The sequence below is a fragment of the Agelaius tricolor genome, unplaced genomic scaffold, assembly GCF_023055355.1.
Source record: "Agelaius tricolor isolate 1412-34295 unplaced genomic scaffold, bAgeTri1.0.p SCAF_16, whole genome shotgun sequence".
NCBI classification, from domain to species: domain Eukaryota; kingdom Metazoa; phylum Chordata; class Aves; order Passeriformes; family Icteridae; genus Agelaius; species Agelaius tricolor.
The window spans coordinates 10217236-10288692 of NW_027269276.1; the positions used below are offsets into that span (position 1 = coordinate 10217236).

Genomic DNA, 71457 nt, shown 5'->3' on the forward strand with positions numbered 1-71457 from the left:
TTGAAAAGAAGTACAATTATAAAATAACTAGTTTGTTAGCCTGTAGGAACAAATAATTTAAAGCTCTTTCACTAGTCTAGACAATTTGTACATTCATTTGAATGGGAGTTCACACCAAGTGCTGCAAGATAGGAATTACATTCAGAGAAATGGATATCAACCTCCATTCCAAACTTCTCATCAATAGACACTAATATAAACATCATTCTGGGCGAGGACTCTTATAAAAAAACCTCTTAGAAAGCCCTGAAGTGCAAATAATTCATTTGTTAAGGAAAAAACACTAAATGCAGTAGTTTTCCCACAAGTGGCTGAATTTCACATGAAATGGAAAAGTTTAGTTTTGGTTATGTTTTATTTTGTCACACAAGATAAAGAAATTACAACTTCTAATCCCACAAAAATATGCTTAGACCACACAAGTCTTTCTAATAAACCATTACAGAAGCAACAGTTTCCTGGTTTGACTTAAATGTTTGGAAGCACAAAATCATTAATCTTTGCATTGTGCACGCATCAATTTTGACAATCTTTAGTGTTCTGCTTCTCCCCTGCCAATCCTTTCAGCTGGGAACTTATTCAGAAGTTACTTTAAAGCTGTTCTTAAGTTACTTGATGACAAAAAAAAAAAAAAGATTGCTGCAATGAAGTGAACTTTTCAGAAAATACACTGATATTTTCTTCAGTTCTTTAGAGATGGATCAAACTAAGGCTGCACAAGAAATCAGTATTTATGATCAAAGACAGATCCCAACTGCATGAAACAAAGCAGTTTCAGTGAAAATGCAGCCACTGAAGTCTGGTGATGAGAACTGAACTTTAAGAAGTTCTTTGCATTTTGTCTGAAAAACATGTGCCAGTCATCAAATCTCTCAGAATTCTAAACACCAAAAGAAGAGAAGAAAACAAAAACAGATAGATACTTAAAACTATGATGCCAAGTTCTCCTATATACATATATATAAAAATTAACTTACATTATAATATCAAACTGCATAGCATTACAAAAGAAGGCAACTTGAATGGCTGAAATCAAAAAATGTGAATGTTACCAACTCTATTATTACCATTCTGGAATTTATAATTCCAGAGAGTAGACTGTTGCTAGCAACAGCTGTAGCCCAATTTAAGCAAAGTCTGCTTTAATTCCAGTGAATGTAGAAATCATTAATTCAGACAAGTTGTTGTATGCTCTGTTTTCAGGTCCTCTTTGCAGGTTTTGCTGTTAACTGTTTCTCTCTTTCAAGTTCCTTCTCACGTTGCTGCTCCCGTTCCAACTCTTCCTTCTGCCTCTTTTGTTGCAGCTTAAGTGCTCTTTTCTAAACAGAAAATACAAGAAAATAACTGTAAGTTTTATTTAATTTATATTTAAACCGAAGCAACAAACAAATCCCTCCCATTCTGCCTCTCTCCAACACACCCTCCTTTGAGGGTGACTCAAATGACTCATACTACATATGACTGAATGTAGCATAAACTGTTCCTTTTTGCTTCATTCCTCCCACTTTCCTAGTGTTCAGAAATGGGAAGTTTGTGACCTACACTGGGAAAACACAAACTGGAGCCCCCTTCAGTCTCACTAAAAGTCATCCTTTGGGTATACCTGATACGGTTCTTACCATGCAATTTTCTGCCTCCAAGCAAAAATTCTCTTGTTGAACACACTGACTAATCTTGCCAGAATGTAACCAGGCTGTCTATATAGCATGAAACCATTGAACTTATGCCACTGTTCATGGTACATTAAACAGAAGGAGAAATTCTTACATTGGTGACAATCTAGTTTCCATTGAAATGAAACTGAAACAACAAAGAGAACTGCTTGGAATGGAGTGGACTAAAGCAACAGAACAAGGCATGATTCATACACCACCTAAACATGAAGATTACACTGAAAGAGTAGTTCAGATGTGTAAGATGCTTGAGCACCATTAGGAGCAAGTGAAAGGATAAAAACATACATGGCTTGGAGCTACTGAAAACATCATTTTAAGATAAAATTCTATTTTAATCAGAATTTTCAGCATGCATCCAAAATAAAAGTTGGAAGTCAATAATACATAAGTAAGTATCTGTATTGGAAAGTAAAAATATTTATCCCACTTACTTTTAACTTTGATGTCTTTTCATGCAGCATCATCATTTCATTTCTAATATTCACTAACTTGGTGTGATAGTGTTTAGCTTCTGAAAACTTAAAAACCATAACTGTTAAAGCATTGACTGTCCAGTTAGAACAGTTGTTTTATAAAGCTACACAGTAAAATAGCAATCAAAAACAGTGATTACCAGAACAGTTTGATAATGGAACAAACATGTTCAAGTTTATATATAAAATTTACATATCACATATATTAATATAGAAAACTACTACATCTCAACAGTTGCACACAGTGATCTACTGAGTTAAGATTAATGAAAAAGAACAAAAATATTACAATTTTATGCACCATACAGGAATGTTTCATGCACCATTCCTGCTAGTCTGGGGAGGTGCACTCCCATGCGGGAGTCTCAATCCTACTGGAAAAATGTGCACATTTGCTTTGGCTGCTGGCTTTGAACAGCCAGTCCCACCAATGTGCCTGCCTGAGCCTGCACTCTCTTCCCACTGCCCTTCCTATTTAAGGGAAACATGCTGATTCCCACCCTCTCCAGCAGTTTGTCCCTAATATCTGAGCTGGTTTTCCTTCTGTAGGTCATTATGGAAAAGGAAAAGACACAAGCTGCTAGGAATGCTTCAGCAAGAAAATCTACGCTAATCTAGAATTTAAAAGGCATTACTGATACTTACCAAAGCATTGATATCAACAATGGAGTTACACTCTTTGAATTTTGAAATTTCTTGTTCTAATGTTTCTAGCAGTACCACTTGGTTCTGTCTAAAACAAAAAAAAGATGCATAAACCCAAAGTAAAGCCCCACATTTGCTTTTCAACTAGCCCTTTAAATAGACTTTTAATCAAAACAGTATTAATACACACTTCCCAACAGCACATGGATATCCAGGATAAATATCCCAAAAACCCTGAAGAGGCACTCTCCAGGTTGCAGTGGTTGACTGAAAAGAAGAACAATTAGCTCTTGACTTTCCACTTGGGTGCCCCTGCATCATGATGGAGGACTAAGTTATTTCTGTACAGAACTTGTGTGGATTCCTGGTGATTATTAAGGATCTCCATTCCACACAAATCAGCTCAAGTCTTTCGAGACAAAGGCTGCCCTTGGCAGGAGCATAACCACATCATGCATAGTGAAACCCAAACTAAGGTACCCTGCAAAAACTGAGATGGATCTGTGTAAAGCTCCTTCCAGTATCTCTGTATCCATGGCAGATCTGATCTGCATTTGAAATCAACCATTCTTGGTTATCAGTGAGGTATCAGTGTACAAAGAACTCTTATCTGTAAGGCGGGTCCTTACTTTTATTTTTCAAGTGTTTTGCAATATGGTTTAGAGACTGAACAATAAATATCTCACTACAAGCTGCCCTGAATACAAACTGCATGTCTCCAAGCAAAATAAATCCAGCTTTTAGCACACTTTTGCACTACAGAAGTGAATAAGCATTTAAGAAATCTAGGTCTTCTGCTCTGCCTGGCTTAGGGCATTTTACTCTTCTAGTGTTACACATTCTTCAGCCATAGTGCTCACAGGCTGCACTGCAGCTTATACACCCCCTGCTACTCCCACAGATCACTGAATTATTCAGGCTGCTCGAGTCAGGATACAGAAATGCTGATAAACTATATTCCAGTTAAAGGGAGCTGGCACATTATATTGAAAAGAGCAGCAAATCAAGTATGCACGTGTATGAAGTTGGTTCCAAAAATCTGCTTACGTAAGTTCCTGCAGTGCTGATTTTGATCGCTGAAGATCAGGCAGATAGTGGGAAATCAATCCTTCAGTCAGCTGCTCCACAGCCTTCTCATCTATTAAAGGCAGATCTTCTACAACTCCTTCATCTGGAGACGCATCACTGGGACCTACACCAAACAACAGCAAGGCTGAATGGAGTGTGACAGCTCAGCACACACTTCAAGCTTCACCTAGAGCAACCATATTTTCCTTTTCAAAAAATTAAATGCGTTAAAACACATTAAAATTCTCTGCACTTTTTCAATTAAACTGGACTTTCATCTTCCTCTTCTTCTTTATTCTTCCCTTATTCTCAGACCTGTATCACAAGCTGAGCTGATAAGCCCCTTTATGTGAACAGCAGCAGAATAGAAAGAGGGAAATATAACTGTTCCGTATATATCTTAAAAAAAAAAAAAAAAAGAGTACTCCAGTCTACTGAAGAAAACAATGGGCAACATCAGTGTTCTGACTATGTATAACGAGTACGTAAACATTAACAGCCCTCAACCTTTGCTTTCAAAGTCTGAGAACAAGCCAGGCTATGAAAGGTCTTCGCCTGTCACTCAAAACACCAAGAGTTCATGCCGAACTCCAAGAACTGAACTTCACAGCCTGGAATTCTCGTACGGGCACTCTATGATTATTTTTTGTCTGCTCGTGGAAGATAAAACCCTTTACCCTACAGGCCCCCGCACGGGAGAGAACGCTGCGGGAGGCAGCCCCTGCCCTCGGAGGGAGCCCGTCCGTAACGGAGCCTCCCGGCGGCGGCTCCAGCCTCTCCTCGGCTCTCCCTGCACCCGCGTCCCGCCTGGCCCGGGCTCCCCTCACGTACCCAGCGAGCGCCCGGGCTCACCCGTGGCCGCCGCCTCCTTCCCCTCCGGCCGCTCCGCGCCGCTCATCGCTGCCGCTCCCGGCGCCCTCCGGCAGGGCAGAGCAGAGCACGGCAGAGCAGAGCAGGGCACGGCAGGGCAGGGCCGCCCGAGCCCGCGGCAGGCGGGTCCGGCTGCCCTCACCGAGAGGGCCAGCCCGGCGCCCCCCGGCCCACGCCCCGCCGCCGCCGCACCATAGAGCCGCCGCCGCCGCCTCCTCCGCCTCCGCCGCGCTCCAGGCCTGGGCCGCGCCTGGCACGGAAGTGACGCGAGAGGGCCGCGCCGGGCAGCGGGGCCGCGCCGGGCAGCGGGGCCGCGCCGGGCAGCGGGGCCGCGCCGGGCAGCGGGGCCGCGCCGGGCAGCGGGGCCGCGCCGGGCAGCGGGGCCGCGCCGGGCAGCGGGGCCGCGCCGGGCAGCGGGGCCGCGCCGGGCAGCGGGGCCGCGCCGGGCAGCGGGGCCGCGCCGGGCAGCGGGGGGCGATAGCTCCGGCCCGGCCTGCCCGGGGACAGCGGCTGCCCGGAGGGAGCAGCACAGCGCGGCCCAGGGAGCTGCTGCCGCACAGGAAACACCTACAGGCACTGCAGGTGTCTTTTCGTAGGGACATCCTTGCTCTTGTATTTTATAGATTTGGATTCTTCAGAAACCGTGCAAACTTTACACTACTTGTAGCTGTTGTGTATGCGTCTGTCTCTCTGTCTCTGCATCTCCCCAACTGTGTGCAAGAGCAGAATCACTTCACACAGTATTTTAGAATATTCTGAGTTGGAAGCGGCCCAGAGGTATCATTAAGTCCAGCTCTTAAATGAGTGGCCGATAGGGGGATCAAACTGCCACCTTGGTGTTATCAGCATCCTGCCCTGAGCAGCTTGCAAGTATTTTCTATGGTAGGATTTAAGGTTTTTTCCTCTTTTACCTACAAAGGTCTTCTGAGGAAATGCAGGTGCAACTATAGAAAAACTAATGAAGAACCACTCAGAAAAAAAAAAAAAATAAGGCTGTATTTTAATATATACCCAAACCTTAAAGATTAAATTCAATTCAGGCAGTCCCCCTAATGCTTTTCAGAAACAGACTGAGGCAAAAAAAAAAATGGGCTTTTGAGGTGATCTGTCAACCTTAAAACTAACATTTCTAACAGAAAGATTGTTGCAAATTCATTTGCATTTTTCTTCATATGCATATTCTAATTAACTTTTGTTCACAATTATGTCACTATTCCATCATCAGATTAAAGACTTACCCATTTTCCTGCTTTTTTAAAGGAGCAACAAGAGGAAGGTGTTAATTAACTCGAACAGAGTCAAAATCTTAATCCCAACTGGTTAGCAATTTTACTTAAAAGTTGCTTTTGGTAGGGGGGAAAACCCACAACTTTTGTTGAAAGTTTCGCTGGGAAAGACTTTGCAGTTTCCAGATGGAATTTCTAGTAAGAACAAGTGAGATAATGACTCTGAAATAGTCTCACTTGAGATGTGGGAGTTTCAGATTTGTGCTCCTGCTTTGCCTGTTCCAGGCCTTCCCACGTCTTGCAGAAATAGACTAAGGATTGGAATAGAAAATCGCTATCTGGTTTTCTAGACAAATTAAAATTTAACTGTTTGTTAACCCAAATGTTCCAAAAAAGAGGATGATAGAAACCTTTTTTTGTTCCTTTTCTTCTGCAAAATGTCCTGTTTCACAGTAACTATTTCCCAAGTGCCTATGTTTGTAATACTGTTAACACCACATAATTGTGTTTCATTTTATGTTGTAGCAACTGTGTTCAGAAACCATTAATGGACACTGTCACATAGGCATTTTGGATTTTATTTGCAACTGATTTAAGCAGTTACATCTATTGTAACCATGCCCCATCCTAGAAGTGTGAGTGAAAATGGAGTTAAGTTAGCTTGAATTGTATAACAAATAGGATGTTTTAAACCATCAGCGTTGGAGGTGCCAGGTGACTTCAGGGATGACAACATGAAAAGGAAATACTTCACATTAATAGATAACCTCTCAGAGACTCTCTGTCCTCATTAAGTAAATGAGACTATAGAAAGAGTAGAGCCTTGGCTGTTACAATGAAGAAATTGAGTGTAGCTGGTACAAACAGTTCTGTTCAGAGAATGAACCATGCATGAGCTGGTTCTTGACTTGATAACACGTCTGGTTCCAATGCATGAGCTGGTTCTTGACTTGATAACACGTCTGGTCTTAGTTATTCAGTAAAAGGTGAGCTGGCAAACCTTGGTGCCCTGGTTTAGTGTGTTAGTCCCCCCAGCTAAATACCCTTCCTCAGTGCTGGAAGTTTCTGTTCCTGTAGGAGTGGCAAAGCTCCAGTGTAAAGCCCAACATTTTAAGACAGTTTTAAATGCAGTTCTTTTGGTGCCTCCTGGAGCCTGGCTGCTCATGCCTGTGTGTCCTTCCCTCACTTTGTGCTGGTACAAGTGAGCTGTGGTGAAACTCTTGAAACACAGAGTGAGTTAAATCACGCAGAGAGAACAGAAACATCCAAAATGGGTGAACTGGAACACAGCTGGGAGCACTTTCCTGGGCAGCAAGGCTGGCTTAACTGGTTTCCCATCCTTGGCTGCTCATTCTGACTCCCACACTGTTCACTGCCCCCTCGTTGTCATATGGATGTCTGTGCAAGCTGAGATCATGCAAGCAGTCTCAGTTACATATACAAATATATCCAAAACCCTCCCAATACGCATTGTTTAATTCTGACCCATTTCAGGGACTCAGTTCATTGTCTGGCCCCTGAACAATTGTGCTGGTAACAATGCTGGGGGAATCATGAGGTGGGTAAAAGGGCAGGAGATGGCACCACTTTAGCCACTTGAAGAAAAATAACCTGAGATTCACACTCAGAAAAACAGCCATGTTGTAAAGTGGCAAGGGAGCTCAGATAAAGTGTCATACTGTCTATTTTTGGACATCATTAAGAGAACAACAATAAACAACCTCCACCCAAGGGCAGTTGACCACAGAGGACTCCCCTTCCCACAGGGCCAGTTCCAAGAAGGGGCTCACTCCCTGGCCTCCAGCACTGCCCTGATGCCTACCAGAATCTGCTATCAGCCTTTGACCAGGAAAGGAGTGCCCTTCTCCAAAATCCTGCACATCTATACAGCTCTAAAGTCTTCTCTTGGTAACTTCCTTCAACCCAGTAACAAAGCAAGACATGTACTTTCTCTCTGACAGGCATGGTTTCCCAGAAATGTTTACGGCTTAGCAAACTGACTGAAGACAGTAACAGAATTTGGCCATAGGTACAAACTGATGCAGAACACGTGTAGGCTGAAATTCAGAAGAAAATTTGAAGTACTCAGACCATGAGGAGCAGGAATAACTTCTCATTAAAATTAATAAAGGCAAGAATCTAATATACTTTTGTGTTAGAACACAGCTATGAAAGGAATTATAGAACAGCAGGGTCCCTGAGGTTTGTTTCTCCTTACATCCTTTAAGGAATGTGCAGAAAGGCATCTGAAACTTCCTACAACTGTACCTTAACAGAGTTACTGAAACAATGTAAAGAACTGTGCCGTGACAGAAGAGAAAGACAAAAGCAATACAATGCAAACTTCTGCCGTTCAAAATCTGTAGCCAGAGCACCGAACTATGCAGTTCAGGCTTCCAGCGTACTGAACACAGCTTCCTGCCTATCAGGGACCACCATACCTGCATTGTATGGCTTTGGCAGTTCTTAGCCTCTACCTCGCACGGCATTTACCCGCTGAACACAAAGGCACGGAGGGACGGGAACAGCCCCTCAGGCCACCCCAAGGGACGCGGGCCGCACCGGGCGGATCCCTGCGCCCCCCGAGCCCCGCAGCGCGGTCCCCCCGCTCCGCGGGCAGCGCGGGCGCGGCGGGGCGGCGGCGGCGGGACTCGAACCCGCGGCCAAACCGCGCGGGAGGCGCAGGCGCGGTGCCGGCGGGGTCCGCGGGAGCGCAGGGGACGCGACTCCCGCCAACTGCGGCCGCCGCCGCACGCGGGGCGGCCCCGGGAGCGCGTAAGGATTGCGAGGGCGGCGCGCTGCCCGCCCGCGGCGGAGCGCGGAGCGGAGGGATGTGACGCGCATGGCGGCGGCGGCGCTCCCCCTGCGCCGGCAGGGAGGCGGCCCCGCGCCGGGCGCCGCCTGCCCGGCCGCGGCGTGACCGGGGCCGCGCCGGCTGAGCGCTGCGCGGGGTGACCGGGGCTCGGGCGGTGACAGCGCCTCGCGGCGCGGTGCCCGGCGCGGAGGCGGCGCTGCGGGCCGGCGGTGCCGGGGCGCTCCGCGGCGGAGCCCTGCGCCCCTTTTCGTCCGACCTGCGCGGGGCCCGGCGGGGCGATGTAGGGGACATGCCCTGACGGGACGACGAGCGGTCGGGGCGCCGCTTGCGAGGGCACAGCTGCGCCAGCGGAGCCGCCCGCGGCGGGTCGGCCGCGCCCGGCGAGGCCCCCGAGCGCCGCCGCTATGGCTGGGGCCGGGCTCTGGGCGAGCATCAAGTCCCTGCTAGGGAAGAGCGAGGACCCTCTGTTCCTGAACGACTCCAGTGCCTTTGACTTCTCGGACGAGGTGGGGGATGAGGACTTCCCCAGGTTTAACAAGCTGCGCGTGGTGGTGGCGGACGACGGCTCGGAGGCGGCTCCGGAGACGCCGGTGAACGGGGCGTCCCCGGGGCTCCCGTCCGACGACGAGTCCCTGCTGGAGCGGGACATCGCCCTGCGCAGCGCCCGGGCCGGCCGGCCGGACCCCTGCAGCGGCTGCAGCAGCCGGCGGGAGCGCTCCAAGCAGAGGAAGGTGAAGAAGCGGCTGACGCTCGCTGCCCTCCTCTACCTCCTCTTCATGACGGGGGAGCTCATAGGTGAGTCGGGGGCCTGCTGTGCCGTCCCTCCGGCGCGGTGCCTCCCAGCTTGGTCTTGGCTTTGGCCTTGGCTTTGAACCATCAGTCCTTTAGAGAGACCAGAGAGATGAGCTGCACGTGCAGAGAGTGAGAGGGAATAAAATTCGCCTGTGTTTTCCTTGAAAGAATTTGCTACTTTCCTTACCTGAATTTTTCATCAATTCCTCGAAATGGCATAAAATATACAAATTTTTCTTTGTCTAATGGATTTTATTTCTTCTTGTAAGTTTTTAAGTAACAAAGGAGAAGTGTCATGGACAATTTCAGTCGCAGTATTTTTTAATCAACGGCCATAAAATCTTGCTGTGCTTGCAGCAAGAGAAGAAGAGGAAAATACAGTTTTAAATGTGACATTTACCATAATAATGAAAGTAATACTCGGGGTTATTTGTCTTTATCCAGATACAGTAATATACACTATTACTTAGATCTAAAAAGACAAGTCCTGAGCTATCAACAGCAATCCAATGGAGACATCACTCCCTTGAGAACTTCTTGATGTCCTGTTGTGCTCTGGACTAGCATGTGCTCCATCCAGACATAAATCATATGAGCACAGTCATTTAAAGTGACTGTTACTTTAACGCTTCCTGCTACAACATATAAGAGTACCAAGTAGTTGCATTAAATTATTTGTGGTTTTTGTTAGTACTTGCAGAAGTAGTGGGGTTTTACCTGAAAATTAGTTCCCAATATAAGCACCTGATTGTTGGTCAGAAGAATGAACCTATTGCTCAAGTTCAGCTTTTATTGCTCCCTCCCAATGGCTATGCTGTGCAGGATGAGGAGAACCTGTGCTTATACACCAACATTATACAACTGTGCTTTATCAAATAGGCTATAGCAGCATAGACTTGAAATAAAATACGAGTGTCCTTGAGATGCATAGATTAGCTGTTAAATGTTATGCCTTTGGCACTGTCTAATCAGTTTTACAAAGTTCAGTGTTTATCTGTTAATCTCTGTTCACTTACTGTGTCCTGTTGCTATCTGTATTTTGGATACAGCCATGCAGTGCAAGTGTCTGTTGGGTGTGACTCAGCCTCCTGAAAATGCTTTCATGTTCTTACCCACTGTCCCCTGATTTGGAGTTGTGGGGAGCACTGCTAGTGCCAGTACCTTCATATGTACGTTGAGCCAGGTCTCTCCATAGCAATTAAATGCTTTTAAATTTCTTAAATTTCAACATTCAAGTCTGAATCAGAGCAAATCAGATTAATTGCTCGCCATAATTCAAACACACACAAAAAATCAAATTATAAAAACTTTCTGGAAGTGAAGAACAGCAGCATGGGATCTACATCCTCCTCCTGACTTCTGCAAATTGAGTCAATTGAGTACTTGTGTGAAGTGAGCTCATGCTCTTAGATGCTTTTGCTAGGACAACTGTGAATCGTGTTCTTAAGACAAACTTGTGTAAGATGGATAGGGAACAAAATAGTTGCTAGAGGATAACTATTGCAGTTTGTCCCACAGATGTAGGGAGGGAAAAAACCCCTACAAGAAATGTTCAATTTTTCAGAGAGACACCAGAGTATTGACTGTGTCTGCACCAGTTTTATTTGGGGCCTTATTTCAGGAATGTGGGTTAATGGAAAAAAGTGGCTTTGCCTTTCAGCATGTCTCAGTGTGTGGCTGGTCATTAATAACAGGCCACAATACATCAGCTTATTATGGCTAAGGCACTGTGTGTCAAACCTTTGGGGATTTGGCTGAATGCCTCCATTTGCCCCCTGGCTCCATGTTTTTTCTGTGGCTGAGATTTTGGTTCAGCATGAACTCAGGTAAATTTGATAAGCAATAGTGTTGTATTTTAGGCTTAGACATCCTTTAACAGGAGAGTGATGTTAGTTGATTGTATCAGAGTTCTGATGTACACTGAATTTAGTTCATCTGAAGGGCCTCTTACTGAATGATGTCCGAGCTGTTGGCAGGTTGATGCTCAGGTCACTGGGAGTGTTTCTGTTTGGGGCTTTGGATCCAATTCAAGCTGCTGGAGACCTCTCCATAGCAGGGAGAGCTCTAGAAATAATAGATGCTGAGAGTAAAAATACTCTGATCACTGTCACATCATCTTTGTTCTTCCTGCACGGTCAGGGCTTGATCAGGCTGGATTTGTCTGTACAGAGTATTGGTGCTGTACTGTGGACTCGTCCTCCTCAGCTCTGGGTGTGCTGTTCCCAGCCATATTTCATTCTTTGGACACAGAATCAGAGCAGTGAGGGTCAGACCCATCAAATATTCAGGCATCCATCTTCCACAGAGAATAAATAATGGGTTTGGATAGCTCTGTAATTCTGTGGATCTGGATCTGAATGACTTGTCACAGGGCAAATAATAATTAGCAGAAGAGTAATTAGAGATACAGCCCCCAAGTCCTGGGTCAGTGTCCCACCTGTTTCATTTATTTCACTCCAGCCCTGTACTGTGTTGTCTTTGGTTGGTTTGAAATTTCCAAACTTTATGAATTGATCTTAAGCTCAGGTATTTGGGAAACTCTGATCGTGTAGGGTACTTTACCTGGCTTCCTTCTATGATCTTTGACAGATTTGAGTTTCTAAAAGAAAGGCAGAAGATTCTATCAGACCATTAATTTTTTCAGTAAAAATCTTTCTGGTGTCTGTTACCAATGTCAAGATGAAGGAAATCTTGTTTCAGCAGCTTTTTTTGTGAGATCTTGATTGGCATACTTTTTCCAAACTCATTACTTCAGCCTATCTCAGTGTTTGTTGGTTCATTTGATGACCAGTTAGATAACAATTTACACTTTGGGGAAACCATTGTGCATCAAGAAATGAAAAACATACTGCAAGTCCTAATTAGCTTTCCTCACAGGGTTTAGATGTTTTCAGCTATGTTTGGAGATTTCTAATTGATCATCCATGAGGAGAACTGCTGTCCTTCATGGGTCACTGAAAACAGTGGTGAGCCATCAAGCTATTTGTAAAGGTTACAGATGTCTTTTTTTCCAAGTTGCCAATTGTATCTAAACAGCCCCTAGGCAGTACCTTTAACCACGTGATGAACCAATACCTTTAGAAACAGAGAACCTTTGATTTCAGGATTTCCTAAATGGCAATTATGTTTTCTTAATCCACATGCTGCATTATGTTTAGCTTCAGTATCTGAATTCCTTCCTTATACTTTTATTTTGAAAATCTTTAGAAGTCAGAGGCTAGCTGAAGTGGAATTGACTCTTCTTGGATGAAGTAATTCTCAAAATAATACATATGAATCAACATACATACTGTAAATAATGATATATGTAAAGTGCTGAACTAAATGTCCTCACATATAAATGATTGTTTCTTCTCTGTTGACTATAAAAGAGGTTGAGTTGCACTTTCTAAATATTTTTTTAAATTATGGGAGAACACAAATTAATTCAGAAAGGAAAGGCATAACTCATTTTATTCAAAAAGTCGCTGAATTGCTAAATCTTAAAAAGTCATTGTTTTTGAGCTGTGATGGCCTTTTGGAGAAGGCTCAGAAGAATTTGACATAGAAAGTCCTGAACAATTGAAGAAAGGGGCTGGAGGAAAGGAGCTGTTTGAAATGTAGTGCAGTTGGTAGGTGGCCACAGCACAGGAGTACTGCAGGACAGCTGTGCTCTGCGTTTGGCTGGGCAGGAGAGAGTACCTCTCTCTGCAGGTGTGTACATAAGAACACCCTCAGCCACACACATACAAAGGATTTATGACCAGTCTTAAAAACTGTCAGCCAGTTGTGAATTCCCCTTTGCTATTTCCTCTGGTCAGCCTCTTCACTAAGACAATTTTAATTGTATATGAAGATTTCTTTATTTGAAATGTTAGTTGGAGCCTGAAGCCTGCCAAATGGCACACCAGCTGCACACTTTGCTCAGTACAATTTACAGGCTGCATGACAATCTCAAGGTAAAAAGAGAAACCAAATATTAGCTGAGCTGACACTGAAGATTTGATCTTTTCTGAGATAATGGGCTTACCTTCAAGCATATGGGAGACAACACAGCCTGTCCTTGATTCCCCTCTGTATAAGGGATACTTAGGTGAGAGGTGCATTGTTTAAATCTCTCACTCATCCAGTAGCAGCTCTAGCAAGTGAATTGGAACAAAGATATTAACCTTTGATCTCAGGTTATTTGTCTCAATGCAACTCATTATTACAAGAAAAAATTATGGTAATCAATAACAAAGAAAAATGCTGTACAAGTGAAAGTCATTGTCTGTAATAGATATTGCAAGAACTTACACACTTCTGCCAGGATAGGGAATAATTAACGTTAAATGATAAAGTAATGAAAATAAAAAGGTGACAGGGTAACTTTCATGGTCATTGAATCTATGGAGTTCTGTTCCTGTTCTGTTATGTCAGAGTGTTTAACAGACGTAGTTTAACAAAAGAATCAGTTGATTAAACACATGTGCACTAATATGTAGAGAAAAGATACAAAACTGTTTTGGACCTGATCTTGCAAACATTATGATGCAAGTAGTCTCTGTTAGAATAATAGGAGTGAATCCTTTTTATGTTACTCTTAATAGAAAGCACACTTGACTGCACTTTTAACTATGGTAGCTTGAAATTACAGCATGGCATTTTGCTTGTAATGGCAAACACCCCTCCATGTTTAGTGGGTATAAGAAGGGCTCTTATATACTATTCTGAAAATAAATAACTACAAGCTGTGCAAGAGGATATTATGTAAAATAATTAAAAATGTCATATGTCCTGACTTTTCCTATTATGTTTTCAGGTGGCTATGTTGCTAACAGCCTAGCAATTATGACAGATGCACTTCACATGCTCACTGACCTTAGTGGTATTATTTTGACCCTCCTCGCTCTCTGGCTGTCTGCAAAATCTCCAACAAAGAGGTTCACTTTTGGATTTCATCGCTTAGGTATGTAGCTATCAGATTCTGCTGGTACAGAGTATTTTAAGCAAAACTGTAAAAACCACCTAATTCTAGAAGAACAGGCAGCTAGAAAGAAAGTGGCAACAAACCTAAGAGATGCTTTAACTAATTCTCAATGTCCTGTCACTGGCCATTTGGGATACACTGCTTAGGTTGTATTGCTACAAGTGAATAGATTAAAAAAAACAAAAAACTAAACTTGGCCAAAAGTTTGATGGCAGAATTTCATTCAGTGGGAGCAGGGCAACTCCCTCCACTTCTGTGGAACTGGCACTTAGCAGATTGAGTTAAATTCTGAATGCTTGATTCATCTTCCTTCTTGAAGAGGAAGGCTGGGGAATTGAATTCACGGTGACATTGTTGGTGCAGGAGCTGTGCATGTCAGCCCGTGGTTGTTCACAACAGATTATTCACAGTGCCCAGGAGTTAAAAAATCTTGTTGACTTCAGCAGAATTGTGATACTGGAAAAAGGTCCTATTCAATGTGAAAAATTACATTTTAATCCACAACTAAGAAGTTATGTAGAACATATTATTAGAGAGCTCTGCCCTGCCAAAGCTCATACAAATCAGTATTCTTCTTGCATTCCCCAAACCACAGAAAGCTGAGGTCAAAATGCCCCATGGTTTGCAAAATACAGCAAGTTACTTAACCTCTGTCCAGTTTAGGTGTCTCTAAAAAGAAGTATAAACAGAATTATGGACTAACCCTTGGAAGAATATTTTCAGGGTTTATTACTTCACGTTTGGAAATGTAATGATGATAAAGGGTGTTTTCATGTGGCTACTAACCGGATATAATATACAGCTGCAGGTCTGTAGACATTTTAGCAAAAACTTCAAAGTATCTTTTTCATGAAATAGATAATTTCTAGTGTCCCAGTTTTCTACCTGTTTTCTATAACACTCTATAGCATACATTTTTCAAGGAATTTCATTCTTGTGTAGTCACTATTTGCAATTCTTATTTTGGCTGCTAGAACAGCAGTAGAATTCAACAACTCCATCACTCCTTGTCATTTGTCATCAGTTAGTCACTAGTGCATGAATGCATAACTCTGTACACTAGCTAAGCTCTTTGGGGCTCTAGCAAGAGAGCATTAGCAATGCCAGCATTTCCCATTACAAACTTTTCTTTCATGAAGTTTTAATTTTGTGATAGGAGCTCCTCTGATGCTGAAACCTGACCTTGCAGGTATGCCCCTGGCATTTGCTCATACTCTCCAGAAGGATGTTAGCATTTATACATACTTTAACCCTATTTCAAAATAATTTGGGTAGTTACATGTCTTTGCAACTTTTCTAAAATCAAATAGCACAAACCTTGAACACACCTAGCTTAAAATAGGGGTTTATCTTAAAAAAAATAAAAGGACCTTACTTAACCATTAAAATATTACTGAGTTCTGTAAATTTTCGCTGACTTTTCAATCAGTGTGAAAGAAGAAATCCCTGAGGATTCCTGCCATCTAATTTTCTGTATATTTTTTCTTTCCAGTTTACTCCCAGGATATATACTAGTCAAATACTAGCCTGACTGATCCAGTGGTGGTCCATGGGGCAGATGTGGCCCATAAAATTAATCTGTACTGCCCTTCTCTCTAGGAGCAGCTACAGGGAGCAGCCTCCCAGTTCTGCAACAATTGCTCCTCCTTTTCTGCTCACAGTGCCAGCAGGTGGTCAAGGACTAGAACAGGTTGTGGAGTGGAAATACATGAAACCCACCTGGAAGCAGCCCTGAGCAAGCCACTGTGGCTGACCCTCCTTTGAGCAGGACTGCACAGGTTCCAGGGGTTCCTTTTTACTTCAGCCATCCTGGATGAGCAGCAGGAGAGCCCGGGGCTGGGGAGAAGTTTCTGTGCTGCAGGAAGGAAGAGGAAGTGAGTCAAGGCTTTGCCAGGGACCCCCAAAGTACAGAAGATGGGATGGTTCAAAATTACTATATATACTATAGTCTTTTTAAAAATCACATTTGTGAAATTTATTTGCCTGATTTTAGGCACCCAGTCTGAATGCTGTGGCCTGAGGGCCCAGTTTCACACATCAGTGAGTGCTGGCAATGGAACAAAGCAGTTTCTAGGGTATATCCTTGTTGTAACACATTTTTTCAAGTAACCTATATGTAAGAAGCTTGTCAGCAAATAATATCAGTTCAACAATAGTTTAAACTTCACAAGAGAAATGTTAAAATATGTCAGGATGTTAAAAGTAGGGTACAGATTGGGTATCTGTCACAGAAGAATATGTGGATTATTTGTTTAAAGCTGGGAATATGTGCAAGAACTGTGTCATCACTGACCTGCTCTGCATTAAGTTTTAAGATAATCCATACATTCAGTAGGCATGAAAATGTTCTAATGAACAATCTTTCTGGTACTTGTTATCATTTTTGTTTGCAGAATGATGAATTTTCAGTTATTCCCATAACTATCACTTTGTAAAAGCAACAGACCTGTTAGTTGTCTAGTCAAATTCCAGAAGGAAGTTAGCACTAATTTTCATTTATTTGAATTCTCTTTGAGTACATAATATATAAGTTCCATCTTCAGTTTTATTCCCTTTTCAGTTATGAAAAGGAAGCTGACAGATTCAGGAATAGGTTAGAAAAGTGAAGACAAAATAATGGAAACTGCAGTCATGTTAAAGAAGAATTAAATTCTTGAAGCCAAAAATAGTTCAGTTTCCCCATACCTCCTTTTCAGCAAGACACTGAGCAGATTTAAGCACAGATATGGAACCTGGCACTCGTCCATTGCTGCAGAGACAATGTTAGTAATGACAGAATCAGCCCGTCCACTGAGACTGTGCACAGTTCATTTCACAAGAAGGGAAAGATCTCAGCACAAATATACAATGCTGACATGACAGTGACTCTGGAAGAAACTGCAAGGAAAACACTGGTTTCCATTGCAGAAAATATGGGTTTAGATTGTAAAAGCACACTATATTATTTCTCTGGTAAATGCTAATGTGCTATGGCTTCACAAGTTTTTCAAAAAGCATTCTGGAAAACCTTCTAAGCAATGTATTGTGTATTTTTAGGACTGTTGCCCTGAATAATCTGCCAGCTTCGTAAAGATAATTTCCATTTCTGTGGATATTTCCAGGATTTTCAAGTTGCTCTGAAATCATCTCAGATTATGACAGTTGACTTTCAGAGCCTTGTTACTGCCTGGTAATGCTGTTCCTCATCCAGGCATTGACACACTACCCAGCAGCTGAATGTGTTGGTGTGAGTTTCTTCTCCCATAATGATATTAATAATTCAGTGCACAGATCAACTGATTTTGGTGACATTAAAATGCTGATATAGCTGTAATACTCAATAAATAAAATTAAAACACTTCTGTGTTAGAGAAGACATCTGCAGTAACCCAAGTTGTACTTCAGGCTGACAGATTGAAAGCAGAGGAAGAAGAGAGGCAATTCTCAGATGAGTATTCTTAGAACTATGGTACAGCCAAGGGCAGAATTTTGCCCTAACTGGAGAATAAATCAGGGCAACATGTGTGGAACTAGGGGGAAGAACAACCATTACAATTCCAAGTAAATTAATTCCACCTCTGATCTTTGAGTTCACAGAGGAAGGCTGAGATCCCAGTGATCCATCTGGCAAGTGACAGTAATGAGCATTATGCATAATGATTACAGATTACTCAGGCATGGCTGCAGATTTATATGCAATACAATGGAGCAAGCATTAAGGTTTTCCCAGGGCTTTTTGTAATACCCTGTATTAACTTGATTATAACTGAGACAGTCTTTAACTGGGCTAATGTTTTCTCTGCCAGCTGTGTTGCCTTTTTTTTTAAGTTTCAGCTGCTGCAGGCGATAGTTTTCAGAGTATGAAGCTAGAGGGTAAAAGTACATTTATGATAAAAGCAATCTCTAGTGGCCCATTTGGAAATACCTATTTTCTTTATAGTAGGACCTTAAAACTGTAGTGTGGACTCATCCTTCTCAGGTTTGTGTGCTATCACCAGCACAATTTCATGACTTGGGTACTGAGGCAGCACAAAAGTCCCAACCTATAAAATATTTAGCCCTGTTTACTCCCATCTGAACAGCAGGAACCTCGTAGAGAACTGTAACCACTCTCCACAGATATAAATGGCAGCAGAAAGCATAGGACAATGAAATACTAATTTTTACTAGTTTTCTAATTTTTATCTTTATTTAGATATATGTTTCCTTTTGAAAGTCCCTGCTGATCAGATAAAATTCCTATGCCAAAATAATGGTCATAATGCTTTTGCTTTTGGTGAAATAATAATATTTGGTAAATATTAGATAATATTAGAACAGCATATCACAGCAATACAGAAACTTACATTAAGCAAGCCTTTGTAGTTGAAATCTGCCTCAGGTAACATTTATGAACACATATGTCAAGGAGCTTAAGAGTATAATGTGTGACAAGTTTGTACTGTTTGATCTCTTTAACATTTTGTAATTTCTTCTCCATCCTAAATAAAAAAGAATATATAAAAATAATAAATAAACCCAGTTAAATACTCTGGACACTTAAAATCAAGGTTTCCCTTATTTGTGGGTAGGCTGGTAATGTTTGAGATCACCTCTCCTCCTCATCCCTGGACAAGGCCTTGGCCTGTGAATTCTCAGGCAAATGTTCTGGCTATCTGAAGAAGTCAGGATCATCACCTGTGCAGAAGTTTTCAGAGCAAACATAATTTGAGGTATATACTAATGACAGGGACATGTGAAGGAATTTATTAGAACAAACTCAGTTGGTTAATCCTATTTTACAGGTTTTATTTATCACACAACTTGTTTGTTTATATTGGTATGATATGGATAAAATAGTTAAAACGAGGCCCTGTCCACATTCTAATTTGGAAATAGAAGCGGATCTGAGACACATTTTTATAATGTTATTTCCTTTTTGTTTGCAGAAGTACTGTCAGCCATCATTAGTGTACTGCTGGTCTATATCCTTATGGCATTCCTGTTGTATGAGGCTGTTCAGAGAACTATCCATATGGACTATGAAATAAATGGTGATATCATGCTCATCACAGCAGCCGTCGGTGTTGCAGTTAACTTAATGTAAGATCTCTCTCTCCATTAACCCTCATAAATGTATTTCTCAATAAGCTGCTAATTCATTCAAGGTCTGTAACTTTGTCATGGGATGTAGTTTTGCTGGACATCTTAATTTTCCCAAATAAGACAAGAAATTACACCGAGTATTATTTTTCAATTATTTGGTTTAAAATGAAAAAAACCCTAACAAATCCTCCCCACCCAACAAACCCTAAAGCCTGTTCCTTGAAGCATTTCTCTTCTTTCACTTTCAGAATGGGGTTTTTGCTGAATCAGTCTGGCCACCTTCACTCCCACTCCCATTCCCACGCTCACTCTCACGTACCTCAGCCGAGCTCTCCGAGCGCAGCCCAGGGCAGCAGCCACGGGCACAGCAGCCACGGGCACAGCAGCCACGGGCACAGCAGCCTGGCAGTGAGAGCAGCGTTTGTGCACGCCCTGGGGGACCTGGTACAGAGCATTGGGGTGCTCGTAGCTGCCTACATCATCCGCTTTAAGGTAAGGAAAGGCCTCTCCTGGAGGCACGGGGAATCTTGGCAGTTCAGCTCTGGTGATTAAAGTCAAAAGGGGCCTGTTTTTATTAGTTATTAAATATAGCTTTTTAATGATATCTTAGGATAAGCTTCTTACATCATGCAAAATCAGCAAAACTCTCTCTACTATATATATTGACTTGGAACTAGAAGTAACTGTGTCTTCTGAGTCACATTTTTGTAAGTGATCATGTTTTCATACATCCTTTGACATTGTGAAATTTCCCTTTTGCAGCCAGAATACAAGATTGCTGATCCTATATGTACATATGTATTTTCCATACTGGTGGTTTTTACAACAGTTCGAATTCTGTGTGACACGGGAGTTATTATTCTGGAAGGTAAGATCTCTGCCTGTTCTGCAGTACTTTACATGGAAAATACCAGTTTTTTTGACATCATGATCCCCATCTCTGTGTGGATTGTATCTGGAGACCTGCCTGTCTTGGTGCTGCTTTAGTCTGGTGGTTCTTTATGGCTCCTCTAAATTGTAGCAATTCTTAGGTGTATTTGACTGTGACCAGAACAACACAAGTCCTGTATCTGCACACTCTTTACCATCAGGAGATGCAGATGTGAAATGTACAGAACTTTCTTGTGTGTCTGCAGTGACTCTCAGCTGAATCAAGTGAACATTTGCCCAGACTCAGTTCTACACTCTCACTTTTATCACTTGTACAGTCAAAGTGAATGTGAATACAGGTAAAAGGAGGCACCAAGCACAGGCAAATGGCTGGACACATGGTTCATGCCAGTCCTGTCTTCCCTTTTCCCACAAGTGCCTTTGTATTACTTGTGTGTATCTGCTGTTCCCATAGGGGAAGCTGCAAGTTAAGAGTGATGTAAAATGCAGAAAAAAAAAGAGACGAAAAAGCTGAACATGGGCTGAAGGATCTTATCTTGTGTGACATAGAGGGAAACATGTCAGCAACATCCTTTGCTTTATCACAGCTTACATGGCAACTATTACTGCTTGATTTAGTACTATTACTTTATAAAATGAAGATGTTAGGGCTGGGAGAAAAATCCTAGGTTTTAACTGCACATTCCTCACTGTCTCATGTGAATTACCATCGACTTTACTTTTATTATGTAACAAGTTTAAATCAGAAACCTCAGAATCTTCAGTTAAGTGCTTTTGCTGTCACATAAGATTAAAAAAAAATCTAACAAAGTAGAAGTTCACTGAGAAGGCAAAAATGATGAAATTTGCAAAATCCTCAATTAGCTCCAAGGCAACAGATTTAGCTGAAGAAAACTGATAAGACAAATTAATGAAGTATCAGATTCCAGATATTTTGTGTTGTAGCTGTTTGCATAGGCATCCCAGTTGTCATAAAAATCTCCATATTAATTAAGTCATTGCAAGTGATGGTATGTGGGCTTTATACATGCTAGGAAACTTTTCCAACTCAAATTCAGAATCACCAGAGAACGGACTTGCATTTATACTGGAAACTGCTGCTGCAACATCAAGGCCCTTGAAGTTGTAGCAACTTTTGGTATTAACTTCCGTTCCTCATTATACTAAGAATGCTAAATTAAAAAATTAAATAGCTGTCCAACACAAGCAATGAGATTCTAGCTTTTAATATAGATTTATAAGGCAGAATGGAAGCCCATCCCAAGTATGATGTAGATACGAGAATTTAAGTCCATTTTTCCTGGGAAAAAGAAGGCTGTACTAATACCAGACAGTTAGCTAGTTATTTAACAGCTAAATCATTTTTGATTGTCTCCACTAGAAGGAAAATTTTGTTTCATGTGAGACAGTCCTAGACACTGGACTTTCAAAAGAGACAGTACTGGAAATGACGTAATTTAAGAGACAGTAAGGCATCAGGTTCAGAGAAGTCATGCAAAAAGTCTGAAGAAATCTGAGAAGCAAATTGCTGAACTCCTCATAGTATCCATAAAGAAACTCCATAAAACTAGAAGATAAGCAATAAAAGCTACTGTAGCATCAAAACTACTCAGAAAGAGTTTATTCAGTACTTGCATTAGTTTTTGACCCAAGTTGATGATCTAAAATTTTGATTTTGCCCTTTGTACAGAAAAAGGATGGTGGTGGTAAGTTAGAGATGTGCTGCTGAAAATACCAAAAGGACTTGATCTCTGATTTGCAGAGAGGACACTCTGTAAAACACAGTCCTCTGTGTTGACCACTGCACATGGACTACTGTAGCCTGTGAACATGATCTCAGGTACCTCAAAAGCAGTTTCAGGAGACAGGCCCTAGTTTGTTTGGTGTTTTTTTAACAGATTTTGACCCTAGAGTCCAGCCTAAGCAGTTACTAAGGATTAGAAGCTGCAGTGGAGTTGTCAACAAAAGTACATCATTGCAAAGGATCTAATGCTGCTGTTGCCAGAGTGTGGATTCTGGACAGGACAGATTCCACTGAGACAGCTCTGCAATTCCTGTACAACTTCTGTATCCATACCAGACTGAATTGGCCCATTTCCATATTATTTTCTGTTGATAACATAGAAGTTACTAATCACCTCCAACAGCACAAATTCTAATTCCTCTGACATTGAGATCTGTTGTGACATTTTAAAGGCTACTGAGACTCTCCAGAAGACAGAATTAATTTTATCTCGCGTTTGGTATCACAGGAGTTCCAAGGCACTTAAATGTGGATCGCATCAAGGAAGACTTGATGAAAATTGAGGATGTTTATTCTATAGAAGATTTAAATGTTTGGTCTCTCACTGCAGGAAAAACAACTGCCATAGTCCACTTGCAACTAGGTAAGCTGCTGGATAGCATAATTCTAAATTAAATCCAAGTTTAGGAAAACCCCACCACTTCCTCTTCATATTGTTATTTAAATTGAACCAAGAAATATCATTCTGGGGAAGGAAAATCTACTAACTCCGGTTTTGTACAGCAAGGAATAGAACAACTTGGCCAAGAAAGAGATGGTGTAAATGAGAACTGTGCAAATAAAATATGTTCATACTAAAATGTCCAATGAAGATTCTTTGGGTATGGAAAAAAACCAACACAAAATTTCTCCTCAGAAATTTTCTTACACGTTTAAGGAAAAAAAGGGTGCGATCTAACATATGAAACATCTAACAGTCTAACATATGAAAAATAAATGTTTTGCCAAAACATGTGCTGATTCAGACATCTAACTATTCTATGAATATCAGTTCTTAGTAGGAAAGCTCAGGTTTTTGGGGGGATAGTATCAAATACAAACCGAGTTCTATCAAGAGAGGTGTAAATTGATGAAGAGAGGGCACACAGTGACCACAAGAACAATATGAAATTAATAAAGTGTGAGCAAAAATTATTCTCATCGGTGGCACCGCGGTAAGTTTGAGAACATTTGCATTGCTCAGGTTTCTCAAGGAGTGAATTTATTAATTCTTTTCTTAATTTTGCAGTTCCTGGTAGTTCATCTAAATGGGAGGACGTTCAGTCCAAGGCCCGGCAACTGCTGCTGAACACGTTTGGAATGTACAAGTGCTCTGTCCAGCTTCAGAGCTACAAACAGGAAATGAGCAAAACCTGTGCGAATTGTCAGAGTTCCAGTGCCTAATTTCATGTTTTGGGAACTGCTGCCTTATTCTTTACCTTGTGTAGTCAAAGACTGAGAGCAATAAATGCAAAATGAAAATTATCCAATAGTAACCATTAATATGTGGATTTGTACCATGGGACATGCAGCAGGGAGAACTGGTGCTGCAAAAAGTGCAGTGGTTGCCCTACAGAACATTTATTTCACTCTCTCTGTTGTACTGGTTTATTCAATTTATTATGGTTTTGAGACAAAGCTGGTTTTGGATTATTGTTTACAAACTGGAACGTGGCTCTGCAGATACCTCACAAATTACAGTCCAATATTGCCCTTTAAACATTATGTACCACAAAGTACCTGCACTCCAAGAGGAGCATCAGGCATTCAGTATTTCAGTCAAAAGTCTCTAAAGCTGATCATACCAGGGTTGCACAATATATCATGATCCCCAAATTCATTCTTCAGTATTTTTGCAATAGTAATTTTCAGACAGTATCTCAGACTATGAACACATACATTAAGTTGAATTCTCATGGAAACTGTCTCTTTGGAGACACTGCAACATACAGAATTTACTGTACCCAGACCAGAAAGTTAGCTTTAATCTGGGCATTCAGAGATCCAGACAGGAAGATCTTTGCCCAGACTTCTGGTATTTATCTAGAGACCCAACACTGGACCCAAAGTGTTTTAAGTGATCAGTTATCTTTAATGTGTTTTAGAATAGGATTTATACATTAGAAACAGGTTATTTATTTTATAAAGTTTTGACTTGTAAGAGGAATTTATTATTAATAATCTTGAATGTCTAAACCATCATTTGATTCACATTAAAAGGCCATTAGCATGCATTCTAATTGTAATTAATAAATGTCCTGTAATTGATAATTTTTTCCATGATTGTTTTGTTTTAAAAGACAAGTCAAATGATAGAAGTGATATTTGACTTGGAAATACTCTCAAATGCAATCTACAGATATGTGCATCTAACAGGAAAGTGGGGAGCAGAAGTTTTAGACATGAACAATTCCATCCATCACAATCTCTGACCTTTCATCTTTGCTTTAAGCACAGCGTGGCAGCATCCTGACAGGAATGCCACTGTGATAGCAGTTCCCACTACTTAGCTTATGGATAAAGCAAAATCCAAGCAAGCTCTGTAACCTGAAGGTGTTGGACAACAATATCATAACAACCTACAGTGGCAGAAAGGCCCTTTTGTATTTACAGAGAGGAGGCAACCTGAAAGACTGTGTATTCATCGGGACAGCTCAGAGTCCACAAAGTGGAACTGTTTGGCCTCATTGTGGAGCCCCTGTATTGTGAATGTACCCAAGATAATAAATCTTTACACTAAGCTATCATTCACCTACAAGCCCAGATTTAACCTGCTTCTGACGTCAATGGCATTCAAGAAGCCAAGGGCAGAAAGAACACGATGTACAAAGTTCAGAAGATGGCAAGAACTTGGCTTTAATATTTTTTGTTTATTCTGTACTTTCACCTTATGCAGAACTTCCACTGACATGAAAAGTAGTTCTCTGTGTGGATCAGAAAGGAAAGCTTTTGCCCAGTTATGGTTATTGTGATATTCAGCTGTGAATACTTCAGCTATTTTCTGTTTTGAAACTCACTAAGGTTTCACATTTTCATATGGCTGATTTGGTGGTAACAATTTTGGCTTCTTTTCCTCCCTTTTTGGATCGTATCTGTTTGGGCAAGAAACAGGAACACTGGTGTACAGCATGGGAGTGTGTGCTGCTGAAAAGCAGCACTGTGCTTGGGAAGGTAATGCTGCAATACAAACACTATCATCAATTAAGCCATATCACACTTCATGAAAAATGTGCATCCCATCCTTTCAAACTTACTGGCAAAAACCACAAACAACAGGTATTTTGCACATACTAATGCTCAAATGGGTTTTAATTAAATTGGGGTTTACAGTTGATGTAATTAGATGTTGAAGTACAGTAGACATGTATTGTATTTGCAGTTTTTTAATAATTTACTATACATTTGTTTAATTGAAGAAAAAAGGTGTGTTGTTTTATTGTGGGTTTTATTAAATCGATTATTAAACTTCACATTGTCTTATAAAATATTTATTTGTGTTTCTCTCTCTCATCATCTTTGAATTCTTACAGCAATCTGATTCTTAGGGCAGCTGTATTTTTAAATGTCTGAACACTCAGCCTTAACTCAGTTTGCAGATGCTATACATAGAATTAATTAAGTCTGTCTTTAGTCAGACCAATTTAAGACTTGTGATTTCACATGCAATAATTGCACTTCAGAAAGTATAAGCTGACAAAGTATGGTGAAGTATCATCATAAAGCAACTGGCAAAACATTCCTGAAACCCTGCATTCACTCTTGAGGGGCCCTTGTTACCAAGGTCTGTAGACTGGAAGTTCAGAGAAAAGGCAACAGAAGATGGAATGAGAATAAAGAATAAAAGAATCAGTAAGTTTGTATAGCTACTCCAAGATTGTTTTCAGTATCAGCTTAGAGAAAAGGGGCATTATTATAAATAAGGTCTCATGTTTTTCCAGGCCAGATTATTTAATGTGGCTAAGATAGTTTACACACTCTTACACTATTCTTTTCCTTCTAACAAATCCTCTGCCTGAAATGAAGATGCATATACTTGACAGAAATTCTTTCTAAACAAAAAACTTCCAAGATCCAAGCAGGTTTCCACAACCAGTATCCCTGGTTTCCAGAGCTGTGCTGGAATTCTCTTGCTGACTGAACAGATGAAATCCCAAGAAAATTCTGCCACTTCTGAAAGTCCACACTGGGAGAAGGTTTTTCCTTTTTAAATTGGTGATTGTCACCCATCCTTTTCTGAAGCACAGATACAGTTTTGATGACAACCTACTCATATGAGTCAAGAAAACATTTTCATATGAGTAGACTGCAAACCCTCACATCCTACTCTTCCCTTCTGAAGTGTTCTTGTCCTAAGAAGAAAATTATCAGAAACATATTTTGTTTCTGAATGTTTTCCTTGCTTAATTATGTGGTTTGGTTTTTATTTTTAATTGTGTTGACATTTTGTCTTTTCAATACCAGCAGCATTTCTTTCTTCACCATCAGAATTACCATTTAAAATGTCATACTTGAATCTGGTCTTCAATTATCTCACTACTGTACATATCTGCTATTTCTTGCAGAATCACTCCCAAGTGGCAGAGTGACTCAGAAAAGCAGAAGGCTGGCATTTAAAAGTAATTTTCTGACATAGAAGCAAAAATCCCAGAAGACACCCATCAAGTAATGAGTGGCAAGGATTCTGTTCAGGTATTTTGGTGGGATCTCATGAGGACACTGCACTGATGCTGCACAGGCAGGGCTGTTAAAGCATTGTTTCCCTCTACAAATAACTGTAAGTGTAATGAACAAAGATGAGTAGTTGGGTAAAAGACATGGTACATTCTGCAGCAGCTTCCTAGTCTAATAACCAAATCCATTGCCAGAGAAGAAGTTCCCTGGGGATCTCAAGAGAAGGGGACAAGCCCCTGGAAGTATCCAGCTCATTTCCTTCTATCCAAAAGGGCATTGCCAAGGTCTTTTTTCTTGCTGCTTTCTCCAAACACATTCCATTTTTCCAGGAGTGAGCACATGTAGCTCAAATGTCATGTTTCACCAGCTCTTTGCATTATACCACTGCTCTCAGTTTCCCTCTCTGTTTTTTTGCCATATTTTGTCCTCTCCACAGTTTCATTATTAATGTCCAGCTTACACTCTTCCAGGGTCACCAGGAGCTTCTCTCACTGCACCAGGGGTGGAACACACCCCAAGAACTGTGCTGTTCAAATACAGGCCTGTCTTTGCCCCAAGATCATTTCCTCTTTGATCAATAAAATAAAAATAAAGCCTTCTAACCAAGTTGCTAATTCACAGGAAAGACCTAATCTGAAAGCCTCTAGATTTCCTTTCTACCATTAAAAAATATAAATGTCCTCCACATTCTCCACCCTTAATTTCCTTTCCAGTTTCACCCTCTCCTCCCCTTTATAACAACAGGGCACTAACAGTGTCTGTGCTCTGGAGCTGGAAAATCCCCTACTGGTCTACTCTTATTCCATTTTCCACAGCTGAATGCTCTAGCAAGGACCCTACATGCTCTTTCATTCTCTGAAATACCTGACACAACTTTGGAAGCTACTAGAATAAATATGGATCCTTTCCATTTTCTGTTTTGCAGCCACCACAGCAATCTGCTCTTAAAACACAAGTGTAGCTGCATTCTGTGTGTAAAGCTGTAAAATGATGATATCCTCATCATTATATTTGCTCTTTTGAGTATTTTGCTCTTTTATCTTTGTTTTCTCTTGGTATTGCACAGTTTGAAAGCAACTGTTGCTAAATATGCAGGATAAAATAACTGCTTTTATTACAGCAATGAAGCATTTACACCTTCATCATTTACACCTGGCATCAATTTATATAGGGAAAAAAAGCCATTTCATAAGCAAAAGTACAATTTTACCCTTAAGATGACTGTTTTGTAATTGCCTTATTATTATACATGGTAAAAAGATAAGTTGTTTCTCCAGGACCATTATCAGCCAGTACATGAGGGCACATAAATAAATCATCAGTGTTGTCTGTATCGAGTGTATTTTGCATTGTTTTACATAGCAAACTAAGTACTGATACACAGGGATTTTTAGTTCAGCTGATGAATAAACAAAAGGACCCAGATGGCAAGAAGACTAAAAATTTGCATTTATCCCAGGTACATTAAGAGCACCCAAGTCCCTGAAATCTTTCAATTTCTTTTCCAAAAGCACACACAAAGAAATTATTTAATAAATCCCTAAATAAACTGATGAAACATGAACTTATAAAACCAGTTACCTAAGTCTAGTATCTGGTCTTTTAATTGTAAAACAGAATTTTTGAGAAGAACACTGCAAACGAACACTTCCATAGCTAAGATGGTGCTCTATAGTTCAAAGTAGCATACAAGTATTCTGCATTTTTTTACAGGTTTCTCGTGCTCCCGTTTCCCCTGTGAGAACAAGTCGGACATACCTGTACGGACCAAGGTTCTCCTCACCGGGAGCTTCCCAGGCTTTTCCAGGCGATGGCGCAGCGCTCCCGGCGTTCACCAAGAGCTGTGTGCTGAGCAGAGCCACGGACGCTTCCCGCTGCCAAGGGAATATTTTCTATTACACGTCTTATTAGTCAGTAAAGAAACAGCAACACAACTCCAAAACACTCCCGCCCTCCCCTAAAATAAACCCCCACCAAACCCTCTTATTTTTTCCTAAAAAAACCCCACGGGGGATTTAACTTTTTAATGGATGCAATAAGGAAGAGCACAAACCTAGCACAGACTGCCTGATCAGTTATTGGGAAGGACTTCAGACACCTCTTGAAGGCATATATGGGTAAATACATGGAATGCAAGCTCCAGTGCTTTCCTCCAGGTACAAACATCTAAGGAAAAAAAATCATATGAATAGAAATTATTTGAGGCTACAGATATCTGAAATGTAATTAGATTATATTAATTAATACTAATACATAACAAGGTAAGTTATCATGCAAGCCCTTTGTTTCTATGAAAATTATTCCTTCTTTGGGGTGCTGAATTCATGTTTCCAGGACAACAGATTCTTCCATCTGAAACATTCCTGACTGTGCTTTTTTCTGAAGAATCAGAGAACACTTTCAATCAAAAACATAAACTAAGGGAAACTATTTTGTTTCAAACTAGGCAGGTACAATTATAAATAACAAATATTGTTGTGTTTACATTCTGTAATTGCTCGTACAGTGGTGGTTTTGGATTTAGTGGAACAGACTTCAGAGAGAGAAAATACAGATCAGGGAGGCTGATGAACTCAGACCACAACATACTTCCAGTAAAGTCTTCTTTCATTTCTTGAAGCTATTGAGCAATTCTGTATTTTCTAAGCTACTGCAGAAAAGACACACCTTAAACTGGAAACAGAAATTGCCCAACCAGTTACACACTGGTTTCTTTCTATTTGCTTGAAACAGAACATAGATGGAATAATTGAGGATGGTTTTCAAGCAACCTAGCTTCCTCAACTTGCCACAGAGCAAAGTTCAAGTCATATAATAGAAAAATCAAAGGACAGTAACTCTCTGCTTATCAAATGTTAAAGGTTCATGGGCAGTTAGCTGTAAATGAAGATATGTTTTAGATGTGAATAGCTATGCAGGATATCTCGTTACAATAACTCTATTAACTGTCTTTGTAAAGAAGCAATGAAAGCAGAATATTTTTCTTCCACAGACTTACTACATCTGAGATTGCTCTGAGGAGAGGATCAAGAGAAGAGCTAGTTCCTAATTTTAGCTGTCAGAGCTAGAAGGAAGCTGCTCATGGAGTTGGAGTAATAACAAAATTAAACCCTACTAATCAGCCCACCCCCTGCTATGGCTAAGTAGGGGTATTAATACTGCAGGGTTGTTTGCATGGCTTTCTAAAATTTTTCTTCTTATTTTTTAAGAGTTCATATTTTTGTTTATGATACAAGGTGTGTTTGTGTACAAAAAAAGGAAGGAGAGAAGAAAATATAAAGCCAGGTCATGTGGGTAGTGCAGATAGCAACTGGGAAACATTAGACTCCATTCCACTACCATGCAACCAAGTATGGAACATACTACTGTACCTGGAGCAAACTGTGGTGGTCAGAAATAAATCAATACCAATTTCCTTTACAGACTGCAAATTGATCTGTTGTGCAGTTCAACTAAGACATCTGATGGTTTTACAGTCACTTTTCTCCTAAACAAGGTACATTTTACCTGTCTAGCCTACACCAAAGACTTTCATTACTGTATGAAAAAAGAATATTGGAGTTTCCCCCATCTCCCTTCTTTGCTGGGTTGCCATACTCTCTTTCATCTGTTTAGTGAAGAAGAAAAAAGCCCAGTAGACAAAGAACTTCAGTTAGCTTTTGCTTTTTGTAACTGATTACACTTTGTTTCAACAAATGTACTGTAGCTACAGCAATACCCTGTGCTGTACTGTTCCTTAAGGAATGCAGGTTATACCTGTGGCACTGCCAGCCAGACACCTGTGGGGATTTCTAAAAGCAGACAGGAAGGTCAAACACTTTGGTTCTTTATTGAGGGAATCCACCTATGACTTTGGTGGTAATTCTGTTTACTGCAGAGGGTGTACACCTGTGCCCTTTACACCTGCTGAGAAGTGACACTCTCAACAGTAAATCCTCAAACACCAACTTCCCTGTAACACCCTGTTTTGTGTAGTGGAAATGCCTCCTCTGTGAACTAATAAAAATACAGGAACTTGAGCACAGACATGCCCAGTTCTTAAACGTTTTAATTTTTCTTGAGAGAGAATTTTTAAAAAACACATACTAGTACATATATACAACCACTACAAACTTTACTGTATCAATTCCATGCCTCCCTGAAATCAGTATAAAACATTCACCTAACTTCAAACTGATGTTTTTTCATCTACTTTGTAAAACATGCTATTGTAACATGGAAATTATGGGCAAGAGTTTGGCAATGAGGCAATGACTAGAACTGCAAGTCATTGTGACTGGGATTGTGCTGTGCATGTCTGTTTTAGGGAGTAAGGTGGATACTGTAGTCTTGAAGATGAATTAATTTTTTCTGACCATAGCATGTTTCATTCAAAGCATTTGCCAAGAGGAAAACTAAACACAGGAATGGCAGCATAATGCTAACATATTTAATAATGTTTTAATAAAACAGCATGGGCAGCATAGTGCTAACAGTCTTAAAAAAAAAATTTAGGCTTCATTGAATTATAAAAGTCACAGCAGAAGGGAAAGATGCATCATTAAATGAAATTTTAACAGCTTGAATAAAACCCCCACGTTTCCCTTTCTTTTAATGTAGTGAATTGGTGATTTATTAGCAGTGGATGACTGCTTTTCTTTGGAAAACTGGTAAGATTTTTCTGTTACTACCAGGGATCAGGACTTTCTGCATTTACTTCCTTGTTTGTGCAGCAGCAGCATCAGATAAAAGACAGAGGCGTGCAGTGTCACACCCCCTGAACAGAGGCCACGGAGCCGGCCTGGCACACCAGGCCAAACCTTGGAAATCTTAAATGTGAAAACCAACACCAAACCAAAGCCTTTGCCATGCCCCTGTTGGTAAGAGATGAGGGTTTATTTAAACTAATTTGGTAAGCTGGCAGTGAAGGCCAGCACTGGCCTGTATCCTGGTACCCAGACAAATTGTCTCTAGGGCTCCCAACCAGTGCTCTGCCACCCCCACTCTTACACCTTGCTCACATGGCCCTCAGTCCCCACACAGGCACCGTGGTGATGCTGCAGGACAGCTCTCCCTTGTTAGGGTGAAATCTGTTCCAGCCCTGGGCTCCCTGTGCTGTGAGGGGCTCTCCCACATCCTGGGTGAGCCCTGAAGGGCAACACCTCCCCAGTAATGGCTCTGGCCAGAACGTATGCACAACAAAATTATCTAAAAGCAAACGCTAATTGAACTAAACCCCTTGTTCAGCTGGGCAAGGTCCAGCATAAACAGGGCTGGCACACCTTGGTGAGGGTGTGTGATCTTTGGCCAGGGCGAGGCGCACAGGCCGAGGTGCTTTGGATGCGGTGTCAGCTCACGGCTTCCCAGGGGCCATTACAGCCATGGCTGCAGCCCCATGGAGAGAGCTTTGGGCACACAAGCTGACTGCTCCCTGTTCACATCTACACCTGAGGGGCAACACCCACCAAGCCCAGTGCCCCAGGCCAAGCCAGCTGTAGTGCTTTTATTTCTATTTCAGTTACACTTTTTATGGGATTTCATTGTCCGTGTGCTCCTGTACAGCATGTGGATGTGCCGGACAGCAAAGGAAAACTGTGCCATGTTTGTTTAACCTGAAAGCTTTTTCACAAGTGTCCAACACCAAATATTGGCTGGATTCAGTGAATCATTCCCATTACTCTTGTTTGTTTTCCACAGCTAGTACTAGGGACAGCCACCCTCTGCACCAAGGCAGACAACAACTGCAGGATGAACCATTTCCTTCAGCCCGCTCTGTAAGTTACTGTTTTCTGCAGAAAGCCACCACTGAAGGAACCAGACAGTGCAGAACTACACTAATAGCACCTTGTGGGAGAGAAATGCAGGGGAGCCAAAGGAGAAATGCTGATACTGGGGCTATCACATGCAAAGAAACAGCCCCAACACACTCTGATTGCCACATCACCACAACATCTGCAGATTTACGGCATTGAAGTACTACTGTAATAACAAAAATTATCAATTCACTGTATATACACTGCAAAAGGCAGCCTTCTATTCTTCTGTTCTTCCAGAAAACTATTTACATATAGACTACATAGAAAAATTTTGAGAAGCATGACCACAGATTCTAATGATGGATTTCTAATAGTGATTAGAACTATTAAAACACATTTCTAATGGCTCCCAACCTATACTGGAAACTCTAACAAACCAGTGACCATTTTTATTAAACTTCCTAATTAATATGAAATTTGGAAGTGATATAGTTCCATGTAAATGTACTAGCTAGGGTGAGCAAAGATAGTGATTGTTAAAAAAACCCAACATCAACCAAACCAAAACCAAGAACAGAACGGAGCAGGAGACTAAAGACAGAAAAGGAAATAGAGAGAAATAAGAAAGTGGTTAAATTATTTCAATAGCCTCTAAATTGTTCATGGAATGAAAACTCATGGGTTTGCATGACACAGATCAGGGAAGCCTTACTGTTCTCGTAAACATCAGCTCATAAAATTCAACCGTTGGATCTTTACTGTTTGTAGAACAAGGAAATAACTTGTACATTGCTTTATAGATTTATGTTGAGTAGCTGACTGGGGAGACACAGTAATTGCTCTTGGTGTATGCTACTTATAAGAAAAAAATGCTCTATGCAGGAGACAGATTTTTGGGACAGTCTTCTAAGACACAAAACCCTAAGAGCTTTAACAATATTCAAAATCTTTTTGAACTGCCAAAAATTTTTTTTTGATTTCTTAGATTGTGTGAAAACCCTCCCCAGAAATCCATATTAATAAAGAAAAACAGAACAGCTTACAAAGGAAAACAGATTTATTAGCACAGCTGTTATGCTTCAGGACATGATAAAATAAGCAACAACCTATGACTGACAGCAGTCACACTGCTTAATGTGCTAATGGAAACATCACTGAAATGTGGCTAAATACAAAAATTAACTACAATTTACTTACACTTATTTTCCCAATGTTGACAGATACTTAGGTCATAGTATTTGCAGCTAAAAAAAGTGACTTATTGAAAAACAATTAATGCATCAACTTGGAGCATGGCACTTTGCTTTTGCTACAGTCCAGTAGAAATATGGAAATACAGAGAAAAGATTTTAATATATTTTCTGTTTTAAAACATTTAAAACTTGTATTCCTCAGAGCTCCGTATTTTTGTGGTTCTATGATATTCAATCTTCTTGCAATGTCATTCCTTAAACACAAGCTAAGGACTTATTCTGAAGACTAGTAATTCCTCTCACTCTAAAGCAGAAATGCTGCTGAGTCATCCTTACTAGATAAACAAATATTTATGCAACATTTAGATTATTTTTTTTCTCAGCTGAAGAAAACAGCTTCTGAAGCCAAGCCACCTTGGAATTCAGGAGACAGCTTTTCTAAATGAAGTTTGTCTTTGCTGCAGAATAACCTAAAGCATTTGACCATTACTCATTTAAGGGGACTTTTCCCAATTAGCAGTTGTTTCACTTTTGCTTTCTTCCTCACAGAAAGGATTATGAATTCTGACCATCCATTGTAAAAGAAACTGTGCAATAGATTGAGAAACTGCTTGGAAGAGGGCACATACAGAAAATATCTACAAAAGGACTGTTCTGCCATTGGATGCACTTATTGTCTCATGATTTTACTGGGACCCTGCCCATTCCATTCTTTCCCTGGCCAACCCATAATCAAATACACAGAAGCTTAAAGAAGAACTGTCTCTTCATAGAATCATTCCTAATGTTAATCAGCTAGTTTCTATTTGATAAAAGAGATATTCCTAATAGCATGTAGAAATCTTTAAAAATATTGTTAATTGTGCAGTACATTGCAGCTTGCACTTGAACAACCTTGCACAAAAATAAGAAATTAACACTTTGTAGTTTTGGATGATGCAGATTTTCTAATTCTAGTAACTTCAAAAAAATTCAATCATGAACAATATTTACCTGATTTTCATTTTCCTTCTAGCCATGCTTAACCCTTAGATTTTGAGGTTCTAAATCTGCAGTCTCAAATACACCCTTAAATAACCTATTGGACTCCTCAGTAGATAAGTTTTAGTATTTGCAGCACAACATTAGTTTTGTTAATCTGTCTCCACATCTAACACAGACAAGAAATGCAAATGTACTGTGTGACCACATATGCTGCCATACAAGGACATCCTCTGGCTATGACTTTGGTCTCTCTATACAACACTGAAATACAGAACAGAAAGTTCTGTATCTCTGAAAGGAGACCAGGATTCCCAATTTAGAAAGGCTTTTGAATTTACATGAAATGTACAAATTTAGAATTTATTTTATTAAAAATTAATAAAATGGCAAAACGAATGTATTTTGAAACAAATCCTGAAATGCTACAAAAACTATGAAGGCTTTTTTGATCCATAATTGCCATCTGAATACTCAAAAATTTACATCAAATGCTTATTGAAAATGAGTATTTTGATTCAGATTTTTGGACTATGTGGATGCTGTATGCCAGCTTCTAAAGCAACATCAAACTCCTCATCCAGAGGCCAAAAAAATGTAGGGAGACCCCAAAAATGTAGCAGAAGCATTTCCGCACACTGATTTCAGTAGTCAAGTTTGTGCAGAAATGATTCCACTAGATTCATAGGGTACCTTTGTGGGGCAACAGAAACTTCTCACTTCGTCAGCTTTTTGACCTCTTCCAGCTCTTTTATAGGTTGCCACTGCTGAGTGATTGTTACCAGCTGGAAGACATGGAAAATATGAAAGTTAGTAAAATCCCAGTGAGCATTTACTCGACTCCCACACCTCCCCATATCAAAGATCAGCTTATTGATGAAGAAGTTCTAGTGGATTTACATTTTCCTTTCAGAAATATGCAACAGCTGACACAATAATTTGTTGAAAAAAATCACTTGGATATTAATTAGGTAATCAGACCAAATAATTTTACTTTTCCTTATCCTAAGTGCTCTAATAAATTAAGATCTTTTTCCTTCAGGCTACAGTACTCAAACATTCTTACTCAATTCTGTAATTCAGGAACAAGGTAAGGGTAAACAGCACTTCCTCTATACTCCAAGTTTCCACTATTATCAATGGAATTGAGTAAATGGATGTTTGGGGTGGGAATGGACATAGGACAACAACCAGAAATACAGTATGAATTTAAGATCAGACCTACAGTGTAAGAGATCCCTATCCTTAGCTAATAGGGTAAAGACATAAAGCAATGAAAGAAGCATTTGTTTCCACTTTTAACTAGATACACATCAACTTTACACTTGTTCTCTTGTTCATATTTTGCTAGTTCTTACAAATTGAAAAAAGTGATTCATTGTGTTGGAAATTTATGCTATTTATACATATATTATATGTACAAATTACCTTCTGAGGCTTGGCAGGATCAATAGTTTCCCATGGTTCTGAACTGCCAATCTTGTGAATGCTTTAAAAGAAGATAAAACAGGTATTATGTTTTAAGGTGTGTCCTTGAACACATTTTCACATGAGCAGCCTATTGTCAGTAGAGCTATTCACCTTAGTAAGGAGTTCCCTAAAACACAAGTTTACAGGTTTGAGCACTGTATTTTAAAATCTGGATAGGAATCAATGATAGCTTGCTTTATTTGCAGCTTCTAAAGCACCAAGCAAACCAGCACTGTTCACATATCATTGTGAGGGAAGCAAGCTGAAGAATCAAAACTGAGTAAAGACACAAGGAACTTTTACCCTAACAGTTAAAATGCCTATTCCAAACTCTTTAAAATAAATAAATATACTCCCAAAACCTTTAAGAGTATAGGATTTGGCTCCAATTATCAGCCAAGCCATTGGAATCAAACACTGTTCTTTACATACAAGTCAATAGCCTGGTTGCAATATATGTGCATCTCATCTACCTCTGTGATTATATGACATTCTTAATTATAACATTTAAAATTTGTTATACCTAAAGCAAAACCCCCGTAATTAAATCAAAAGTTAGGAAATAACTTGGACTATACTCCAAATTAATTAATTTCCTCACTATTTACAATCTGCAGATACTTTAGTCATTATCAGTACTCCCAGTACTCTGGAACATGTGCCTGGCACAATTTTTTTTTCTGTGTGTAAAACATGATAGTCAAATACTCGGTTGAATAAAACAAGTTAGGGTAAGCTCCAAGCAATAAGTTTTTGCTTACATCACATCAGATTTGGAGAATAGGGAATAGATACAAAAAGAGAACGCCCCAGCTGCTGCGAAGGACAATATTCCGGCCAGGGGGATGAGCTGAAAGATAAAACAGAGAAAAGAGCTGATCTTATGTCCCAGACCCACGAGTAGGGGAGCAAGGGTTACACAGAACTAGGCAGAGATTACCTGTTCCTGTATATTTCCTCTATATTACACTTTACACCACTTCACTTTTAATACGTGAATTTCACTTTCACCTCTGTATTACCCTTCTCCACACCTAACTTTTAACACATGAACTTTAGGCGAGTTCCATTTCCTCGGGAAATCAAGTGGCAACCCCGGTGCAGCCGCCCGAGCCCCCCGCATCCCCTCCCCGCGGGCGGGTAACCACGGCCCGGACCCCTCAGGCGAACTCACTTCTCTTTTCGTTCTAAGCGTGTGCAAGATGCCCTTGTTCATGCTGGCAGCGGCTGCGGAGCGGCTCCGGCGGCGGCTCTGGGCGCTCCCCGGCTGCGGCAGGAGGTGCCGGCCGGGCCCGCCCCGCGCTCTTTGAGCCCCGCGCCCTGAGGGGGCGGGACAGCGCCCCCCGGCGGCCGGACAGAGCGGGCCCTGAGGGGGCGGGACAGCGCCCCCCGGCGGCCGGACAGAGCGGGCCCTGAGCGGGCGGGACAGCGCCCCCCAGCGGCCGGACAGAGCGGGCCGCGGCCTGCGCCCTCCCCGCCCCAGCCCTTCTCTCTCCCTGCCTGCAGCACTCCAACCTGGCTTCTCCACTTCTCCTTTGTCCTCCTGTCTGTCCCCTTCTCCAGGGGTATGTAGGCAAACGCCCCGGTGATGACAGAGCTGCCCCTTCCAAGCTCGAAGAGGTGCCTATAGTGACCAAAAGAGGAGCCCGGTGTCACCGTGTCCCCTCGCGCTGCAGCAAAGCTCAACCCAGGCCCAGGTTCTCATCACTGTCCTGTGTTTCACAGCTCCTATCACTTCCCAATATCCCTCTCTGAGAAAAACTACCAGGGGCAGGCTGGAGGTGAGAGCAGGTGACTCCATCCATTGGTTTCTCCCCTTCTCTCTTGCCCACTAGAAAGCAGTGAGAGGAAGGAGAGGCTGCCTGCACTGCACATTCTGCTCATTCCCTGCAGCAAGGAACAGACATGACCGGGCACAAACAGCTCAGCTGGTCCTCCTAGGGAGCAAGTGTGGAAATTCAGCAGCAGCATCTTTGAAGAGCTGGCAGCATCTCACTGTAACAACTTTGAGATGCAGCAATTCCAATGGAAACTCTCAAACACTGGAAAGCAAAACAGACAGTTTTCATACTTTTTCTCAGCACTGCTGCTGAGAAAACTCTGTGTATTTATGAGCACTGTCTATTTGCTGCTACCAATAAAGCTATAGTAAGGTCCTTTCTATAAACTGGTGATGAAAGCCAAGCTGTAGGGCAGTTGTTTGTATCTCAGCCCTTTCCTAGGTTTCAACAGCTTCTCCTACTGCCTTTTGCCTTCCTCGGCCACCAACTGCCTTGGAAGTTCCTTTTGTGATCCATCTCACTATAAACCACACTCAGTGCAGTCCCTAGTGTGCCTGTTATGAGAGAAAAATAATTGTTAATAGGCTTATAATTTCTGAACCTCAGCTGAAATAAGGAACTGTCTTTGAGAGTGGTGTATTTTGTTCCCAAGCATTTTCACTGGGAAAAAGAAAAGGTAATAAAAAATAATAAAACCCTTCATACTCCAGTAAGTTAAAATGCACACTTACATACATGTAACACCAATTTCCTTAGAAGTGTCTGTGTATTTTAGAAGGCAACCCACAAAAATGTATTGACAAGGAATGGCTGGGTGGGGAAAGTAATTCTGCGGAAATTGTCATTATGCAAACTCCCTTTTCTAAAGAAGAAATTATAGTTTGAGTTGATTACACGCTTGGTATCTGCTTACTCAATCCAAATGTTGTACAGTAAGCAGTAACTAATCCAAAATTACTCCCAAAACCCCTGACTTCCAAACCTACACCAAGGAGTTAAGCACTGGCAACCCTTTCACTGCCACTGTATTTTGGAATCTGCTTTTAAGAATGTAAGCCTAGACAGGCACATATAAAACACCTGACATTTTATATAGAGTGGGACTTCTTCCTATTTAATTTCCTGAAAGCTTTTCTATTTCCTTTGTATTCGCTGTCTTTTGGAGACTTCACAACACATTTTAAATTTTCTTATTATGCCATTTTTGTAATTAAAAATAGGAAATCTACAGTAATGCTAAGCTGTTCCATAGTGTTTTATCTAAGTATTTCAATTACTTGTTTCATCAGATGTAAACCTACCCAAAGCAAACAAGATTTTAATTTATTATTCATTATTTAAATTACAGAACTTTTCAAAAGTGACACTTTACTGTATTTCACACTCCCTGAAAACTACAGTAAGTACAGTATTAAAAAGCAGGAAAGATGCAAACCTTTTCAAAATCTTTGCAATATATTTAAAAATACTTATGCCACTCCTTTATAGATTCAAGAGGCTAATTCTTGATTAGAGAATTTTTCATAAAATTCCAAGTCTTTTATGGTTAAAGATGGCTTTACAGTCTGCAATGATTTCACAAAATGTTCCTGTTTTACAGCAGTTGCTTCGAGTCCATTCTCTTGCAATGCCAACAAAGCAGCCTTTAAAAGAAAAAAAACCAACAACTTAGTCTTTAGCACGTTTTAAATTGTAAAGAATACTGTAAGTACTCTAAAATAGGAACAAAGCATTAGTTAAAGCATCTGAAAACAGCATGGTACAACTTATGGTTATTTAACAACAGATAAAGATACAAGTAAGGTTACCATAACTTTTTATTTAAAGAATGAACCCTTGTTCTTCTGTTTTAACCATTTTCTTTGGATTTTCAATGCAAATTGGCAAAGTACCTCTACTACAGATGGCTCAGGAACATCTATGAGTTAGCTCTCTTTTTTCATTCAAAGTTGTTATTTAGAATTTATTTCAAGATGAGCTAGGAATATTTCTTACCTCCTTGCACAGGTTTTCAATATCAGCTCCAGAAAAGAGGTCTGTTAGGACTGCCACATCTTCTAATGACACATCAGTATCTAATGGAATTTTTTCAGTGCAGATTTTCAAAATGGAAAGTCTTCCCTGTAAATTGGTGCATATTATGCAAGAAAACAAAACCAAACAAAGCAAAAATTAATCTTTCTCCAAAGCAGTATCAAACTTGAAATTAGAGCCAAGGAAAATCCAGAAAAGCACCAAAACTACCTGGTTTTGGTGGAAGAATAAAATGCTATTAATGGAGATAATGCACTTCTGGTTGTCTCATATATTTAAGGTTTATTATCCACAGCCACTGCTTGCTTCATGAAAACACAGTATTTTAGGCTGAACAGGCCTGATTTGGCATGCTTTGGGACAACTTTTTTATGTGAAGCTCAGGACAAATAGCTACACTAGACTTGGGAACAGTACACAAAAATTATTTGAAACAAGGACAGACAACTTATTTTGATATTTCCTGAACTGTAGCTTGATTTTGTAAATACACATTTTCTCTATTTTCCACATGCAATATGATAACTACCTACACCAGTTAAAATGTTATTAGTGTTTAAAATACAAGTATCTTTATTACGTTTAAAATTTTTTCTTTGTACCTGGAATTTGGTGACTGATCTCCAGTGAAACACCCATCACTTGTAACATATGTTACAGGAATATGCCCCTTTTGCTCTTAAAGTATACTGGCAATTAATATCTCTCCCTTTAAAGCCATGTATGGATGTGTAATACCTTCAGATCTGGAGGTGGAATATAAATCATCTTGTCCAGCCTTCCAGGACGGAGCAAGGCATCATCCAACATATCTGGCCTATTTGTTGCAGCAACTACCATGAAATCCTTGTTCAAAGTTTCCTGAAACTCCAGCTGAGTAAGAGATCATGTAAACAAATTAGTGCAACATGGTTGAGATAGATATTATCAAAAGATACTAGTTAACTACTGATGAGAAGAGAGGAAGGGCAAAAAGATAATGTAATTCTACATGTATTTACTTTCCCTTCAATATTAGTATTTTATCTTTCTTGAGGTAAAAAAAATGCCTCGGTGCTGGGCAGACTACATGACAAAGAAGAAATATAGTTAGTATCTGCCTTGGCAACAAATAAAGACTTTCCTTTGACCAGATTGGAACAAGGAACTTTTTATATGCAAAAAATCCAGTATCCTACAATTCTGGAACTGTTTTCTTTATTATTCCCCCAGAGAGTATCACAATAAGAAAAAATTTATATACAAAAAAGCTAAATATTAAATGTTGTGAATAATTCACTGTACAAGTTTGTGTTTAAATAACTAACTGATCATAACTGTGCTACTTATGTATGCATCATGTATGAGAAAGAGCTGCAAATGAAGTAGGGGAAGTACTAATAAAAAGTAAGCTCAGGGAGGAACTTGTTTAAGAGTAAAAATCGCACAATCAATCTAAAAATTACTTTAGTGTCAATAAAAGGATTTTTGTGACAGAAGATAAACACTCAACTGGTAATGCCTGTGTGGGTATTTTGGTCAAAGCCTCACTGAGGAACAGTGTATGTAAAAACAATCAGCAGCCTATGTACAGTATCCTCTAAAAACTAGTAATGATGACAGAGTGAAACAGCTTCTTGCATGTTTTTAAGTCCAAGGATTTGAAGATTAAAATGCGAATGCCAACAACTGAAAGTTTTGAAACAACTGGACAGCACTTCTCATTCTTCCTGTACAGAAAAGGGAGCATAAATACCTTTCTTTCCTCATCACTTTGCTCTTGGCACTGAGCCTCAAGCTGTAGCTTGCCTCCTCTTCTTTCTGTAACTTTCAGCCCAACCCCATCCAATTCATTGAGAAGCACAGAGAGAACCCGCTCTGAGACACCATGGCCAGTTCTGCAGAGTGCCCGAGATCCCAAGATAGAATCAATCTCATCCAGGAATATTATTGCTGGAGTATTTGCTCTTGCTTGGCGAAAAACCTTTTCAACAAATGGTAATAAAATAAAACATTAATGCCTGGAAAAAGAATCCCACTTACATATACTCTGTATTTTACTTAACTTTAAATCATTACATTTGCAATGATTCTTAAGAGCTGTTCTGGCTTACATTTACTTTTGGCAAATTCTGCTTCTTTTTTATATATTCCTAAATGAACTGAAAACAAAGGCTAGAAATCTGAAGTTTAACATTGGTATAATTTTAGGGATAGACTCTCACTTTATCTACATGTGAATCTCTAAATCATTTCTATTTTATAATCAGATGAGAGCTCTATCATCTTTTCAACAACAAAATTAAGGTCTAACTAATACTTGACAAAAATCAAGCAAAAACAGACTACAGAACCTTACACAAATTAAAAACTGTACCTGAGACAAAATCCTCTCTGAATCTCCAACATAAGGTGAGAAGAGGTCAGCACCACTTACAGAGAGAAAGGAACAGTGACAACTTGTGGCCACAGCCTTCACCAGCGTGGTTTTGGCACACCCAGAGGGCCCATAGAGAAGAATCCCCTTGGGATGAGACAGGCCCATCCTGGCAAATGCCTCGGGAAATTTCATAGGCCACTCGATACTCTGGCAGTACATAAAAAAGGGATGAAATTCTTAGTAACAAGCAATCAATAAAACTTCCAAGTACATCATTTCCTCTCCTTGATGCAAACATTAATTGGAAATCAGAGAATACTGATTTAGTCTTTCTTCATATAACCCCCCTGCTTAAACTTTCTGTTTGAAACAGAAGTAAAAGCATTCCTGAAGAGGTAACAGCCAAGAGCCATCCCTGGATAAATATTCAGGAATGGACAAATTATCTGGCTACAAGTTAAGTATTTTTCAGCTACTAAAAACATGCCTATTTTCCCATATTATTATGCTTGGTGGTGGTACCTTGAGATTACAAGATAACACTGTAATAATGTTTAAAATACAATTTATAATCAGGTAATTTGCAAAAGAAATAATTTTCATAATGCAGGGTTACAGAATACCTTGGAGTACCTATTAGAAATTAGTTGTTTATCTAAATTAGTTTAATACATTACCTGTTTTAACTTTAATTTCACATCTTCAAGACCACCAATTTGCTCCCAAGTCACAGGTTTACACTCTGTTAGTCCAACTGCACTTCGAAAAGAGGATGGCTGTATTTTTTTAAAAGCTTCTTGGAAATCTCCCATGTTAATAATGGTTTCAGTTTCAGTTGAATCCTAAAAAATAAGCCCAGATAGAGTACATTAGCAACATTTTAATGCAATACTTAAATGCTGCATTAATATGCAAAATACTTCACATAAGGCTAAATACAACTAATAAGGAAGTCAATTCCTGACCTAATGAGCTTAAACACTGCAGACACAAAAAATGCAACATAAAGTAAAATATTACCTCTTTAACAGCAAGTTTTTACACAGGAAAAACCCCCCAATTTTAACAGAAATTAATGTTTCAGAGAAAAGTACTAGTCCCTAAATTATAGCTCCATTAGGCAGTGGTCTACTAAATCAAATAGTTGCTTTCAGGGTTAACATTCATCACATTCTACAATCTTATGAATAGAAATAAAAAAGTTGCAAAATCCATTTTCACCACACACTGAAGAATGTAACACATTTTATCTAAAACAGGCTATAAAATGCCACTATTAAACCACAGATGCAGTAACAGAACTAAGGTGAGAACTTAGAGCAAAAACAACATATTTATAATGTGCTTGGTGTGAGTCTTCAACTTGTTGAGCTTTTCAAGTAAAGTATTAATGAGGAAAGGGTAGTACCAATATTACTGACATTGTTCTTGACTGATTTGCAAGCATACCCAAGAGCTGTGGGACACAGCCTGCATGGCAGCTTCTCTGCAGAGTGCTGTAAGGTCAGCTCCCACATACCCAGTCGTCATTTCTGCCAGCTTAGCCAAATCAACCTCTGCAGAAATGGGCATGTCAGATGTCAGCAGCTGCAGGATGGATCTTCTCTGTGTAACTGTTGGGGTCCCAATAATAACCTAAACCAAACAGAATAAACAAAAATTTTAAGTAGATAATTAGCCATACGCATTCATTTTATAGACCTAAGCAAGCAATTTTGTCCCTTCTTTATATTGGCTACTGAAAATTTATATATACTTACATCCTAACTAAAGAGTTTTACAGGAAATCTATTGCCAGCACTGTACCAATGACAAATATTTAAAATGCCATTTACTTTCCAAGGGAACAGTGTTTGCATAAAGAGTTTTTGATAAGACACTCAGATAGCATTTATCAAGTCCTGTAACACTGAAATAATAATTTCCTTACATCACAAGCACTAAATTAGACTAATATGATAGGAAAAAATTAAATAGATAAACATTCACATATTATTGAAAATCTGGTAAAACTTCACCATAAAAATACATCTCAAAAATCTAGAAATCCCATAAAATTAAAGAACTTGATTAAACTGGTGACCTAGGAGTGGGTTTAGCCAGGAAAATAAACAATACAAGCACAAGCACTGTGTGTTGTATAACTGCATGTGGTTTTCTTCTTTGGACTACTAGACTAATGGGAGCTTTCCAGAGTAGACCCAACCTCTATTACTGAAACCTGAACAGAAGTTTTGATGCAACAGGTTACTAGTTCTCTGTCAAAATGAACTTTTAAGGAGAAATGCACAAATCTGCAATCTAGGATTTAAATGGAAAAAATCCAATCCTGTAAAGCTAAGCATCTGTAAGCAAACAAAGCCCCCGAAGATCAGGTCAATGTCTCTATGATAAGACTCCTCCCATCAATTTTCAAGTATATTTTTCAGTGTTCTGAGTAAAAAACCCCAAAACAACCATACTCAAGTTCCAGCAAACTACAGATAGAAACAAGACACCTGTCCCAACCTGTAGAATCCCACTATGAATGAAACATGACTAGAAGACCCCCTTCCACCACCTCAATAAGGAAAGAAAAATGTGAGTGTGTGAGTTGCAGGGTTTATTTACCTCTCTGTCAAGTCTGCCAGGTCTCCTCAGTGCAGGCTCTAAGGCATCAGGCCTGTTTGTGGCTGCCACAATGACCATCCTGCCCTCGCTCCCTACACCATCCAGCAGCGTCAGCAACTGAGCAACAACACGATCTTCAGGAGCATTGTTTGAACTTCCTCGCTTTGGGCATAAAGAATCAATCTCGTCAAAAAACAGAATGGTTGGGCCCTCGTTTGACATCTCTCTGCCCTTTTCAAAGACTCTTCGCAAATTCTCTTCACCTTCCCCTGGTCTTGAACCATGGAGGGCTGGGCCACTGATGCCAAGCAGATACGCACCCAACTCTTTTGCTACTGCCTTTACCATTAGCGTTTTCCCTACCCCTGGGGGCCCAATTAACAGCACTCCATTCGGGACAGAAAGACCCAGCTTCTTGAAAGTTTTTGGAAAGCGGAAAGGCAAATCAATCATTTCTTTCAAAGACTTCCCCACATCATCCAGTCCTGCAATTTGAGTTTTTGCAGTGTCTTCTGACAGATGTCTGTACCATTCTAAAGTGATCACCTCCTTAATTTTTATGCTTGTTTGGGGAGTTATCAATCCAGCTCCCTCCTCCAAAGGAGACGCAGACAGTATTTCAACATACACCACGGGATTTTCGGGACTTGGGGCAACAGTAACAACATAACCAGGCGAAACATACACATTTCTTAGCAGCTCTCTGATTGTCTCCTGCAACACCGCTCTGGGAGTCGACTTTTTCAGCGCGGCGTTCTTGAGGACCACTCTGAGGGCCGCTGCTCGCAGCTGTCCGTGCGGCAGCAGCTGCAGCCGCCCCACGCTCAGCGAGAGCCCGCGCAGCTCCCGGCCCGGCAGCCCCGCCGTGCTGCAGCTGAGGTCGGCCTGCAGGTACCCGTCCGCCAGGTCGTGCCGGGGCCACGCCGTGCACACACAGCAGCCGCCGGGCAAGGAGATCCTCAGCGGAGCGCCGATCCTGGCTCCCAGCAAGGAGAGCGCGCCAGGTCCCAAGCGGCATCGCTGCGTGCCCTCATCTCGCGGGTCCAGCGGGAGCAGCTTTAAGACTGCCGCCTCCATCGCTGCCTCCGAGAGGGAGGGCAGTAACCCTCCCTGCTTTGCGCGGGCCCGTCGGCTCCTTACTCACCGCGTCTGGCCCTCCCGCGGGGCTCCCGCTCCGCCCGGCGCACTGCGGCCGCCCGGCATTGCCGACCCGCGGCGGGCGGGACGGGACCCCGGGCAGGGAGCGGACGGGCCGGAGCGCCGCCGAGCCGCTCGCGCGCTGACAGGCGGCCCCGCGCATGCGCCATAGCGGAGCACGCGCACTGCGCCCGCCTCAGCCCCCCTCAGAATCACGGAATGAATGCGGTGGGAATGGAGCTCCGAGATCGTCGAATACAGGCTATGTCCAACCATCGTGTCAGTCTGACCGCGGCACTCAGTGTCATGTCTAGTCTCTCCTTAAACACAGCCGGGGATGGTGGTTCCTGGGCAGTTCATTCCATATCTCGTCGCCTTTCCTGTGAAGGATTTTTTCCTAATGTTCAACCTAAGCCTCTCCTGGTGTAGCTTGAGTTCTGTGGCCTTTTGTCCTGTCTGGGAGAAGAGGCCAAGCCCCACCTGGCCTCAGCCTCCTTTCAGGGACTTGTGGAGACCAATAAGGTCCTGAGCCTCTTTTTCTCCAGGCTGAGCCCTCTGTGCTCCCTCAGCCGTTCCTCATAGGACTTGTGCTCCAGGCCCTTCACCATCTTCCTTGGCATTCTCTGGACCTGCTCCAGTCCCTCAATGTCCTTCCTGAATTGAGGCCAGAATGGCCACAGTACTCAATGTCCGGCATCTCTCTCATGCCCTCCCTCAGCCACTGCCCTGGGCCTTCCCTTTTGAAGGGCTGTCAAAGCAATGCCTGTGAGGTGAGTGCTGTGCCCCAGAGACTTCTTATACCCTCATCCCACAGACAAATACACTGACCCCCTTTCTAATTGTCATCTGGCTCGTTCTCCTCAGAGCTGGTCATGACAGGGCTTGTTTGCCACTCTCCTTTCTTTGCCCTTTTTTTGTCTCCTCAGCACTGCCTGTTTTTTCAGGGCTTCTGAAACATGTTCCCAAATGTTGAGCATCCCCGTTCCTGTCCTCCTGCCAGTGCTTCCCTCTGCTCCTCTGTCACCTACGGTCACGGTTGACTCAGCTGTGGGCTGTGGTTAAAAGAACGTGGGAAGCCACACCATTGGCTTGAGAAGCTGCTGATACAAGTAATTAAGACACAGATATTAATTCATTTGGTAAACCTGATGCAGTATGTGCTCTGACAAATGCTTAGTCAGCATTTAAGAAAAGTTTTGGTCCCCCACCTTCTTAGATTGTGCCATGAATTGTGCGGTGCTTTTATAAAAATTTTCCAAGAGGTCTGTCAGCACTGTGAGCTACAAGATAAAATTTAGTATGTGCACAGTTTTATTCCTGAAAGTAGCTTTGTTTTAAATAAAGTCACACACTTTGAGACCAGAGACATACAAGAACTGGGATCTCAAGTGCTTGATGCTAGTCAGACACAGTTAAATTCACAGAAAACCCAGAGAAGGTGGTTCAGCACAACTACAACCTGTCCTGCATTGTATCCTGAAGGTGTCAGGTGGGGCAGTGTAAGAAAACCTTTGTGATGGTGTCCTGGTTAATCACAGTCCTTACTGAACCAAGGCTCTACACAAAATATTTCAGTAAGCTATATGAATAAAAGCAAGTAGTGTTAAGAGAACCAGTTCATAATAATTCTAAATGCTGAATAGGAGCTCACAAAATTTTGTAGGGCTGCGTAGTGTGAAAAGCAGCAAGCCTTCTCTTTAAGCCTAATTATATGCAAAAGGACCTGTAATAGACTTCCTTTCAATTCACGACCAAATTTTTGCATTTCAGTGTTTATTTTCTATTCCTCTACTCCTGGATATCTACTTAATCTTTCTTTTCATGACATGGTTCTGTACTGCACACATACACAAATGTTTATATGGAATATGTAGACTTACCAGGTATGGAGCTTTCATTCCAGGAAGGCAAATGTATTTTCAAGACAATGTCTTATAAACATATTCTCTTGTTTTATTTCTTTCCATCAAAGGTTCTCATAAACATGAGTGCCCTAAAGTACTACTCGATTAAACAAAAAACATACTCTGTTTAAAATGGCAGATTTGTGTTTCAGAGTTTCAAACTGTAAGTAGTAGACCCTCTGCTTGGTTTTAGTTGTGTTTAGGAAAGGAAAGTATGGAAAACTGAATATTTGCAATGAGCTTTGTGGTTTATATTCATATATAGTGGTTCCCTCTAACAGACTTATTCTAACATCTGGGAAATCTGATTTCTTATGAGAAGGAAAACACCTGCAAATTTAATCTTAAGTAACAAAGTGACAAAAGTTAGTGTCCAGTGTAAAAACTCTGCTATTATTGCTTGATGAGCACATTTCAGTAAATTTTTACTTCTTTAAGTTTTTACTATATTTTATTGCTGTAATACTGATTATTATACTTTAAGACACTGATAGTTCAGTTCTTTTTAGTATGGTGAAGCCCCCCAAAAACTACTATGTCCTATTGAAAGAGCAGAGGATTGGCTTATTTTGAACAAATTGTGGAATCACATGTATATTATTTATGTATTTTCTTAGAAAACTTTGATGAGTGACATTGCCCTCATGTCAAATGCATACTTTTTAGTAGCCATGCTCCCGAATAATTTACAGATTCCAAAATTTACAAAGTGGCAAACAATATTCCTCCAAGAATCTAGTTTAAATTGACAAAACCCTGAAAGTAATGTTTTAAACAGTTTTCTCACTGTTCACTAGATGGCAGCTGATCTTCAAGAATGGCTGCATTTCTCCTTTCAGATCTGATCATTTGGAGGGAGTAGTCATCAGTTCTTGGAGAATCAGATATTACCCAGCATTGTCTTCACTCCATTTCTAATACAAAACTGAAAAACTAGCACAGTGAATGTTCAGATAATTTTCAGCTTCATTACTTTTTCTTGTTGGGATTGTTGCTCTCTATTTCTAGGGAATCGTGTTCCTTTTTTTTGTTTTTTTTTTCATACTTAGTGCACCAGACTAACTTCTTTTACAGGAGAACATACAATTTTTAAAGGTTCTAAAAAGAAAGAACAATATTTCATTGGGTTCTTTTTCCCTTTATATATGTAGTGGGTTTTGGTGGACTAATGTTCAAAATTCCCAATTATTATGACTCAAGAAATAAAATAATTGTCTTGTTACAATAATTCCCTGCATACAAAGTAAATAAAATATTAAACTGATTCTTTTTTTAGGTTTTACCCTATCTATTGCTGGAATGGAAATTTTCATTTTAAATTGACAAGTTAACTGTGTTTTTAACATGGTCTTTTTTCATGGTAGATGGATTTGAAGATGTGGTCTGATTGTTTATTAAGCAAATAAGGATGGTTCAAAGTGAGTAGCTGGCATGTATACGCTTTAGGGCAGGATTTTTGTATTTGTGGAGGTTCTTTGACTAAGTATAAGTTCTCTATTACAATTAGGCCAGATATTGCATATTTCAAACACCAGGCTTTGTTATAACAAAAGCTCATAAATAAATAGTAAAGACATGCTTAAAAATGGAGTGGAAAGACCTTTTGTATGTCTGCATGTCTTTCTGGGAGGGCCACCCTCAATGTGTTTACTTAATTTTCTAGTGAGCATCCAGTCTTGTATCTTTACATGGAAAAAGTTCCATTGCAGTGAGGAATTCTGGATGGGCAAGGCCCAGGGGATGGGTTAGGCCCAGGCCTGACAGTGTGAAGGTCTCTGTGTGCTGACAGAAGTTCTGGTGAAATCACTGCACCGTAGGTGGATATCAGTGATGTGCATCTCTAGCAGAAGCCATTGCCATCATGGCAGGTGCATCAGGAAAAATGTGTGCCTGCACCTGGAGCCTGCCAGTGGAAACTCACTTGTCTTAAGTTGCTAAGGGGAGGATTTTATGTATGATAATGTAGAGCTCAGGCTCTACATTTCTTTGGGAGTGACTGAGTCCCAACTGCACATTCCCTTCTCTTGAAACTTTGAGGTGAAAGCTTTTCAAAGAAGGGAGAATGGACAGCTGCAGATAATTTAACAGGGTACATTTTAAAATTTGTCACTGTTTGTCTCTAACACCTTTTCATTACTGCCTAGGGATGCTGGGTTATCTGTTTCAGCATAATGAATAATCCAGTGGTTCACTAAATCTTCTTTTGGATATGTAATATTGAGGTCCTTGTGTGGTGTTTTCGGTATAGGAATGAGAGTGGATTTGCTCAGAATTAGAGAAGGGCCATACAAACCTGAGGGACTTAGCAGCAAAGTGGCATGTTAAATTTGGTCTACAGCTATGAGAACAAAGGGGAGCAAAGGGAAGAACAGTCAAAGGGAAGGGTCACTTTTATAGCATCAGGATAGATGATTCCATGGAAATGTCAGCTCACTGCTTGATGTGCAAAAAGCAAATCAGTTGTTAGCCTAATTTAAAAAGGAACCAGGAATATAACAAAAACTGTCTCAGCCCCATTGTGTTTGTGGTATCCCTATACTTCAGATCTCCTGTCCTCAAAATACGTATTAGAACTGGGAAAGGTTCAGAGAAGGCAGCAAGAATTATCACAGGTATGGAATGGTTTAAATCCAAGAAATGACTAAAAGTAGGTTATGTCTCCTCAAGACAGGAGAAAAACTTTGAGGTGGCCGTGTAAGAGGTTTGCAAAATTGTAATTTGGATTGGAAATGCCAGTTTTAAAGGTCTCTTCCAATGGCAGAACAACTGATGCTACTCAGACCTCTGTTCAAAACAAAGAAAAGGAGGGAATCCATCACATGATTCATAGTAGATCTGTAGAACTTCATGGACCTACATGGTTTATGTAGAATGGTCTTGCACCTTTCTAGGGCTTTTCCCAGTGCTTCCTAGGAATTTTCCCAAATGCTTTCAGTGAATTCCCACTGTAGTGTCTAGGAATTTCCCTTGTGCCATTAAAGAATTTTCACAATTTCTTCTTGGGCTTATTTCTTATTAGGCTTGATAAAAATTTTCATGGTGCTTTCTGAAAGATTTCCTTCCTTGCTTTGTAGGAATTTCTGCCAATGGTTCCTAGAAATGTTCTATTTTCTCTTCTGTTTTCTAGGTACTTTCTGAGTGTATCCTAGGAGTTTGTCTGGTGTTTGCCCCATGTTTCTAGGAATTTTCCAGGTGCATTCAGGAATCCCCTCTGTGCCTTCTAGGAAGTCTTTGTAGAAGAATTTCTAGGAATTCTCTCTACTTTGTAGGAACATTCCTACATTCCAAGAATCTACTGAGAACTGTCAAAAGATTCTACCCAGACACTCTAGGAATCCTTGCAGTGCCTGCTTTTGAGCAGGAGCAGAACTCAAAGGCTTTAGGTTTGAAGCTGGTTGTTCAGTAGGTCGGTTTTCCAACTTAGAACTTAGCTTGAAAAATGTTTAACCAATTTTTTTACACTTCCCTTCCTCCACACCACAGCTATGTGTTGTAGTTTTTTCTCTCCTTTCCTCCAAGTCAGATAGGTAGGTTTTCTTTTTTATCTTTTTCAGGTTTTGTCATAGGCCATGGTACTTTCTTCAGAACAGCTGTTATCTCTTCCTTGCACAGTCACAGAGTATTCATGTTAGACTATTGCTTAGAATGATTTTTAGAGCAGGAATGTCATTGAATCTTAACTTAAAAACTCCAGCAAGATCAGGTAATTTACAATTTTTATTGATAGGAGTCAATTAAATACATTGATCTCTGAACAAATATTTTAATATAGAGGTAGCACAAAGACTAAATACTAAATCAGCAGCTAATTAGAGTAATTAAGAATAAGATGTACGTGAAACATCTGTATTACTCTGGCCAGCATCACCTGCACTCAGGTTATTATTTTTTTCAGGTACTTGTTTTGCTCACTCCACTTGGCTTTGGTTCCCAATAATTTTTATTTATGGTTAGGTTCAATGCCCTTATTTAAAGTATTTTTGTGAAATTTCAAATCCCTTCCCTTTGGAGACTGTAAAATTAGGTGAATGCATTAGCAATTAATCCATTTGTGTTATCGTGGGAAACAATCAGCTTTTAGGAGGGCAGCTCAGTGCTTAATTATGTTAGAAGCCTTTGATGCACTTGTTTTTGCTTCCTTTTGTTTCAATGTTTTTGTTCCTAAGCCCTCTCAGGACTCAGAAGCTGATGGGCCCTAATTACCCTGAGCACATTTACCTGGGCTCCCCACCCACACCTCTGCCCACGAGCCCCAAGCTCTATTAAAGCTCAGACCCTGGGCTTTGCCCTGGTGATGGTTTGAGCTGTTTGTGTTTTTACAGAGATCTTTGGAGTGCCTGATTTGTGTATGGACCTGCTCCTGTTGGTACAGTTTTGTCTGGTGGCCTGGGCTTTTGGCCATTGTTCCTAGGCCTGTGTTGCTTGGGCTTCAGCTTCTTTGGGTGTGCCTTGCCATCCTACTTGTCAAATTTGATTGCTGGTTTCTAACTCTTCCAGAGCTGCTGCTCCTTGTTGTTCTCTAGATCTGTTTAGTAGTGTTGCTGATATGTTGATAGTATGTAGCAATGTTTACATTAGAACTTTTCTTTACATAATGGCCTTCCTTGTTTGGGAACTGTTTCCTTGTAAGGTTTTCTGTTTTACTTGCATGCTAGCCAAGTTCTCTATAAACCACTGTTAGTTGGTGTGGGTTTCTGAAACTATTTGAGTAGTTACCACATATTGTCATCTCTTGTAGCTTATTGTTGTGGAGTCCCATTTGCCTACTTTTATTCACAGTTTAATTATCTAGTGGAATGTAGAATATTTTATTCCATTAAAAAAAAAAAAAGGAAACAAATGCATTCTAAGAAGTACTTGTGATTAAATGCTATTATTACTATTTTTGGAGATATCCTGAAACTTGTGTCATTTCCCTAGTGTAGAGTCCTTACAAAGCATGTTAATACTTGTCATAGCAATTCTTTAGTCTTTTATTTATGCTTTTATACAAAGGGTGAGAGAGAGTGCAAGAAAGGATTAATATGATATTTCTTCACTAGGAAGGAATTTTGTTATGGAAGGGTCATAGTTAGCAGTTGCATCTAGATTATAATTTTGATTAAACTGGATGGAACTATTCTTTACCTATTAGCCAGTTCTCTTTCTGTGGAAAGGTATATGAACACCTTCGATTTTCTGAGACATTTGGGGTCTTGGTATTATCTGAGAAATGCTGAGGAAGTTGGCAAAATCTGACTTCACCTTAGCAGCAGTAATTTCATACAGTTATAGCCCATTCCGTGGTAAGTCTTGAATTCTGTTAGTTAAACCTTTGTGTTCTCAACTAAGTGCAATGTATTTGTTTTTTCTGCTAAAGAAGTTGTCTTTCAAGCATCAAATATGCTACAGTATTTATAGAAGTCATCTGTGCTCTTTGACAGGAGCAAATGACAAAGTAGAAAGGGACTAAGAAAAAAGAAGGTCAGTGGCTTGTGACTAGGGAACCCTGGAATGGGTTCCATGAGGGTAGGAAAGACAGTATGAAGGGAAAAGGAGGCGTTCTTAGAATTGAAATGTGTACTTCTTCTGTCTTTACAGGGATGCATGTATTCCTTTTGGGAATGCGAAATAATTCTACAGATATTTTTGAGCTGTTATATATCAGAATAGCTGTGTGGTTTATCCATATTTATGCACATCTCTTATACTTTAGCTGGAGAGGTATTTTTGAGACTTTGGAGAGACAGGCAATCCAATTGAGGAATTGTCTGTGAGGAGTATAACTTTAGTCTCTGCCTTTGGGAAGGATCCTATGCCTTCAGCATTCCTCTTTGCTAAAACAAATATCTTGGGACATAGTCATGCCCAAATATTGACGTGTCTTCCCTTGTCATCATCCCTTAATTAGATCAATTATTCTAAACTTGTATGAATTTTCAAGTGAAAATTGAAACCCACTGTCTGGGTTTTTGCATTTCTGTATTTAAGATGCCTTGTCTGTTATGGTTTTAAGATATCTAAGGCTACTGGAATGCGTTGCTCTTTGTACTTCCCCCTCCAATCTTTGATGACTGATCTTACTGATGTGAGACCGTTACAACTTGACAAAGGGAATAGGAATGATTTCTATGTTTTTGGAAGAGTTCCATACCTCAGAAAACTTTACAATGCAAAATATTTCACAGAATGTGATCTTCTCTTGTAATATACTGACTTTCAGGTGCTGGTGGTTAAGTAATGTCAACCAAATACTATCATGAACAAAAATGGAAGAAAACCATAGCAAGAATTTTCAGTGACTGATTTCCTTAGCTTCTGACTTTGGAAGAAGAAAAAAAAGAGGTTTCTTTTTTTTTTCTTCTAACAAGACGAGATTGAAAATTCACACAGAAATAATGACTAAGTCATATTTCTAGATTCCTAGGTGTGTTATAAAATTCCTTAGAGTGTGCCTGAATGGAAAAGGGTTCAATTATTGCTCATGCTTCTTCATCTTTAAGGTCTTTTTTCCCATTTCTTCTCTTTCAGAGTTGCTCAGTACTTGGGTTATATTGCTTAAAATTAATTCCCTGTTACCTTAGCTATTGTTGTGGAAATTGAATTTCTTATCTACCAAAGAAATGGAAACACATGTTTAGGTTTGTAAATCAACATTGTCAGTGGATATAGAAAATGTATTTAAGGCTTTGGGAATAAGATGAATTCTGTGGAGTTTTTTTCTGGCATTCAAGAGGGCAGAGCTGACCCTGGAGAAGAATGTTCTCAAGAACAAATGAACTACTGCCTGCACGAATAACTTGAAGGCAATGATGATTTTAATGCATGAAGTTTGCAATTACTTTGAATTTATGTCTGTGTTCAGGTGGTACCAAGGGCCACCCCTGTTCTTTCATAAGAACTGTAGCAATGTATTTGAAAAATTGCAATGAGGAGTTCTTTTTCCTAATAAGGGAGTATTCTTTTACTTCAATTTTTCCTGGTGTAAGAATTAAAAATTCATCCTGTTTATAATGAGATCAACTTAGTGCTGTGATGCAGATGTTGTAATTAGACTTTGATCTTAACTCAAGTAGCTTTTTTCATTGGAGTAACTAAGCAACGTTCTACTGATGGCATCAGTTTGGGGACCCTGCCTTGTGCTTTAGGGAGCTGGCTGGCTAAAACTGTGGCAAAGATGATTTGATTCAGTTATTTATATTGTTTTAAAATTTCAACCTAACTATGTGTTCAGGTAGGCATGGAGTTAGCAGAACTGAAAAAGGGGAAGGCTGGGAATATTTGCAATAGAAATACCTTATTCTGCAAAGGTTTAAACCTTTTTAACTGTGCAATGAGTGGACCCACTGAAGTATCAAGTCAGAAGCTTAAGAATGCTCTTCCAAATTCATGTTACATGGATCATTGACAGTGAAAACTTGCACTGCTTATGCAAACAGAAAGAGACAGATTGAAATTCAAAAATCAATCAAGCCAACAACGTGACCATAGGCATAGCTTGTTACATCACCCAAACTGATGGGGCAGCTTGAAAAGCACCATGAACGTCAGTAGCCTGAAGGAAATGTTGTTTTTCCAGAATGTTTTCCCAAAGGAGATTCTTGTCAAGTATAACTTCATTGTAATTGAAAATGATGACTAAAAGTTGTGGAAGATCAAAGTGAATAATTAAAAAATAATAAAGCCACTTGTCAAATTGAGTCTTGTTAATGGTAAACAGCTGTTTGTTGTTGTGGTGAATGTAGGTCTGTGAAGAAATATCAGTGAAATAATTAACCTGTTGAGGTTGGTGGAGCTGCATCCAGTCACAGCAAATTGAATTATGACTTCAAATGTCCTTGTTGTATTTGATGATTAGCAGAGTATGAATATTTTCCTTTCTAAAATGCAGTTGGATAAAATTTAGTTCATTTTTCATAATGGTGTAGCCTGAAAAGCAGGACTATTGAAATTGCTACTGCATCAATTAAACCATCTTTGCTGTCTTTCTTCAATAAGCTGGATTCTTTAGTAGGAAATTTTTGTTGGTCTGCAGTTTGAAGAAAGAAATTATACAATGTCTCAATTATTCTCCTAGGGAACTTAACTTTTTTCTCATTTTGGGAATTCTAAGAAATCAGAACTTCTGAAGTAAATTAGAAATTAAACTTAGCTTTCACATGAACCACATTTTAGAGATCAGAGGAGTCATCTGATGAAGCAAGATGGTGTAATCACTTATAGCTGAGTACACTGTTAGTAATTGCTAGTGCAGATGTCCAGGAAGTATCCTTAGAGCATGTGAATTGTGACTAGGGAATGAAACTCATGAGACACATGTGGCAGTTCTCTCCCATAGATCTACAAGACTGAAAGTGACTACTGATTAAATATATTTAAAGATTAATTCTTTCTGAAGACTAATTTTCTCCCTCTGAATGCTCTGTGTAGATTTCTTGAACAAATGCTTTCATAAAACTAAAGATTCTGTTTTGGCTTTTCCAATCTCTTATGAAATTAAACATCTCAGTAGAAACACCTTTCCTCAAGTCATGCAGTTTGTTTTACCCACAGTGCTTTGATTCTTAACTTTTTTCATTTTATCAGCCTTTTTTCAAAGCTGTTAGAGATTGTGCCATTTTTAAGATCTTCATTTTCACTTTAGAAAGCTAGAGATCAGGCTGGATCTCTTCAAAGCTCTAAATTCACTTCATTGAAGCCCAAAGCTATGTAAGCCATAGTTGTTTAAATTTCTGTAAAGGTGTTCTCTTACTTTGGTTTATTTTTTCTGAATAATTGCCTTTGTCCTTATAAAAAGGTGCAAGCAGGGAAATTGAAGTGTTTAAAGTATTTTCATGTTTTTGTTTTTAAAGAGGATCTGAGGACCTGCTCAGCCATGTGACATCTCTCTCTGGAATGACACTGAATGTAGGAGTGGGGGTAAGTAGCTTGTTGGTACAAAGCTTTTGTGAGACTGCCTCCCCAGATATATGCCCAGGTTTGATAAAGTGAATGGATTAACAGCCTCTCAGCTTCAGATTCCCACTGGATACCTGAAAAGGCACTTGAAAAAAATGAAATTACAGTAATCTGAAATTAGAGGACAATGCATAGTAGAATCGTAAGATAAAGCAAATGTCCTAAAAAGAAATAGAAAGGATGAGACAGCTGAAAACTTTAAAATTAGAATTTATAGCTGTTGTAGCAGTTAAACTAAATTTATCTTGCAAAAAATTCAGAATGAGTTTAAATTATTGATAAATTGCCTTTTTGTGTGGGCAAGGGAACCTGTGCAGTTTATGCTGCCCTTTGCAATTCTTCCAACATACATGCCTTCTCTGCACCTGCCTTGCAGTGACATCTGCTGGGAAAAGCAAGAAGCCATTATTGTGATTGCAACAGTTTGGAAAGAAGGTTAATCTGAAATAAAATGTAAGTATAATTTTTCTGAGCATGTGTATATTTCCCTATGCAAGAATCTGGTATCACGAAGAGATGTAAGTAATATGGAAAATTCCAATATTCAATTTTAAATGAAACCAAAATCAGTTTTAATAGCAGTTTTTTAGTTCTTATATACAGCCATATATATTTGTTGACATATTAAGGCATAATTGTAAAATACCTATAAAACTAATCTTGAGACTTAAAAAATAACTTAATTGCTGTTCTGATGTATGTGTCAAAGAAAAGCTTCCCCCCCCCAAATTTACAGTAGATATAACCCCATTTTTTTCTAAAATATGTTTTGATATTTCTTAATTAACAAATTTTGATCTGTTTTATATCTGTGTAGCTTTAACACAGTGCTTTAAACAAAGATCTTCTGTGTTCAGGGATAAGTAGGTTTTCAAAGGTTTATAGATGACTGAATAGACTCTGAATCTTTCTGTTATGTGGTGGTACTTGTGCCAAATTAACACCAAAAATATTTGGCAAGTAGGGAAAAAATCTGAGTGATGTAGAGGAGAACTCTACTTTTTTTTTTTTTTAAGGAGAATTTCAGAAACGAAAAAGTGAAAAATGCCATGTTTGGTAGTCAGGCAGTGTGTTGAGATGGAGACAAGAATTTGAGTGCTCTCTGTCCTCAAGCAACCTGATGAAATGATGGTGGCATTTTAAATAGTGGAAATGGGTACTTAAAGGGGCAAGTGCAGCAGAAGATGATAGTTATGAATGCTATGAGGTAACACCATGAAAATACTTTGCATGTGCCTGCTTTTATCTGCTGCTGTTGGAGCTGTGCAGATATTTCTGTGTGATGGAGGAGATGAGAAGCACGACCATCAATGCTAGCCCAGAGCTGCAGGTCTGGATTGCTCAGCAGCTCAGGGCACACATGTGTTTGTTGCGTGATTTCGCTCCATAAGAGCTTCACTTCAACTGCCTGAAGGTTACGTGTGGCTCAAGAACCACAAATTGGACATGCCTACATTATGTGATCATAATGGAGCTTTCTGGCCTTTATATAAACAGATAGCTCTAACTTGCTCCAATTTTTAGAAGTGCTTGAGATTTTTAACAACTGAGATTGATTTTCCCTGTGTTTCCTCATGAATGCTTCTGAAAACCAATAAAATACATAACAAAACCCAGCAAGATGTAAGAAAAATCAGACACTTAAGATATTAGGGGGAAGAAAAAAGTCTTTTGTCCATTCTTCCCTGTTTATAGAGAATTTGTGGTTTCTTTTCAGTGTGGGAAAGTCTTTTGTGCCCATGGTGAGAGACAAAGTAATTGCTCTTGGCAGCAAGACAGGTAGTTAGGAGTTGGGGTCTCAAAGGTGTACTGTGAACAGCACAAATGAGTTTTAATCTTAGACAAAATATGTAAAAGGTTTGCTATGGCAGGATAGAGCCCTATGCATGAAATGAAAGGCAGAAACAATTCTCTGTGCTGCTACACACAGGCAGTATAGATGCACATGAATTTCATGAGAAGCCACCTAGTCTCTGCAGCCAAACTTCTTTTAGAAAGTTTATTGTTCATTTTAGGAATTCGGCTCCCATAGCTACATTAACAAAACTTTACACTAACAGTGCCTACTAGATAAAATTATGTTGGCTTAGAACATTTAATTTGACAGGAAACTCAAACAAGCTCCCTTTGTTACAGCTGCAGTTGCTGTGGGATCAGTTATTAGTGTACTTGCATTATGTGGCTCACCAGCATAGAGTTTAATATATCCAACATGATTATTTCAGTGCAAAACTTAAATATTGAATTGAAGTTGTAATGTAGACTTCCCTTAGGACCTTTCAATGTACATGCTGGGATGCCCTGGATAGGTGGAAACAGCAGCATTGTTTCTTGTGAAGGAGGGAGCAAAAATACACACATGGAAGTACTGAAGTTGGTTCTGTCTCTGCTATCTGTGAAGATGCTGTGTTAGTGTTGCAAAGCACCACAAATGGTAATCCCACCACAGAGCATCCTTCTGAATGCTGTGTCCTGAAAGAAATACTGCAGCTGGTAAGCTTCCAGCTCAAGGCTTTGTTTAAAGTCACAGAAAATGGTTTCACCTGAGAACTGTAAAGTAACATTATGGTATGAATCATGTCAAAACCAAATTTTCTGACACAACACATTTAAAGTATTTGAGGGGAATTTGTGTCATTGGTTTTGAGAGAGATATTTAATTGGAAAAACCTCATTAAATTAGGCAAAGCCATCTTCTTTGTATTTTTTTTTAAAGGAAGATAACTGATTTGAAAAGCTGGGTTGCTTTCCATTTTGTTCATGTGTAATGGTAATGTAGAGAGACTGATAATAGTAGATTCCTTTGGGAGTAAAAACTTGTTTTAGCAAATGGTTTCTCAAAAAAAAAGTTATTTTATGTATGCCAGCTTCGAAAAAGTAATAAAAATGTAATGGTTATTGGCTGTTGGGCTGAGAATTATTATTTTTAAATTAAAAAAGTATTGACAATGTGCATGTCAAAAATGGAAAAAGCCTGCTGTAGCCAGAGTTCAAAGACTGCTGGACAAGGTTCTTCAAACTTAGAAGCAGCAGTATATTTTTTCAAAAATATGTTTAGCCTGAATAATTACAGGATTTAGCCCTTTAACATGTAACTGGGCTGCATGATGAGTGGAAAACGGCTTCTGAGAAATGTCAAGGGTTTTTAAAAATAATAGTTGTAAACTAGTTTGGAAAATGTGGTGTTTGGTATGTTTTTCATAGCAAACCCAAGTTGTGTTCCAAACATTTGGCTGTAGGTTAATTAAATGAGGTGCTTTTGATGATCTAAAAAAATGCTAAGTAATTTTATAGAATACTTAATGTCCTTAGGTTTACATTCAGAATGAACTCTTTAATCTCCTAGGATGGGATTTTTTTGTCTTTAATGGAAGTGCTACATCTTCCTGAAATATTTTTCTTATGCTAGTGCTCACTTATCTTCATGATTAGTGTGGCAGTTTTGCCATAAGCTGATAACCAGGTGAACAGCTGAAAATCTGAAGTGTTCATTGGTGACAATATTGCAGCTAATGACTTAATTTTAAACTGTAAGTTATTAGACTTGTAAGATAAACTGTTTATTTGCATTTTATACTGTTGAGTTGTACATTTGAAATTTCAAGTGATGTTTTGTCAGTTGGAATTTTGAACAAGTTTAGAAAACAATTGTGCTGAGAACTAATTCTACATGATTAAAATTCAAGATGTTTTGTTTTATTTTATTTAATTGTCTCTGTGATGCCATACTTGAACAGAGTGCTTAAGGCACCTCTCGTTATCATTGTGTATTGATGTGGTGCTGTGGAGCTACTGTATTTTTCTGTGCTGTGTATAACCCTACCTTATTCTCTTCCAAAAGATAAAACCATCCACTTTTTTTTCCCCATGTATACAGCAATTTAGCTGGTAGTGCTTGGCTTTCCATGTTCAATTCTCCTTTTATAGTAATTTTTAAGGCAGTTAATGAATTTCTACAAAAGTGAGTCACAAACACAGATGTGTGTGATACAATGCCCACCTTAGCAAGTGCAATGCAATGGTAAAAAAAAAATGAGATTGCAGTTTGGGAGCTAATTCACATCTTGCTGCTCTTGTGACAGTCCTCATCTAAACAAACATTTTATATGTGCATCTGGGAATTTTTATTTAACTAAACTTGGATGTTTCAGTGTGCTTTAAACAGGGGGAACTTCTAAAAGCTGTGCAGCAAACTTCTTGAGAGAGGTATCACCAGTCATTTTTTGGCTGTCCTTGATTTTTAGTGCCTTAGGTGTGTATTAGTGAATCATATTTGTGTGGGTTTTATGTATAAACTTTTTTTAAATAGAGGAGGTTAACAGAGCATTAGTCTGTGGTATTACATTTGTAGTCATTGAAGCCTTTATTCCTTAAGTCAGATAGAAAAATAAAACAACATACCTCATCTTAAATGACATTTAAGAAGCCTGAGTTTAAACATAAACCAAAATTACTGCTTTTGTCTGGCAGTGATTTATGTGAAGCAATGTATCCACAGAGAATTCACTGAAGTCTTAAATGTGTATTAGTGAGTAGAATTTGAAGCTGTTTTTTAGATGGCCCAGTTTCAGAAGCAGACCAAGATTTGGCCTCTTAGTCACTTGATAGTAACTGTTGTATGGCCAAAGCAGATGGACTGCTTGATGCACAGCAATTTTTCTTGTCTCTCTGATGTCTTGCCCTTAATCTTTCACCACTTGTGCACCACATGCAGCAGACAAAGCATCCATCAATGCAGTTAGTCATAACCAGATAAGTGAGATCAAAATTCCTGACTTCATCTCTGCTTTATTTGCAGAAGTTTTGCTTATAAACAGATGTTGGTGGTTCTTGTTCAAATCTTCTTTTAAAACATTTTGCCCAGCATACTGTATTAAAATCATGCTGCTGTTAGTGACACATGCAAGTCACACACTGAGCAGTAATAAAAAGCAGTCCAATCAATCTTGAGTTTTGCATGCTGTCATAATTGCAATTATATTCTTTGCATCATACAAGTGAAATTGGAATAAATAGGATCCTTACTGGGATGAATATTACAGATAGTTTCTATTCCTGTGCTTTTCTTTCTTTTTGAGTGTTTCTCAAACATCTTGTCTAACAGATTTGACAGAAATAGCAACACATTCACTTTTTCATTAGCAACAGATTCTTATTAAATAGTTTGAAAATTGAATAATACAGAGCTTAGATCCACTGTCCTTATATAGCAAATGATGAGGGTAGTTCTCAATCTTCAAAAGCAGTTTTATATGAGTGTATTTGAACATCTGTCCACATGCATTTGTGGTGTAAGTGCATCTGCCCAGTCAAGACAGAATTTTTTCCGTCTAACTCTCCTCTTATTCAGTGCACAAAGATAATGATAGTTTCTCATTTTATTCATTTTAACTGTTCTCATCACTTTGGTATCCATCTCTGTGTTATGACAGATGTGCGATTATCTGAGACTGGCTCCCTTTCTGGTGAGTGGCTCTCCTCTAGTGAGGAGATGGATCTGTGTGAAAGCTGCACTGATGCTTGGCTGTTACAATGAGTAGATTTTTGTGTTGTCCTGGCCCTCTGTGTTCTTCCATGGGGTTTGAACAGCTTTATACATGACAATGTGTTTTTAGTGCCTTACTGGTGAAGGAGTCTCTGGGATTCAGAAAGGTAGAACCCAGGCAGAATTGCTGATGTCTTAGAATATTTTGTGTAATGCCAGCAAGGTGACTGATCATGGATTTACAGAAATAGTACTTCAATTTATATGCACACCTAAAGTTCAAAATGAAAACTTTTTTTCTTTATAAAATGGGAATGGATTTAAGATTGTTATTTCTGATGTTCAGTAATATTTGTTTTAGGTAATCTTTAGTTTTTAATCAAAGTATCTTTAGAAATTTTAATTTTAGAGTGACCTAGAAACAGTGCCAGAACAAAATACTCCTTTTTGGAGAACCAAGATCCTTTGTTCAGTTCACTTGGACATTAGATTTCACATGAAACTGTCCTTCTGCTGCAGTATTGTAGGTACTATACTGTCTCATTCAAGGATTGCATCAATATCTGTAATAAGACTGAGCTCCTCTGTAATCAAAAAAGCAATTAAGTAAATAAAACTGCATCACTGGCAATACCAAAGATTATGCATTCTTTGCAATTGGAGAAGAGCCTGCTGGAGGTCATGCACATTTTTCAAGGCATGATAATTTAAGAGATGCACAGAACCAGTTTTGTGTTTGGAAGAGTGGTTCAGCAGTTTCTGTTCACATGGAGGACTCGATACCACCTAAAACAATTTTGACTACATGGGATTTATTTCTTGGCTGTAGTGGTGTACAACCACTGAAAGATAAAAATTAAAATCACTAGTTTAGAAATTAAACTCACTAGTCTCACTGCAAGATCTTGTACATATGTACATATGCTTCACTTGAGAGTCTTTCAGAATCTTCCTCAGATCTTTTTGTTTCCAAAATTTTCTTCGGAGAGTGACCTGAGGTGGTGCCTGGTTCACTTCACCCTAATATGCTCAGCATGGGGAAAGAATTCACTCAAGTAACTGGGCAAAGCTTCCTTTGGACTTGCCTAAAAATCCTCATGCTGAGGGCACATGTTGAATGAAGGGTTATTCATATTAGTTTCCTCAAATGTGGGGGTTTTTGGTTGGTTGGTTTTGGTTTTGTTTTTTTTTTTTTAAATAATGAATTAAACCACAAAAAAGAATTTAAATACCTTTTAAGACTTTTTTTTGGTCATGGCATTCTCTCAATTAAGAACCCTAAAATATTAAAGGGTCTGATTATGTTGTAATTTTTGATTACTTTTTCTAGCATTAAATTTAATTTTTGTTCTTGAAGAGATAGGTTCTTTTACAAACACAGCATAACTGAAAATTGCTATCCTTGATCACTTTGTATTTGGGTTAACAGTTTTTCTCCAAAAGGTAAAGAATATTGACAGTTCTGAGTATATTCCTGTAATCATTTCCCATTGCTCTTCTGATAGGCTATTCATAATTTTTTTAGAGTTATTTTGACTTAAACCACAAAAATTCCAAACTTATAGCTCACTCTTCTGACTCTTAAAGTATACTCAAAAAAGGAAAGCTGAAGTGCTGTCTTCTAGATGTCTCAAAGCTGGAAACTTTGTACAGAGCCTGTTAAAGGGCACCTGACATCAAAATGAAATGAGGAAAGATGAGAGGATTCAGTCTGTAATTGGATACTGAACTGGTTAAACTTGATTTATGTTTAAAACTGAAGTATTTTGTTCCACTGTTATTTTGTAGTTGCTGTAGATGTTGTGTCTCAAACATGACTGGTTGCAGATCTCTGGAGTGCTGGGCTCTGGGACTCAGTGTGCCCAGAACAGGTTCTCTCATACTAACACCAGATGCCAGCACCTTTCTGCCTTGTCCTGTTTCATGCTAAAGGCTCCAAGTTGTTCAGCTGCCCTTAAGTATTCCCATTCTGCATTCAATTCCTTGCTCTTGACTTGGTGGGGCTGGGATGCCTGATAGCAGCAGTGCTGTGTTGTCAGGCAGTCACACAGTGAGGCATTTACCCTGACCAAAGTTTGCTTGGGTTTGCATGGGTCACTTCATTGCCTTTTTTTCTCCTCTGTGGCTGTAGGGAAGACTGACTTGGGGAGAGACAGAACCCTTGTCCAAATGTGCTTGGTACACAGGATGGAGTGTAGGGGGCAGATATCCAGCTGAGGATTTGCTCATTGGAATCTTGATGATATACAGACAGCTTTGCTGATACTTTTGGGTTTTCTTTGATCCAAATTCTTAGCTCATGAGACATCAACACTTATTTTTCATTTTCACATCAACTGTTATGTTTTCACTCCAACTCCCTGACAGCTTTAGACTGTCTGGTTATGCTATAGGAGGAATGAAAATAACAGCTTTATCATGGACAGAATATCACTGGTACTGTCTCCTACTGCTTTTCCTGTTTCTTTTGGAATGGAGGACCTATTTCAATGGTTTGTAGGAGGCTGATGGGCCCCAGATATCTTTGGGGAATTAATAATAAAACACAGAAAATACAGCCTGTCTTGGAAACTTAGGAGAAAGCTGTTTTATTATATGAAAGGGATGCCTTCTCTTGTAAATTTGAATCCTCTCTTGCTGTATTAAAGTAGGTTTGCTCAGAGCTATAGGAGGGATTGCATTTGTAACATAAATTAAAATAGACTGATTTAAAGTGCATGTAGCCTTTTTATAATTTTTACCAGAAAAGGAATGAAAGATGTTTCTGTATACTTTTAATTTTCTTTTACGTGCTGGAACATTATAATTTTATGAGCATTCATGAAGCTGTATTTTGCTTATTGTTACTTTCTGGTAGAGGTTTGGCTGGAGTAAACAGTAGTGTCATTTGGGCTATAAACAGATCAAAGATTTAAGAACTGGTCTGCTGCATATATTTAATAGGTATACAGCTAGTTAAAAGCCATAAAAATATTGGAATGAATTAGATTTATAGAACTTATTTGAACATATACTGTAAGTTCTGTAGATGAGGAAGTGCTTTTAGTCAGTTTTGAGTCCATTCCATTTAGGAATGGACCAGAATGACAAAAAAGTCTTTTGGATATAGTTCATGCCCCAGGATCACAAGTGAAAAGCAGTCCAAATATTGTGTTGCAAAAGGTTATCAATGAGTTTGCAAAACTAACCAAGGGAAAACTGGTGGTTTTACTATGATAAAATAGTAAAACACTATAGTGTTTTATTATATTATACAAATAGTAAACAGTGAGACCTCTTACTCAGAGGTCTCACTGTTCAGGTAAATTTCTAAAGGTTATCTGTAGATGTCCAGCATATATAAAATATTTCTTAATGATTTAAAGGAACATGGTCTAAAAAAATGCTTACAGAAAACTAACCTGCTTAGAAAGTGTTTCCAGAGGTGGGAGGTGTAAAGAATCTTTTGAAGCTTGGAAAATCAGAGCAGATGAAGAAAATCAATCTTAGATGCTGTGATAAGGGGTACCTGTAAACAGCACTGTGGATAGGCTAAGCAGCTTGTGCAGGCCATTCCAGAAATTAAACTTTTCTTCTTCTAAATAGGGATCAGTACAGAAGCAGTTCATTAGAATATCTCTACCCAGCACTGTGTTGTTCTGCCTCTCACAAAAAGGAATGGATGGCTTGTGTTGAGCTATGAATGTCTTATTCAGGAGCTTAATAATTTCATGTGTGGAAAAACTCAAAATATTTGGTATTTCACATGCAGGAATACTGATTTTCTGCTTACTTAAGCTGATGTGTCTAACTTTTCTCAGTCAATGTGGATGTTTCAGTGATGCAGTGCTGTCTAGCCTGACTCTTCTGTGGAGTTTTATGTTAAAAAGGGCAAATAAGATACTATGAAATGTTTTTCATAGTAAACTTCAGACTTGGACTTGCTTTTTGAGTGAGCATGAACATTTGCCCCTTACAGTTGTTAAACTGAACCTGTGCATGTAAAGGCTTTGTGTTAACACCTTCCACTGTTAGTGTAAAAGGCCTTGAAGGAAAAAGCTCTTTCACAGGTGGCAAGTCACAGTAAGAAGTTTTAGCGTTGTGTTTATTTGCAGAGGAGTCTGGCTTGTTAGTATTTGAATTATTTTTTTGTCTTCCTCAAGCCAGAGTCCTTAGAAACTAAATGCAAGGCTTTGTAAATCACAGTGATGTGTTACTGTTTACAGGTAATTTTTTGTGAAGCCAGGCACTGTTTCACTGCTTAAGAGGTGTCTCCATTTCCATCTGTAAGAAAATAATTTCAGTATCTAATAGGGATCTGTGACTCTGAGTTATCTGGCTCTGTTTTACAGGATCTCATGGATACCTGTTGCGAGGGGGCAGCTGGGGTTTTAATTGTGCTTGTAGGTTCTTTCTGAATGTTGTCTGTCAGGTTCCATGGTGACTTATTTCTTCAAAGGGAGGCAGTCCACAATTCAGTGTCTCCATACAGGACTGCAATAGGATTGTGCTTAATTTCTGTATTGAGCACTATTTGGTAGCCAAACACTTGCTTTAATTGTTGATTTCATGCTTAATGGATGAATAGTAGATTGTCAAGGCAGTGTCATCTAGATCTGAATGAGCTAAGATATATGGCATTTGTTTGGAATATAAAACTGAAGACTGTGGATCTGAGATCCCATTTAGATCCCTAGTAAAGATTAAAACTTCCATCTTGAAACTTCTATCTTGACTGGGCTTTGTTCTACAAATTATCTGAAGAAATACTATTGAAGATAATTACATTTCCTACAGCTGTTTCTTTAAAGGTTATCCAAATGCATTACAGCACCTGTAAAACAAAATAAAATTAAGTTAAATATGCTGCAACTAATATACATTTCCCCACTTAAGATAAAGTGCAGAAGACAATAGAAATGGAAAACGAGTGATTCTGGCTCTCGATGAAAATGCTGCTATTGAACTGTTTCCAGAACAACATGTACTTGGATCAGTATTAAAGGGAAGTATTGTGCATGTCTAAGCCAAATGACCTAGTGCATTGATAGTGCAGAGCATATTTCACAGTTCTATAAATACCTAGAGTGGTTTTTTTCCAGTCTATAAACCAAGTAAATTAGAATTTAAGCTAAAAGTAAAGGAAAACTGTCTGCCTTAAGTGTTTTTGTTCTGAAATTGACTCCAGTAGCTGCCATATTATTGTCAGAGGGAAGCATGCTACTAACTTAATGATTCCAGGAAACAAGATATGTGATGTGGTCCTCTATTTGACATTAAAGTGCCCCTCAAAGCTGCATTGTTACACTCACTGTGCCTTTAGGTAAAAATGTCGATAGGCTTCCACTTTATTTCAGTTCTTAGGGTGATATTCAGCAATGAGCAGGTCTTTCCTCCATTATGAAGAATTCCAATGAGAAGATCATTGCAAATACTGGCAACAGGAAATATTTTTCAAGGAAGTGAAAAAGACTGTTGTCTCATTTCTGCTTTCATTTAATTTATCTACATCTTTCACATTGCTTTGCTTGTTTTAATTTCCTTTCTCTGTCAACCACTATTTTTGCTCTGTGCTCGTGCATGCAGTGGTTTGTCAAAGACTGTTTTAGTCTGTATGAATCACTGAAGAATCTTGTGGAAGAAGTTAAACACTTATGTCACCAATAAAAGAACATGAAATTTCATACCTTCTTTTAAAGAAGGCTGTTAATAAATGAGCACAGTGTCTGTAGAGGATCTTAAGCACCTATTTGCTACTTTAGCACTAGATTTCTGTGCTACTGTAAGTTTAATTAACTATCTGTGATTTAAAACACTGGTAACTGAAAGGGCTTTCTTTTACATAGATTGCAGAATGAAAAAGGAGGAAAGTAAGGGTGACATCCTTAAACACCTATATATGTATTAGTGCTTGTTGCAAAAAAAAAAAAATCAAACACCAATATGATCTAGCTGGTTTAAAGTCTTGAAAGTGTTACAGGGATGTGTAGAAAAGTTGCTATTTTGTGCACATCTACCACAAACAGGTGAGAAAGACTGCAGGTCTGCTCACAAATGTAGCAGTCATATTTGTCACAAAATCAGGGTGTCTTGATAAATTGGCATCAATGATGCCAGGTTTTGGCCACATCTTTAGGCAAGTATTTGCCTAAACTTTTTACTGAGAGCATTTTCACCTTATTTTTCTGTGCTTTCCTTCTGTGGTGTTTTTTTTTTTTATTGGTCTGAGTGAAGAGAAAAATGATTCGAAGTATTAAAAGCCCCTTTTTTTTTGCTGAATGTGAAACTTAACCAGTCTTAAGCAATAATTCTTAAAGACTTGCATCCTAGGGTATTGTGTTTTGCTTTAGTTTGATAGTTTGACATGAAATATTTACAAAATAATGTCTGTAAAATGCAATAAACTTTTGGGCAATACTCTCAACTAGGTTCACCCAAAGAAGGAATTGCTTTCAACATTAACACTGGAGGATAACAAAAATGAGGAGTTATTACACATTTTATTCCTTTGTAATGTCCTCTGCCTTAATCCCCCCATTTGCTTTTCATTAATGATCTAAAGCAACCTTTCCCTGATTCAAAGCTATCTTGAGCTTTAACTCTCTGGCTCTGACAAGAAATAGGAAGCAAACTGTTCAGCTTTTGTTCTTCTAAAAAGTTCCCAAAAAGCAGCATAAGTGCAGTTTGAAATATGACTTACTGCTCTGTCAACACATAGGATTTTGTTATTATAATTTCAAATGTTAAAGCAATATTTTTGTTAATCTTTTTTTTTTCTCACTCATATTGTCTTCTAATATTTTGTAGAGAAACAATGCAAACAAAAAGTATTTAATTTTTGGTGAGGTTATCCTGGAATTTCCTAAGGAAAGGGTCAGAAAGTTGCAAGTGTATTTTTTGGCTAGGTAGATAAGGATGTCAGTGAAATAAGTGCTTGACTTATAAACTCATGAATGAGTTCACAAACAAGTTTTGTGGGAAGAATATTAAATTATTAATCCCAAAATCTGTAAGGTTTGTTTTTAGGATTTACTGATCTAAGTCAATGCTGGCCAGCACAAAGGGCTTTTTGTAATGCCATATTTACAACCTTTTAATAATCATGGAAGTATGAGATTGCTGTCTTGAATAAATCTCACTTGTTGATCTAGGGAAAAAACCCTAGTAGTTTTTCTGAGATAACATTTAATTGTTAAGCTTGTGCAGATACTTTTAACACTGGAACAAATATTTATACTGAACTGGAGTTCATTTCTTTAGTGTCTTACTAGAATTTTATAGGCATTACAATTTACCAAGAAAGGGAAATCTAAAAATATCTGAGGCTTCACATACTTGGGTATTATTTCTGTATGAAAGTCCAGTATATGCCATTGTGCATTTAATACAGTCTTGTCTAGCAGTCTGATTTTTGACTGTTGTTGTGATCTGTTTTATGTAACTTATGGCAAGTTTACATATTTTCATGACTGTTAATACTAAATTCTATACTAGCAAAAGGTTTAGGAGTCCTTTACAAGGAAGCATCCAATACCATGTGGTCATTTTGACAATTTATGAAATGAAAAAAGAGAAAATAAACAGGAGCAAGCCTGACAGAGTTCAAGAGGTGTTTGAACAATACCCTTGGGCACAAGGTTTGACTCTTGGGGATGGTGCTGTGCAGGAGCAGGATTGGACTTGTGGGTCCCTTCCAACTGAGCACATTGTGATTCTGTGATCTGCCTAGTGAAATATCCATGGTTTAGTACTTAATTCTCCTGATACCATGCATGGCTGGAAGTGTATTTATGTTTTTCTTCATTCAAACCATTTGCAAGATGAAGAACTGACATAAAAAACTTCAGATTCAAATCTTTGTTTTTAAAAAAGAAATCATAGGGAAGGCAAACTCAAGTGGGAATTGAGCAAGATCTAACTTGTAAATCCCACTACTGTGTCCTCATCCCTGCCTATTATCACCAGTCACTGGGGAGTTTTTTGCTCTAAATGACAAGGATGAGACTGGATAATTTATACTTTGTTCATGTCATGTTCCCTAACCTGCAAAGCTCATAGTTAATTCTTTGCTTTCCTGTGGTGAAAGCACTTAGCTTATGTGCAATGTATTTTGGGCTATATCTAAAAACCCCAATTTTATAAGTGAAAAATTTAGAGTGAAAGAAGGTATGGTAAATTATTTGTGTAACACTTCAAAGGAACAAGGATGAAATCCAGGAGTTCTAGCTTGCAGTCAGCCCAAAGTAGCTGTGAACAGACCCCATTACTTTTATTCTGCTCTACTGTACAGTCTTCTAGAGTTGAGACCTCTAATAATATGTTTTTACATAATGCTGGTGTAAAAAGAACCACTGAATTGCTGAGACTTTTGTATACTAAATAGCATTTATTTAAGGTTCTTTTTTTAGTGGGACAAAAGTGAAATTTTAGTGTGACTACTGCAATTAGCCTTGCTGAGCAGTTGGCTTCTCAGTCTTGTCCAGCAATAGCTCAGTGACAGTTTTACAGCTTTGGGCTTTATCTTTACAGTAATTAGCCAGTGTAAATTTAAATAGGTGAGAGAAATAGCCATATATGAACAGGTTTGCTTAGTACAGGCAAATAGGGAAATGATAGTCAAAGCAGTATGTTCATTCTGTGTTTTTCAGACTTCCCTTTGACTCCATCGATTATTTCTCTGGTTAAAAAATTAAGACTCTTCCAAAAAGCTGTTCAGTGCACACAGCTTAAACACCATCTCTGAATGTAGATCTCCAGAGGAATTACATTGGTTGTGAAGAGAAATCCTGTAACACTTCTCTCTTTAAAATCTGATTTAGCCAGACAATGCAGATGTCTAAAACTGAATGATGTTTGATAAAGCCTGAAACTAAAATTCTAAAGCTTGTGTTTTATATTCAGATTTGAGTGTGATAAGTGTGGTATACATA

The 71457-nt window shown here is 39.3% G+C and overlaps 3 protein-coding genes across 9 annotated transcripts; 1 reads left to right on the forward strand and 2 right to left on the reverse strand.

Moving 5' to 3' along the window:
• Positions 1-336: 336 nt before the first annotated feature.
• BLOC1S6 (biogenesis of lysosomal organelles complex 1 subunit 6) lies at positions 337-4997 on the reverse strand. Of its 2 annotated transcripts, none has more exons than XM_071441461.1 (5): positions 4715-4997; positions 3842-3986; positions 2795-2882; positions 2108-2194; positions 337-1319 (listed from the first exon to the last, which is right to left on the reverse strand). In XM_071441461.1, the coding sequence occupies exons 1-5, from the start codon at positions 4758-4760 to the stop codon at positions 1200-1202; spliced, it is 486 nt and encodes a 161-aa protein (XP_071297562.1). In that variant the 5' UTR covers positions 4761-4997; the 3' UTR covers positions 337-1199. The 2 variants fall into 2 exon arrangements, with proteins under 2 accessions (XP_071297562.1, XP_071297561.1); XM_071441460.1 differs by having other exon boundaries at positions 4694-4997.
• Positions 4998-8888: 3891 nt separating this feature from the next.
• Positions 8889-25738, forward strand: SLC30A4 (solute carrier family 30 member 4). The gene is made up of 7 exons (XM_071441469.1): positions 8889-9568; positions 14346-14492; positions 19421-19574; positions 19826-20069; positions 20340-20445; positions 22721-22855; positions 23501-25738. Exons 1-7 carry the CDS (start codon positions 9178-9180, stop codon positions 23653-23655), a joined length of 1332 nt encoding a protein of 443 aa, XP_071297570.1. The 5' UTR covers positions 8889-9177; the 3' UTR covers positions 23656-25738.
• On the reverse strand, positions 9534-46382 carry AFG2B (AFG2 AAA ATPase homolog B). 6 transcript variants are annotated; one of them, XM_071441465.1, is made up of 15 exons: positions 45086-46382; positions 43925-44110; positions 43153-43317; positions 42473-42682; positions 41852-42079; positions 40855-40989; positions 40078-40203; positions 39518-39725; positions 37063-37151; positions 36260-36320; positions 28976-29088; positions 28681-28796; positions 17199-18973; positions 16233-16368; positions 14718-14982 (listed from the first exon to the last, which is right to left on the reverse strand). In XM_071441465.1, the coding sequence occupies exons 1-8, from the start codon at positions 46160-46162 to the stop codon at positions 39573-39575; spliced, it is 2280 nt and encodes a 759-aa protein (XP_071297566.1). In that variant the 5' UTR covers positions 46163-46382; the 3' UTR covers positions 14718-14982; positions 16233-16368; positions 17199-18973; positions 28681-28796; positions 28976-29088; positions 36260-36320; positions 37063-37151; positions 39518-39572. The 6 variants fall into 6 exon arrangements, with proteins under 6 accessions (XP_071297565.1, XP_071297566.1, XP_071297564.1 ...); XM_071441464.1 differs by lacking the exons at positions 14718-14982; positions 17199-18973 and adding an exon at positions 9534-9655; XM_071441463.1 differs by lacking the exon at positions 17199-18973.
• Positions 46383-71457: the final 25075 nt, after the last annotated feature.

Bases quoted from the DNA above. Each gene is read 5' to 3' on its own strand.
- BLOC1S6 (XM_071441460.1), bottom strand. From the start codon at position 4,760: ATGAGCGGCGCGGAGCGGCCGGAGGGGAAGGAGGCGGCGGCCACGGGT. The intron at 2,883-3,841 runs GTAAGCAGATTT...TTTTTGTTTTAG, and splicing joins TCAGCACTGCAGGAACTTAC to ACAGAACCAAGTGGTACTGC. The intron at 1,320-2,107 runs GTAAGTGGGATA...TTTTCTGTTTAG, and splicing joins AAAAGACATCAAAGTTAAAA to AAAAGAGCACTTAAGCTGCA.
- SLC30A4 (XM_071441469.1), top strand. From the start codon at position 9,178: ATGGCTGGGGCCGGGCTCTGGGCGAGCATCAAGTCCCTGCTAGGGAAG. The intron at 20,446-22,720 runs GTAAGATCTCTG...TTGGTATCACAG, and splicing joins GGGAGTTATTATTCTGGAAG to GAGTTCCAAGGCACTTAAAT. The intron at 22,856-23,500 runs GTAAGCTGCTGG...TTAATTTTGCAG, and splicing joins CATAGTCCACTTGCAACTAG to TTCCTGGTAGTTCATCTAAA.
- AFG2B (XM_071441464.1), bottom strand. From the start codon at position 46,162: ATGGAGGCGGCAGTCTTAAAGCTGCTCCCGCTGGACCCGCGAGATGAG. The intron at 43,318-43,924 runs GTATGCTTGCAA...CTTATTTTTTAG, and splicing joins CTGTGTCCCACAGCTCTTGG to GATTCAACTGAAACTGAAAC. The intron at 42,683-43,152 runs GTAATGTATTAA...ATGTACTGCCAG, and splicing joins TGAAATTAAAGTTAAAACAG to AGTATCGAGTGGCCTATGAA.